This window comes from Octopus bimaculoides, chromosome 11 (assembly GCF_046866305.1).
Source record: "Octopus bimaculoides isolate indiv1 chromosome 11, ASM4686630v1, whole genome shotgun sequence".
In the NCBI taxonomy this organism is placed as follows: domain Eukaryota; kingdom Metazoa; phylum Mollusca; class Cephalopoda; order Octopoda; family Octopodidae; genus Octopus; species Octopus bimaculoides.
This window is the reverse complement of record NC_142938.1, coordinates 29,349,642-29,421,730: the sequence shown is the minus strand read 5'-3', so window position 1 is coordinate 29,421,730 and position 72,089 is coordinate 29,349,642. Positions and strand designations below refer to the sequence as shown.

Below are 72,089 nucleotides of genomic sequence, written 5' to 3'. Positions count from 1 at the left end.
TAACTATGATCAAAGCAGTTCCAATTGCCATCATTTTGCCTCTTTTTTCCAAACACAGTCTATTTTCAACTGTGTTATCAAATATGCCTTGCTTTCACCTAAGACAAACGAATATGATTTCAGGTGGCAAACTTGTGGAATCGTTAAAGAGTTGGTTGGACTGCCTTTCGCAATCGTTGTTCCAGCTCTACGCGGTCTGAACTCCAACCCCTCCGAGGTCAACTTTGCCTTTTCTCTTTTCGAAAATATATGCCATTGGAGTTCTCTCTCTCTCTCTATCTCTCTATCTCTCTATCTCTCTCTCTCTCTCTCTCTCTCTCTCTTTCTCTCTCTCTCACTTCTCCCTACCCTTCTCTCTCTTTATTTCTATCTCGCTCCTTTTCCTTCTCACTCTCTCTTTCCGTCGTTGCTTTTCTTTATTGCATTGTACGTATCACTGAAAGGTCGACTACGATATCTGAGATTATTTACTCCGTGTACTAATCTATGAAACTAATCATTCAAGGTCACCACCATAATCTTATTTTGTACCATGTTCCAGATTTGGACGGAAGAAAACCATCATAATTCTCATTGCTTCCTCAGCTGTGACATTGTTAGCCGTGGCAGTTCTGAAGTCGATCGGTGGTAAGATACCTATATTTTATCTGCAATATTTAAGCACAAAATGTTGATTATATATATGCATATATATGTATATATGACAATTTCTCTCAACATTATCTAGTAAGAGATTTCATTCACTCGTGGTGAAAAGGATAAGGGAGTGTATTAAATAGATATAGAACAAACACCACTTGTCAAATCCAGCCTCGACAACACAATACTTTCGGTGCAATAGACCTCACAAAATTCAAACTACACTACATTTATATAAAGCTATTATCCACCATTAATATTTCCTATATGTAACTCTGACATATCCACTGCATGAAACAAAATAAATTAATCTGATTTTAAAATAGAACGATAGTGGTCAATGAATAAATGAAAACAGACATTACGTGAACAAGGAAAATCACATGGCGATGAAAAGGCTCGGCAGGCTTTCAAAAATAACATGAAACAATATTAAATTTGCATGGGTCTGTGTGAGGGTGCATTTACACAAACACACACACACACACATACACACACACACACACACATACACACACACACATGCACACACACACACACACGCACACGCACGCACACACTGAAATTCAATGCAAACACTGGAATGATTAACCACAAGAGCTCTCTAAAACGGGATTGTATGAAGTGACATAGGGAAAAGCAGAAATGTTAACACATCGTACTGTTTATGCTTTTATCTTGAATATTCAAGACGATCTTGTAAACAGAGAGAAAGAGGGAAGGGGAGAGAGAGAGAGAGACAGACAGACAGACAGATAGACGGACAGACAGACAGACAAACAGTCATCGAAAAGGCAAGTCATCTGATTTATGCAATTTTTTCTGTTTTGGTGTTTAGCTCTCTATGCATCGTCAAGTGGTTGAAGATCAAATTACACTGACATAAGGTCAGATATATTTGAATAGTCCAAAAGATTCGAGGCCAAGTCTATTAAATATCAGTGAATTTATTGAGCGAATTCTTTAAATTACCACGTTACCATTCATACATCTAGAAGGTGTCATCAAAAGCAGTTTTTGGTGTTGTCATCATTGAAAAGAAGATATCAACTGAACAGAAGTTAAATATATAAAATAACGTTTGAATTGAATTTATATTACCTCGTTTTCGGTTGTCAACTCATTATAATATGAGATGAATAAGCATCACATATTTTCATTTCGATCTAGAAACCTAGAAGCAAACTGTTTTATGTCTGATAATGTTGACCTATATTTTCTATTTACAGACAGTGATGCCATCAACACTTCCACAGTAGTTTTGTCTTTACTTGGAATGGTCGGTATCAGTGGTGCCTTTGGTGGTTTATGGTTATATACTCCTGAAATATATCCGACCACATTAAGGTCAGCATTAATCACAAATATCTACACGTTCTTGTGTGTGTATGTGCGTGTGTGGACAGATTGGAGCAATCTCGAGTACAACCAGCCGAAATTGCAAAGATAATCTGGAACTCGACTGATGAAAGAAAACTCCGAATGACCTGTCCTTGTTTTCTTTGTATCATATATCTGGATGATTTTGTTGTCCCTTTCTTGTATCACCTAACCGTCTAGATGTTTTGCGTTCTTTTCCCATTTTGTATTGTTTATATATATATATATATATGTTGGCGTACGTACACTTTGGGCTCTTATATGTAAGTATACATTTTTCTAAATCTTGTACGACTCTCTTTCTGTCTATCAACCCTTTCACTCTTATTCGTTCACTCCACTCTTCGTTCTTTCGTTCCCCCTCTCTCACATTTCCTTGCCTTCTCTTCTTGCTCACTTTCCATTCACTTTTTACTTCACTGTGTCCCTGTCATTTTTCCTCGCCCTTCCTTAATTCTTTTGTCCCTCTGCCTTTACCTTTCTCTCTTGTTTTCCCACGTGACCGGCATTCAGCCAAGCCTGATTTTTCTTTCTTGGCCGCTTGTTGTCCATGCAACATCGATATTCCTCTCTGTGCCTGTGAAATCTTGTATCCTTGCCGTAAGGCTTTATTTCCACACACGCTAGCTTAATTTAATTCGTCCTTAGTCGAAAGACACCTGTTGTTATGTCCTGTTATTATTTTTATTGTGTTTGTGTAACATTGTTCGTTTTTTTTCCGTCCTTGTTTTTGTATATATTAACTGCTTTCTTCCAAGGAATCTAATGCTCTTAGCTTAGTTTTTCATTGGAGCTGGCCAGATTGGAGCAATCTCGAGTATAACCAGCTGAAATTGCAAAGATAATCTGGAACTCGACTGATGAAAGAAAACTCCGAATGATCTGTCCTTGTTTTCTTTGTATCATCTATCTGGATGTTTTTGTTGTCCCTTTCTTGTATCACCTAACTGCCTGGATGTTTTGCGTTCTTGTCCCATTTTGTATTATATATATATATATATATATATATATATATAGGTGAATATACCATATTCACCTGAATCTAGATTTATATATATATATATATATATATATATATATATATATATATATATATACATATTTTACCAAATCCTTTTTGTTATAACAACGTTGTAAACTGTTTCAAACATATTCTTATTATTATTATCAAAGAATCTATATATGTATTTTGATACTTAAACTGTTTCTAACATTTTCTATTATTATCAAAGAATATGTATATGTATTTTTCCATATATGTATTTTCATACTTACACTGCTTTTAACATTTTCGTCTTATTATCAGAGAATGTATTTCAATACCTTTGTGATAATCAGTATGTAACACTACAAAGCTCATGCAAAGCTTCATACTTTAAATATATTCCTCTTATTATCATCAAAGAATGTATATATGTATTTTAATACTCAAACTGTTTTTTAACATTTTCTATTATTCTCAAAGACCTAATACTACAAAGATTTATATTTTACTTTTGACAATCTTTTTCTAAAAAAGTGAAACCGGTTAAGTGAATAAATATCTTTAAAATTGCATTTTCAAACCTTCTTTCATATATATTTCCACTCGTACGGTATCCCACAACTTTACTTTATTTTATATATATATATAAATTTAGATTTAGGTGAATATGGTACTTAAGTTTAGGCACCAGAATTAAGTATGGTATTATCCATACAGTTTCAAAATAAGATGATTAAAGTCAAAATAAGCAACAAGGATATCCAAAGTTAATGCAGTACGATCGTTTCATGCGACCCCATTTAATGTGAACATTACATCAAATATAAAATGCAGAGCAATCCTCAGCTGCACAAAGATATAGAAATTTAATGAAATTACATTTAAACAGAAGGACATATTTTTATAACTAAATCTAAACTCCCCAAGTAGAAAGGAAGAATACAAAAAAACATTTTGACTTAGCCAGACCACACAGGCTAATAGATAATTCTAAGCAGATTTTTAACTGTCACTGATTTTATTTGCTTTTTGTTACTTGATTTATGGACTATTTTATCAGACCTAGTGATTCAAAGCTTAAGAGGGCACTGGCATTTTCTTTTTAGGGTAAGGGGTAAACAGTATAAGCAGTAAACATGGATGATATAGTTATAAGATTTCTTAAGGTTTGGTGACAAACTACTATAGTGGGGTGGTTTCTACTAGCAGACCAGTTTATAATGGAACGGGGGAAGTATTATCAATAGGCACCTAGGTCAAACGTATATAAAATAAAGTTGCTCTATTGTATACAGATACAGTAAATGGTTATTCATAGTTTTCATTAATCAGAATAATATATCAGTATTGTTTTACATATGCTAAGTTTGAAATACTTGAGATACCAATATTTGCTTAATTAATATGTTAATAAATAAAGGCTAATTATAAATTAATAATGAAGTGGTATTAATTTAAAATGCTATGGTAAAATGATTATTTACACCAATATAAAGGACCCATAGATAAGATGTGAAATTAAATTTTTTATATATAATTAAACTTATATATCTAATATCATTTAAAGGACACATAAGAGATAAATTTATTATATAGTTAATATAAAGAATTGATACATAGGATTTACATGGTTTATAATGATGGACTCATCAGGGTTTAAGAAACTGATAAAATGAACGATTGGAATTAACATTGAATATAGTGGTGAACTAAACTATTAATAGAGAACATGATAATTATGTACTAATTCAATTAGATTACACTATTTTAAATTATCAGGAACTGGTATTAACTAACATAGGCTAAGTACAAAATAATAATGGAACAAGGATTAGATTTATTTAAGTCACCCATAAAATAACAATGATAACACTACAACAACAATGGAATAACATGAATCCTTTAGGGTCAGGCATCAAATAGAATTTTAAAAGGTTTAAAAACTATTAAAAACTATTAAGAAATTTCAAACATCCTATTCATTAAAGTTAAGTAAAATACACACTAAACTAACAGCAATAGCAAATGTGATATGGAAAAAATTTAAGTAAAACCATATGCCATCAATGGATAAAGTTAAAATTTTAGTTTTCACAGGAAGATTATACATTAAGGTGACAGATCAAAAATTTGCTATAAAAGTTTAATTTCAATTTAAACATGTCCAAATGGTTTTTTGTATTCTTCCTTTCTACTTGGAGATTTTAGATTTATTTATAAAAATATGTCCTTCTGTTTAAATGCAATTTCATTAAATTTCTATATCTTTGTGCAGCTGAGGATTTATATTTGATGTAATGTTCACATTCCTTAATTAAATGGAGTCGCATGAAACGATCGTACTGCATTAACTTTGGATATCCTTGTTGCTTATTTTGACTCTAATTACCTTATATATATATATATATATATATATATATATATATATATATATATATATATATATATATATATATATGAAATCAAAATGAGCAACACGGATTTTAAAGATGACTGCAGTACGCACGTTTCATGCTACTCCATTTATTTAAGTAATGCTATATGTAGAGCAATCTTCAGCTGCGCAAAAATGTAGAAAATTACAGTAGAATAGACATATTATAATTGTGGCAACATTTAAAATCCAAATGGGAAGAAAAATACATAAAATTCCATCTTGAAATAGCCAAGGCTAGCAGGCTAGTAATTAATTCTAGGTAGAATTCTAACTGTCTCTAATTTTATTGTCTCTTATCTAGTGGTTATAGTATAAGGGGCAATAACTTCTAAGGAATATATATATATATATATGACAACAAAAGAATGAATGAGACCTCGATATTATGTAAATAGAGGAGTTTATCTATAAATATATAATATAGGACAATCAGTTAGTTGCCGATACTCAGAGTTTCAGATGCTGGGGCTAAAGGACATACTCATCAGTTATTAAAACAAAACTTTATATCTGTATATAGCGTTTTGAATGTTTTGAATGACACAACAATGGACTATAATAACTGTTATAATTTAATCATCCATAGTCTGATATAATATTTCGGAATATAAAAATTCCTTCTTCAGATATCCCTAGGAATTGATCGAGTCATTGCTACAATCGATTCTCCGATGGTTTATTCTTTTTTCTTTTTCTTTCCCCCTTTTTTTCTTTCCCCGGAAGTGTCTCTGCACTGGTCTCACGAAGTTCTTTCCGGAATTCAACGTGAGAAGTGTGCGAGGGCGGCCGTGTCTCAGGCTCGGGTGTGCTGGCATATCCGTAGCGCTGCTTCTAAGTTATGTATTATATGTGCAGTTTCCTCTTAGAAGCAGCGCTACGGATGTGCCAGCACACATGAGCCTGATATATGGCTGCCCTCACGCACTTCTCACGAGGAATTCCGGAAAGAGCTTCGTGAGACCAGTGCAGAGACACTTCCGGGGAAAGACACAAAAGGGAGCGGGGAGAAAAAGAAAAAAGCCGTTGGAAAATCTATTGTAGCAGTGACTCGATCAATCCCTATTTAGCCCTTGAAAGCTGCACCGCTTCCTGTCGGCCTTGACAGGGCGAAATAGCAGTAGTAGTATTCCCTTCATGGGACTGTCACATTAAGTTGACAGCATACAACTACTTTATCTGTGTCTCTGTGTCCGTGTGTGTATATATCAGCAATCTGTTATGTTTAAAGCATACACTGCTGGGGAAAAAAACTTGAAAATGAAAAAGTACAAGGTACGTACTTTGAAATGGATGAAATAAAAATGGTAAACACTTGCAATTTAGAAAAACCAGTGTTTAGAATATAAAAAATATGAAGAAATTTTCCGAAAAAAATATAAAAGTTATGTGGAGCATTTATCCGATAATTTGTAAAGCAAGGGACATACCTAAACTGTACTATTACACCAACATGGAGCACTTAGTTTCTTGCAAAGAATAGCTGAGGGCCTATTTTTTTCAGTGTAAGTCCTTGATGTGACATTCCACATGTTTCCTATCTGTTATTGAGAAACTCGCTTGTATATTTCAGTTTCAGTGCACAGTTTCAAAGACTTACAGCTGTTGGTTCATCCTGTTTTTAGTCTGGTCTCAGGTAGTAAATATATATGTACAAATATATGTATTGTTAATACAGAGAAAGAAAAAGAAAGATAGAGAAGAGGAAACAGGGAGAGAGAGAAGGGGAGAGTGAGAGGTTAGGTGGTACAAATAGTAGAAATATGTAACTCAGTGTCTAAAAGGACAGCTTATATACATGTATATTTCATTTAATTGAATGGCTACATAAGTGTGACTCATGTCAAACGCATCCCATCTAATGTGTGTGTGTGTGTATGTGTAATAGTGGGACCGGTGTAAATTCCACAGAAGGAAAAAATTAAGAGGACCTATTTAAGAAAGAAAGGCTGATTTGCATTTTTACAGCATTCATTGTTTAGGTTTCTTTTAATATTCTTGACGTTCGCCTACATCCATTTTCTCACGGCTCTGTTGCTGTTTTTTTCTTTTTATTTTATCTTCTCGCTGTTCCTCTCTGGTCCGTGCTCTGTACCTACGCATCCTTTCTCGAGCAGCTTGTGCTGTATTTCTTGAGTTTAGGCTAAATTAACCCTTATAAATATAAGTATCACTTTTTTCAGCGAGCACACGATAACTAATTGCACTTATGCGTATACATTAAGTGATGCATTAGTTTAAAATATATATACTCTCCACCACCACCACCAACGATATTTTTCCCTCTCTCTCTCTTTCTCAAAATAACTGTCTCCCTTGTTCATCTCTCTTTATCTATCATTCCCTACATTTTAATCATGTAATAAGTATTCATCCTCCACACCACCGCACGCCCTTTATACTTCTCTCTCACACTTACTCTGTCGTCATTCTTTACTCCCGTTTTTCGCCCCTACTTTCAGCTGACCACGTGACCATTTGGTCTAAGTCTATTGATATTAATCACCTTTCTCTACTTCTTCCTCACTTCTTTCTTCACTCCTCCTCCTGCCCTCTCTCACTCTTACTCCACCTCTCTTTCGCTCCACTTCCACCTCTCTAATTAACTAATGTATAACAGGCGAACAAACAAGCAGATTATAGATAGATAGATAGATAGATAGAGAGAGAGAGAAACAGACAGACAGAAATTCTTTTGACAACCTATATAACACTATTTTGCCGCGCTATATACATATTTATATTCCACTTGAGGTCCTCCCATTCCTTCAGCACTACTTCACATTCTTATTGTGTTATTTCTTCTGCTTATTTACTATTTAGTGTAAATCTATAGTTCCTTATAAACAGACTTACGTGATTTCCCGGAAGAAGCATAAACAAAAGCATGGCTAGGACCTCCAACTCTTGTACATGTAACATACGGTTGCCCGTGTGAGAAACAATGTTCAAGGAAAAAATAAAGTCTGTCCTTGTGATTTATTTACAGACATGGCAAAAGTGAGTTTTATTGGAAATCGCAGCCCTTTTAATGCAAAAGGATTTCTCTGTCAGATGGTATTAAGGGTATTCTGGATATAAAAATATATCCCATAGAACAACCAGATAAAATAGTGGTCTAAGTAATGAGGCAATAACTTTTGGCACCGTCTAGTACCATTACACAACCAAGGCTGGTTACGGTTCCATGATAGCATAATGATGGTTCTTACTTTCAATAGGCATCGGTTTTGTAGGAGTCTAGGATATTCCAAAGAATTTAAGAATTCAACAGGATAGTTGACAACCACAGAAGGATGTGAAAGTGAATATAAATATTTTGACTGGAGGCCTACAGTTGTTATACATATTGCAAACAGTGACATGAGATTGGAATACTCATTCTTCCTCAAAGAGCATCGGGAGCATTTATAAAGTGAAATGGTTTCAGCCAAGGTCCTAGCTTCCATTCACCAGCGTGTTGTGACCGCGACCAACATTTTCATGATATACGATGTTCGCTTGTTATATAAACGAGTGTTTCAGTAATTTGTTGTGCTGCGTTCAATTCCACCAAATGGGAATGGAAAACTGAGTAATTGGAAAAACCCTTTCAGTGTTGTGTCTAAGAAAGGAGTTTCCATTTACGTCGGTCAGTCGATAAACTATGCTGCATGGTCCAGAAATCACGACTCCCTGTTGAGACTGGAAATTGTGATAACTGTTTGTTCAAAAATTGCATTCTGTGGTAAATTCGTCAACATGAGCCAACAAAGGAAAATATATGTGATTAGCGGACCAGTTAGAAATATCAACGTAATTTCCCTCAATTTTCACACAATGCCTTTTGAAAATGGCAAGCAGACATTGGAAAATGCGGTTCTGGATGCACTGGTAAAAAAAAATGAAAACCACTGGATAGTCGTGGTTTGATTATCATTCATCATTGATTTGTATGGTTACCTAGGACTAAGTACCGACATAGACAATAATAACCTCGAATTAGGCATCTTGTTTGTCTCGAGACAGTTTCTATAAAAACAGTCTCTTTGATTAATTATTGTTGGATTCTCTTTTAACAGGAATGCTGGAATGGGTATAGCCTCAGCTACAGCACGTATCGGTAGCGTGATCTCTCCTTACACAAGAATGCTGGTAAGTAAAATGTTTTCTTTAGTATATAGATTTCTCTCGGAAATTCAGGACTGTGGAAATTGAATGTAGTACACTTGACGACAGATTGCTAGCGATTTACCTTTCCTTATGTCATTTACATTTTTTTGCTGTGATGACCCTCTCAAATGTTGACAGAACACAAGCCATTCATGTTTCGCACACCCTGCCGCTTCTAATATGCCATACCAAATGAATGTGACAACTGACGGATATCATTGAATTTACTACAGTCATGTTCGATCTCAAGCATACCGAAAACTCTGTTGGTGATTCTCTAACAGATGTCAGTGCAGTCGCTAGACAGGTGATTGTACTTCAAGCAATGGCATCAGCTCAGACTAACGATCACGAATGTCAACGCCATTCATTCCCATTCCATTTACTACCTACATAATTAACATGGTTCTGTGTTACTATCAAAACAGTCCAATCCGTATACCTCAACTATTAGTCGTAACGTAATCTTCATTGTCCTTAATTTTCTTTCATACCTAAGAATCCATGATATATAATGACTGACTGACCAGTGTGATCGATCATGTATTTGTTAGGTTTCCGACCACATCTTCTACCAGCCGACATGCTAAGGCCCACCAACAGTTCACTACATAGATTCAAAAGCTAACGGTTCGCTTTCAAAACGCCTACTTTGTCAACCGACTGCTTCTTTCTTCATGGTATTACATTAGTATTTAAGTACAATCAAAACGAGCGATGATTGCTCGTATTAACTCTGAATAAAAAGTTGGCTGCTAAACAGTGCTTATCCCTATCTGTTTCTTGTCCTTCCTATTAGTTATCGTACACATCGTCACCATTATTTTCACACACACACACACACACACACACACACACACACACACACACACACACACACACACACACACACAAACACACATACATGCAAATACGCATATATATATATATACATACATGTATACGTATATATATACATACATATATATAAATATATATATATATATATATATATATATATATATATATATATATATAATTAGTAAATTTCTATTATTTTAGGCTGCCCGTGTTGTTTGGGGCCCAGGACTTGTCTTTGGTGCTGGTTGTTTCATTGCATCGAGCTTGTTATTCACTCTTCCTGAAACGCATAATAAACAACTACCACAGAATTTGGATGAAATGCTGAGCTTCAAACGGGAGCGCGGTAAAGGAGAAGGTGGGAAGAAGAGGAAAAATATAAATTCGAAAAACAAAGAAGAAATTTAATAAAACAATATTTTATTTTACTTGTCTCTGAAGTTATCTTTAAACATGGCTGTTTAGTTTTCATTTACTATTTCTCTCTCGCTTTCACTCTGTTCTCCCTATCATGTGTATGTGTGCGCATATACATATAAATATATACACATATAAGACAAAATGTGGTATTACAACATGTGTTCATTATATACACGCTGTGCTTATAACACAACCCTTCATCAAAATATAAAAACAATACAAACGCAACTATTCCCCCAGAAGTATTTTGTCTCTCTCTCTCTAATGACAAAGATTTCATGTGCGCCCAGAAAATCTTTTAGCCCAGAATTCAAGAGTTTAAATCGCTTTAAATGTACATAAGGTCGCTTAAATGCATGGATTTATGGAAGCTTCTACTTGTATATAGAATATCTTCTTAAAGGCAATCAATAATGTACACAATGAGTTGAAAATGAAGAGAAAAATTAGAATTTGGACCACAAAGATTTTGGGGGTTCACAAACGAGTAAAAATTAATGCACACAGACGCATGTGGACACACACGCATACACGCTTCCCTCCACCCACATACCTATTAAAGAGTAGAAATGCTCTGGTAAAATTCATGTAGAATATGCTGATGAAAATAACTCATTATCACAAAAACTAGAACATAAACAAATTGTTGCTGTGTAGACATTGTAAAACAGTTTGAAAAGAAAAAAAGGTCATTAAAAACGTCAGAAAAAGTTGATAAACAATGTAAAATGCCAAAAGTTCAAAAAGTTAGCAGCTTTAAAATCCCAAATATTTCATTTCACTGAAGAGTTCGAAAGATATTTATCACTCATCATCCATTAACACGCTATATGTGTGTGTTGTGTGTGTGTGTGTGTGTGTGTGTGTGTGTGTGTGTGTGTGTGTGTGTGTGTGTGTGTGTGTGTGTGTAAGTAAACATATTAATATATATACACACATATACGTAGGCATATAAGATAATACCAAGCAAGTATTTCGATGTGTGCCTGGAGGAACGCTGATTTCAGGTTCAAAGCAAATTTATTCTGAAAAAGAATGATGTAATACTCGCTCAAACAGATCTCCCATAGAATTGCGAATAAAGACTATCTTTATATAGATTATCTCGTTCTAAAACAGACTAATGTCTTTTAAAGTGAGCTCAGCCGAATTTCTTCAAAAGCAGAATATACCCGGCCAGACTCATGGAAAACCTTGTATTCAAATATTAAAAAAAAGTTCTTAAATTCTTACGCAATTAGAATCTTGTTTTGAATATATTTTCTGTTAATCCGATACATGTTTTCTACATTGGGTTACTATCAGTCTATACATTTGCATTGTAGACTCTCCCTGTTGTCAGGTAATTACCTCGAAAGGATAGCTGTTGACACTTACAAATCGGATGTTGCTTGCTTAATATTAACTTCGGGGAACCATTCAGCATTTAATTGATTAACACGAGACGCAAATTTCCTCAAGACTAGTCATCTTTTAATGATCAATAAAATGTTTGGTTTTCATCAACCAAAGTCAAAACTTTTTTTTTTCCAAATCTCTCCTTTCTCTCCTGAAATTATACAACTTGCATATCTTTACCCGCAAATATGTGTGCATCTGTGTATCTATGAAACTGTGCGTCTGTGCATGTGTCTGTGTATGTCCTTTTATGTATGTATCTGTACATTTGTGTGTGTGTATGCGCGCGCGCGTCTATGTGTCTGAGTGTCTGTGTGTTTGTCCGTGTATTTGCGTGTCTCCCGGAAGCTGTTCTCAGGTCAGTTCACAGGACTTGCATAAGATGGCGGAGGAGGTGATACTACCAGAGAACATGAAACTGAGAGTAGTGGTGGAGGGAAGACCGCCACCTGTTGCCATTGTGGCGTATGGAGACACATGACAGCAAGGTGTCCCCAGAACGACGATAAAGGTGAAAAGGAACAACAGCAGCGGGCGACTGGCAGGAGCAAAATGCTGAAGCGACGAACCCAATATGTGAGAAGTGTCTAGAGAAGGTGGAGGAGGAGTATACGGTTGTGAATAGGAAGAAGAAAGGGAAAGAAAACGTGGACTCACCGCCAAAGAGCTAACTAAAGAAAAGAAAGGAGAGTAAAGAAGAAGCGCAACATGATATACCAAAAACATCAAAGGAAGCCAACGTGGAAGAACAAGTGGGACTACAAAAACAAACAAATAAAAAAAGAGCCAAAACATAAATGGCATATAGTAACATATGCGAAAAGTACAGAGATAGCGAGGAAAATCGCAAAGATGAAATCAGTAACAAGAGTGAAAGTAACGACGGAATACTATCCAGAAAGCACCAAAACAGTTGTTATTGACGACGAGAGATGTGAAAAACTACGAGAACTGTTCGGAAAGAAGATAGACCCAACGGGAGTACGCATCGAGTTCGTCGACTTGCCGTCAGTAGTAGAGTACGACGACCTGTTGCCGTACATAAAATGGTAAAAATAATAATAATAAAAAGTAAGTAAATATTTAAAAATTTTAAATGACTGTGAAAACAGATGCAATTAGGGAAAAAATAGGAGGAACAAAAGAACTGATTTATAAACGTTAAAAATCTGACAGTCGTCGAACATGTGGGCCGGTGCGAATGTATTGGAAATTCTGGTCTCACTGACAGCAATTATATCCAATTCTAGAGACTTGAGCCGGCGCCCTTGCTCCCAGGGTGACCCCAGGCTTCGCACATTTAAAATTCCTATTCTTAACATGGCCATGTTGGCATGCTAAAGAGAGAAAGGAAAGGTTTACTTACCTCCCGGTGTCTTGGGAAAGTCAGGTAGTTTGATTTCCATAATTGGTGGGGATTTTAGGGGGGGGGGACCCCTTTAAGAGCTTCGGTGTGGGTCTCACGTTCAGAGTGCCCACGTCCTCCGGAAAACTCTCTCGAATTGTTGTGTAAGGATCGAGCGACATTCGCACCAGAAGGAAATCTTCTGGAAGTGAAATGTGCTCGATTCGAATATCACTCCCCCTGTTTCAAATTCAATGTTTTGTGTGACAAAGGCTATCAGTTCCTCTTACCTTCCAATGAGTACGAAGTGGGTGTTTTGTGTTGATGTTTAATTTGTTTGCTTGACTGTAGAGGTAATGGACTTGTTGTTGTTGCTTCGGTTGTGTCTATGTGTGCTGTAAGTGTGATTATCAGCAGTTTTAGACGTTTGTGTGAGTCTTTGTTCTTGTGTTTGTTTAGGTTGTTTACGTTTGGGAGATTCTGGTGATAGTGATGGTTGTTGGTTGCATTGGTGTTGGTGTTATTGGGGAGATGTTTTCGTGGGTGGTGTCTGTATTTTTTATTTTGAGTGTTGTTATGCCTTGTGAAATTTTTCTTTTGTGCTTTCTTTTTTTGTTTTTTGAGACCTTTTAGTTTTCCTTCATCTTCACTACTGGCAGATGTGGAGTCTGTTGCTGTAAGTGTGTCTGTGTCTGTGTGCATGCTTATATTCTCGTTTATGTGTGTATATCTGTTTCGGATGAAGAGGGTAGGAGAGCTTTCCTTGTTTCCCTCTAGAGTGGTTAATGTCTTTGGTGTTGCTGCCGGTGGTTTTGCCAGTGCTGATGTTGTTTGTGGTCCTTGTCCCGGCATAGGCAGCTATAGAGGCCTTTGACTCCTTGCACCTTTTACCACTTGGGGATAGTAAACTCGCAAATGAGTAGTTTTCCAGAAGCGAAACAATGCGGACTTTTGCCTTAAGTTATTATGTGTATCACCGTCCCGTTCTGAAGACGGACGTGGTCCGGGATTTATTTTATGTTTTCGGGTCTGATCTGGAGAGGTATCTTCAGGTCAACGCCGGACCAATCCTCCCTGGCAGTTCTTGTCATTTCTATCGGGACAGTATCTGTCTCCTCCACAATTACGCATCCCAGAAGCCACCAAATAAATATCAAGCCGCTCTTTTCGTCTCTGCTGGGATGCATCTGAAAAGCACTATTCTTCTCTCTACTACTTCAATTGCCTCTGACGGATTAGTAAGGTTGGCCCATGATTTTTCTTGTTTAATCAGTTCCCATGCTTGCGTTAACATTTCATCCTTGTTGGTGAGGTTCACGGAAAAGTGTTGCTTCTTTTTCGCTGCTGCTGCCGCTTTTGCTGTTGGTAACGTTCTCGTTGTTGTTGCTGCTGCTGCTGCTGCTGCTGCTGCTGCCGTTATTGTTGCTGTCGTTGTTCTTACCGATGTTGTTAGTGTTGGTTTTGTTGTTGTTGCTGTTTTATTGTTTTGCTATCGTTGTTGCTGCTGTTTCCATCGTTACTGCGGCTGCTGTTGCTGTCTCTTTCGTTGTTGTTGTTGCTGTCACTACTACTATTGCTGCTTCTGCTGTTGTCACTGTTGCAGCTGCTGCTGCTGTAATCTCTGCTATCGCTGTTGCTCTAACTGCTACTACCGCCGTTACTACAAGGTGAACTTTGTACTGTAATTGTCTCCTTTTTCTACTCCCCTTCTCCTGTTGCCAGTAACGGAGGGAAGGGGAGGGAAATCTTCAGCAGCCACCAGATTTCTTTTTTCTCAACTCTTTCAAGACGCGCTCCGACATATTTTTGAGTTATGTTTGATTAAATTAAATTAAACGACCACCGAACATATTAGGTGGGCCGAATATAACTCCTGTAGGGGGCTAAACAATCGTAGAACACCCGTAACAGGTTCCTGGTATTTCTACTGATAATGTGGAATAAAAAAATTAATGCAAATAAGCATCAAACCGGTGTAAATAAATGTCCTATGGTGCACCAACCAGGAGAGTTTGAAAACACGTCTTATGTATTCCGCAGTGTAATAATAATAATGCCCTGATGCAGTGCCAGGCAGTGGCTCTCATGGCTTCTGATCTTAATTGATTGGAAGTGTTATCATGTACATTGTTTTGTCTTGGTATAAAAAGATGGGCTACTGTAAATATTCTGCTCAATACCACAGATTTGCTTGTCAGTTGTTTGACCTTAACCAGTTGGGAATGCCCCTTGGTGGCTGACGATATGTGCATCTCTGATCATGAGCAGAAGTAGTGGGGGAGCATCATAGCCATGTGTTGAGAGGAATTCGTTGGGGTTTGAATAATTCACCTTTGGAAACATGGGTGTTTTGTTCAACATCCTTAAACAAACCCTATTCAGGGACCTTTTGAGCAGGATGGGCTTCTCGACCTGAAGAAAATTCTAACTGGGCCCTACCTGCGAGGTCATGCACTGTTTATCTTGATATGCGATCACCATGTCGTGCACATGTAGTTGTGATGCATGTGCCTGGTGTACCCTTATCAGACGGGTAGTCATGATGGGTATACTTGGCTTCGTATATTTTACCCCGTTGTCACTTTTGATAGCATTCATTGCTCTCTCACTCAATAATAATAATAATAATAAGTTAAAACTGATAAAGAAATAAAATCAAAACCCAGAAATAATTAAGAATTGAAAAAAAAACATCTGCTTACTGATAGACATTACAATCCCTTCAGACCAAAATATTGCCAAAACAGAAGTGGAGAAATTGGCAAAGTATAAAGACCACGAAATCGAAGTTTTCAAGATGAAAACGATACCAGTAATAATCAGTCCATTGGGTATGAACAAAAGCCTAGAAGCTATACCTGGATCCTCAACACAGTACACTATGCAAAAATAGCCCTGCTAGGAACAGTCCACATGCTACGCAAGACACTATCAATTCAATAAATACAACCCAAACAAAACAATCCACAAAAACAAGACACACTCTATACAGTAAATATTGAATAAAATAAACGACTCCCATAGCATATACTCTACAGGCTGGATACCCAGCAGAGGAACACATTTCGCATTACACACACAACACGCAATGCAAACACTAAGCCAACTAAAGACTGCAACCAGGCGAAATCAATGATTATGATACTCTAAAAATGAGTATAATCAAATAATTAAAACCCACAGATCTCAGTATGGACCACCGATTGTTCCACCCGCAAATGAAAGTTGATAATAAGACATCAATAATAAATAACATGAACGTGGCCGTCACAGAACCAATAGCCACAGAAATAAATGTTAAATGATGTAATATATGCAGCAGCCTCTATGGCCACGAAAGAAGCTGGATACCCCTTCAAACCCATCTAAAGTGGAATATCACCACCCAGAAAATCCTGTGGATAAATAATATCCAGAAAAATAGAAAATAAAAGAAAGGATTTGTCAAGCGTTAACGAAACTAGCAGTCAAAGAACACTACTATTCAACAAGAGAAGAAAAATACTACGGAAATTACAGAAGAAGATATACCTGAGGTAAGAGAACAGCTAATGCTAGATATCCTCACCAAAGCACAAAGAATCCACTGGTATAAGGAACGCCAACGTTTCTTTGAACAAAACGAACACTTCAATCCCAAAGAATTCTACCAAGAATTTGTCAAAAATAAAATAGAGATGAATGCAGCACGAACAACAGAAGTGGGGAAATGTTGTGTAGAAATATGATTGGCGAAGGAACAACCTCAGAAAAGATCTATCAAAATATCAAACTGCAAAAACTAAGCAAATGGAAAGCACCCGAGCAAGACAAGATCCCCAAATTCTGGTTAAAATATCTAAAACGCTGGCTTGAGAAATTTAATGAAATACTAGCTGAGTCAGAGTCAATGCTTGAATGGCTCACGGAAGGGAAAACTATCCTAATTCCCTAATTCATTGAAACAGCTACTCATGTTGAAAGATAAGTTCAGAGACAGGTTAGATAAAATATTGTTTTATTAAATTTCTTTTTTGCTTCCGGACTTATGGTTTGCGTCTTCTTTCCTTCTTTATTTTCTTTTTTCGCGCTCCCGTTTCAAGCTCTGCATTTCATCCAAATTCTGTGGCAGTTGTTTATTATGCGTTTCAGGAAGAGTGAATAACAAGCTCGATACAATGAAACAACCAGCACCAAATACAAGTCCTGGGCCCCAAACGATATGCGCAGCCTAAAAAAATAGAAATTTATAAATTATATATATATGCATATGTATATATATATATATATATGTGTGCGTGTGTGTGTGTGTGTGTGTGTGTGTGTGTGTGTATGTGTGTGTGTGTGTGTGTGTATGTATACATGTATATAAGGATTTACTTTTCATAATGAGATAAAAAATAAGGCTGTGTATATTTTAGAACATTGACAAATATATCTTACAGCTGTTTCCAGGATATTTATTATACCCCTTCATCGAGACGGTGTGAGAGGATGATATATATATATATATATATATACATACATATATATACATATATATATATATATATATATATATATATATATATATATATATATATATATATATATATATATATATATATATATATATATATATATATATATATATATATATATATATATATATATATATATATATATATATATATATATATATATATATATATATATATACATATATATATATATATATATATATATATATATATATATATATATATATATATATTATATATATATATATATATATATTATATATATATATATATATATATTTCGTATGTGTATTTCGTGTGCAAGATCCTTGATGTGGATACGTGTGTTGAAAGAAATACAATTAAACCTTGGGAGAGGCATTATGCCGGTAATAAACACACGCACTGGTTCAGTCCTTTATAAATTAAATTAATAAAGGACTGAACCAGTGCGTGTGTTTATTACCGGCATAATGCCTCTCCCAAGGTTTAATTGTATATATATATATATATATATATAAAATTTAAAGAAAAACTACTATTAAATAATTCAATAATCAGAATGTAATGCATACCCTCTAGAAAATAAATATATCATAAAAATCTTATTCTAAAAATCAATAAAGTACATAAAAGAATAACTAGTAAATGGTATATAAGGTATTTTAACTCGAAGATTAGCTATATTTTTGAATAGAATTGATCTTCGATCGATTTATTTTAATCGATTTTTTAAAAATTTTATTTTCTATTTGAAAATTTGGTTATGAAACACGTGTAGTCGTTTTATTATTTTGATGATTATTACTTTGTATTTTATTATAGTTCTTTTTAGTGTATTAAATTTTTACTTTTTACTTATTAAATTTTACTATATGTGATTGTGGATTTTCATGGGTGAGTTCATGAACTTTCGTTCGTTTCTTTAAAGTATATATTTATATATCATATACTGAAAAACTTAATTTAATTTTAAGTTTTGATAAATTGAATTTAATTAAGATTTTACCTGTAAATTTGGATTTTTATCCCTAATTTTTGTCCCTAAGACACCTCCGAAAGGAGGGGCCCCGCCACGTCAAAACGGTAGAGGAGTACGGGCCGAAACCGGACGTGGTTCCTCCTAATGATGTCTTCAGCTAACTGGATCCGAATCCACCAAGGGAAGGCATGTCGGAAGAAAGTAATTCAACAACGCGGGTTGATGAACCGTAAGACGTGTGGCCAGAACCTCCTGGAAAATAACCATAGCGAGGGACATTCCACAGTTGAATTAGAACAGTCACAAACAGTGAAAGAAGACAGGCACCCAACACCAGAGCTGAAGACACCTCCGAAAGAGGGTGGCCCCGCCACGTCAAAACGGTAGAGGAGTAGGGGCCGAAACCGGACGTGGTTCCTCCTGATGATGTCTTCAGCTAACTGGATCCTATAAAGGAGCTGTTGTGATAGCAGACCACGAAACATGGTTGAAATTCTTCCTATATATGTATGTATATATATATATATATATATATATATATATATATATATATATATATATATACTGTTGTGTCTGGGGAGAGTCATTTTCTTATTGTGCCTTAAAATTTAACACACTCGCCGGTAAAATTTCCACTTATTTTTCTTTTTATTTTCCTAAAATTTTCGTTGTGTCTTTCAACCTTGTCAATAGTCTTGACTGTCCATTATTTACGCTACGTTCTTTTTTGCTTTTGTTTGTTTTCGCGCATGTGTGTGTATGTATGCATACATTTATGTGTGCATATGTTTGTATGTATGTCTGTGTGTGTGTGTATATGTATATATGTATGTATGTGTGTGTATGCATATTTGTATATATGTGTGTGCGTTTGCATGTATGTATGTATGTATTCTGCATATTCCTGTGTTTGCAGAATATGCAGGAATATGCAGAATACATACATACATACATGCAAATGCACACACATACATACATATATGCATACACGCACATACATGCATATATACATATGCACACACACATGAACACATACATGCATGCATACATACACAGACACTGAGACACACACATGCGCAAAAACAAACAAAAGCAAAAAAGAACGCAGTGTAAATAATGGACAGTCAAGACTATTGATAAGGTTGCAGGACACAACGAAAATTTTAGGAAAATAAAAATTTAAATAAGTGGAAATTTTACCGGCGTGTGTGTTAAATTTTAAGGCACAATAAGAAAATGACTCTCCCCAGACACAACAGAATATGCTTCAACACACGAAATCACATAAAAAATCTTGCAAACCAAATCTAAAAACGAAATATATATATATATATATATATATATATATATATTCACATTCCCGCATATATGTACACATGTATACACACACATATATATATATATATATATATATATATATATGTATGTATATATATATATATATATATATATATACATATATATACATACATACAGTTCCTCTTATCACACACCTACATCCGCACATATGCAAGCATATGCATATCCGTATATGAAGGGTACGTGTGTATGAAAGTCGCAGTTATGCACCGGACACAATCCCACTTTCATATACATACACACATGCACATATATACACACGCATGCACAAATACATTTAATATATACATACATATATATATATATATATACTCACACACGTACACATTCACACAATTTAAAAGTAAAAAATGAAGATATATATATATATTACTCTTTTACTCTCCTTTACTTGTTTCAGTCATTTGACTGCGGCCATGCTGGAGCACCACCTTTAGTCGAGCGAATCGACCCCAGGACTTATTCTTTGGAAGCCTAGTACTTATTCTATCGGTCTCTTTTGCCGAACCGCTAGGTTACGGGGACGTAAACACACCAGCATCTGTTGTCAAGCGATGTTGGGGGGACAAACACAGACACACAAACATATACACACACATACATATATATAAATACATATACATATATACGACAGGCTTCTTTCAGTTTCCGTCTACCAAATCCACTCACAGGGCTTTGGTCGGCCTGAGGCTATTGTAGAAGACACTTGCCCAAGGTGTCACGCAGTGGGACTGAACCCAGAACCATGTGGTTGGTAAGCAAGCTACTTATCACACAGCCACTCCTACGCCTATATAAATAAAAAATGCTAACTTATATAGAAAGCTTGTGCAGGAACATAGTAAATATGCGGATTCTATCCATGATTTGGGGGGGGGGGGCAAAACCGTAACAGGTATTTTGTCATATGTGGACATGAACCAAAATGTTCAGTTCTTGAATTTAGACATGTAGCGGGGTTCAAGGAACTTTTCCAGATGAGCTATCTTTCCATATTACAAAGACTGCACTTGCCACTACTATTGATATAAGGCTTACACTTGGTCAAGATCTTCCACTAAATCCTATAGCTGTTCTTTTAAGAACCATATATAACTGGATAATTTGATAGTTTTCGTTTATCGCAGTGCCTGAAGCTTAAGGTGTGATTGTTGAACCTTGCTTTGAAATTTCCTCCCGTGAGACCAACATATCTCTTTGACGAAACTGTGTTATTAGCGTTCGTAGACTTTACGGTGGCTTCATAAATAATGGCCTCGGTCATACAGGCTCCATTTAACAGGTACAAGTCTTTATCCCTGCAGAAACAGCCGGCTTCGTGTTGTTTTGTTGTGTGTGCAATTATTTATGTTTTTAAAGTTTGGGGTGGAACTAAAACTAATTTTTAGGTTATGCCTATTAAAGAGTTTCCTATATTTATGATTTATTGGAAAATGTCTATCTATAAGTGACAAGAAATATTAAAGGTCACTTCGAGGAAGTAAGGGGGCGTGAACCAGATAATTTTCCTGTGTCTATGTTTTCTTTTCTTTATTTCTGGCCTAATAGCAGGTATGTAAGCTATTTCCTCTTTACATCCACTAGCTTTAAGGGCTTTGTTATATAGTGGGGCAGCATTATTAAATATGTTTATATTGGAGGAGAGGCTAGAAATTCTCCAACTAATATTCGTAACTAAATTATTAAACACTATGGGGGCGAGGAACCTACATTAATATAACAAAGTCTATCGTTGGGCTGTCTATAGGGTTTGTAAATATACTTTTGTAAATCCATAGATACGTCAAGGAAATTGTAGAAGTATAGGTGTCAATCCATTACACCGTTTCTAACGACTCCTTTAATTGATTAATAAAAACATTACATCATTGTAAAGAAACCGTTTTCATCAGATGAATTCATGAACTTCAAAATAAAGGACATTCAAAATTATTTAACATAGTTTACAATCCATGGAGCAAAAACATTTATAGTAGTTCTGCAACTATTTCAGTTGACTGAATGGATTTACCAGAATAGTGTATATTTGATCAGAACAAAGAAATTTAGAGGTTAGTAAAATTGACTCTAGTGAGCCAATTATCTTTACTTCTAACAAGAGAGGAGAGCGCGGCTCCATTAGTCTAGGTTTATCTATTAAAGAGTTGTTTAATGTCTACTGGTCGGTGGTAAGAAAGTGATTTGGGATCAGGTGAACCCACTAAATTATCAAGGTCGTTTGCGATGGACCCAATACAAAGCTTTATCTCCACACACATACATACTTATATACACACATACATATCTGTATATACATATGTGTTTGTGTGTTTGTGTGTGTGTGTGTGTGTGTATGTGTGTGTGTGTGTGTGTGTGTGTGTGTGTGTGTGTGTGTGTGTGTGTGTAAGTATGCATGTATGTGTGTGCATATATAATGTTATAGCTTAGGAAAACATTTCACTTACCAGCATTCTTGTGTAAGGAGAGATCATGCTACCGAGACGTGCTGTAGCTGAGGCTACACCTATTCCAGCATTCCTGTTAAAAAAGAACCCAACAGTAATTAATGAAACATATATTTTTCTAGGGAATGTCTTCAGACAAACAAGATGCCAAATTCGTGGTTATTATTGTTTCTGTTGTTACTTAGTCCTGAGTAGTCTCTAATTGTACAAATCAACGTACAAATCAACGATGAATTCAAACTACGACTATTCCTTTTATTCATTTTATTTATTTATTCTTTTTCTTACCGGTGTATATACATCCAGAACCACATTTTCCAGTGTCTGCCTACCATTTTCGAAAGGTATTGTGTGAAAATTGAGGGAGATTTCGCTATATTCCTAATTGGTCTTTTGTCACATGTATTTTCCTGTAACTAATTAGTAGCCTCTGTCGCTTTAGTGGCCTCTATTAATTTGCCTTTAGCTGGTTTAGCTGCTAATAAGCCATCTATTATTTATATATATATATACACACACATACACATATATATATTAGATGGAATGGGTTTGACATGTGTCGCTTATGTAGCACTTCAGTTAAATGAGGTATACATACATTCATATGTGTGTGTGTATGTGTGTGTGTGTGTGTGCGTGTGTGTGTGTGTGTGTGTGTGTGTGTGTGTGTGTGTGTGTATGCAGTGCTTTTAAGTACTGACTTATATATCTCTATTTGTACCACCTAACCCCTCTCTCCCCGTCTCTCTCTGTCTCTCTCTTTCTTTCTGTATTGGCAACACATATATTTGTACATATATATTTACTACCTGTGACCAGACTAAACATACCAGATGTATTCTTTAAAGGTCTTCCCTGACCCTCTTCCGGTTATTGTAGGAAACGGAACTTGCATAGATATAATCATTTATATCTCGACATGTCAAATTGTAAATTGCAGCTTTCCACTAGTATTCGTTTGCCCAGATGAAAGCACACTTCCGCGGCTATGAAATCCTTCCTCCTCTCACTTACTCTCCCGACCGCGTACCATCTGGCTTCCATCTCTTTCCAACCATAAAGTTTTTTTTGAAGAAGCAGCACTTTTCGAATGATGATGAACTTATCTCCGAGGTAAGGTCTACGGCCCAGACGAAACTTACCGACTTCTGCGGACGAGGTCTTCACAGCTGCTTAAAGCGATGGAAGAAGATAGTCACCATTGGCGATGGCTATGTAGAGAAGTACAAATAATTATGTCAAGTTTCATTTATCCCAGTCCTGCGAAAGTGGGCCAGGGGAAATCTTTAATGTACACCCCTCGTAGAATGAATTAACAGCTGCAAATTTTTGAAACTATGTACTGAAATATACCAGCGAGTTTCTCAATAACCGACTGGAAACACGTGGAATGTCACATCAAAGACTTATACTGAAAAAAAGATCCTCAGTTAGTCTTTGCAAGAACTTAGATGCTCCATGTTGGTGTAAGAGTACAACTAAAGTATGTCCAGTGTTTTAATATTATTGCTTTACAAATTATCAGATTAATGTCCTACGTAACTTCCTTATATTTTTATGACAATTTCTTCATATTTTGTTCTATTCTAAATACTGCCTTTTCTAAATTGCAAGTGGTACCTTGTGGTACCTTTTCATTTTCAGTTATTTTACCCAAAAGTGTATGCCTGAAACATAGCAAATTGCTACACACACACACACACACACACACACACACACACACACACAAGAACGTGTAGATATTTGTGATTAATGCTGACCTTAATGTGGTCGGATAAATTTCAGGAGTATATAACCATAAACCACCAAAGGCACCACTGATACCGACCATTCCAAGTAAAGACAAAACTACTGTGGAAGTGTTGATGGCGTCACCGTCTGTAAATAGAAAATATAGGTCAACATTATCAGACATAAAACAGTTTGCTTCTAGGTTTCTAGATCGAAATGAAAATATGTGATGCTTATTCATCTCATATTATAATGAGTTGACAACCGAAAACGAGGTAATATAAATTCAATTCAAACGTTATTTTATATATTTAACTTCTGTTCAGTTGATATCTTCTTTTCAATGATGACAACACCAACAACTACAGTTGATGACACCTTCTAGATGTATGAATGGTCACGTGGTAATTTAAAGAATTCGCTAAATAAATTCACCAAGTTATTAAATAGACCAAGCCACGAATCTTTTAGACTGATCAAATATATCTGACCTTAAGTCAGTGGAATTTGAACTTCAACTAGCTTGACGATGCAAAGTATATGATAAAAGAGAGTTAAACACCAAAATATAAAAAATGCATAAATTAGATAGCTTTCCTTCTCTCTCTCTCTCTCTCTCTCTCTCTCTCTCTCTCTCTCTCTCTCTCTCTCTCTCTCTCTTTTTCTCTCTCTCTCTTTCTCTCTCTCTCTCTGTCTCTCTCTCTCTCTCCCTCACTCTCTCTCTGTTTACAAGATCGTCTTGAATATTCAAAGTAAAGTATAAACAGTGAGCTAAGTGCGTGATCAAGTTACCATTTCTGCTTTTTACTATGTCACTTCTAAAACAATCTCGTTTTAGAAAGCTCTTCTGGTCAAACATTGAATTTCAGTATTTGTGCCCATCTGTGAAAAAGTTTCATTGTAAACGTCATTAAAACAAAGCAAATAATTGTCTCGCCAATAGTAATTGATGCTGTTATTTTTGTTGTTGTTTAACTAAATTCACAGGATTGATACTTTCGTCTTTCCAGCTGTAACAATCCTATCTCTTTGTATATCTAATTTTCTATTGTCTAATGTATCTTCATTTTTTACATGGCTGAGTGTTATGCGACGGAGACAAATTCTAAGAGATGATGTGTGTATGTATGCATACATACTGACACAATTCTCCCAACCCGTCAACACACTCACAGTCACACAAGAGATTTTACCGAAATTCAAAAGTGAGCATAACTTTTTATTAAATGACATAGTCGTTCAAATTATATTTGCTGGTAGAGTAATTCTTCCTTTATACAAACCTACAAGCCAATATAGTCTCTATCACAAGCGATGTATTTGTGCCAGCCTCGTACACAACTCTCGAATTCCCTTTGAAAAAGAAAAAAACTCACGTGTGCACTATTGTACCCACTTCTTTACAGCTATCATTATTTCGCCTGTTTAATCAAATCATTATCTGCGAAGACTGCTCTTCATTGGACCAAACTGGTGGATATTGAAGGGCATCAGGTACGGGTTGTATCAGGGACCATTGACAAATCTGTCTTTGTTGGAGAAGTTGTGCATGTTCGGGCATTTTTCTGGTGAATGTGGATTGTTTTCAGATTATTGATCAGCCTATTTTTCCTAATGTTTTCCCTAAGCTTTTTGAATGTCTGAATATAATGCTCGCTATTAGTGAGTACTCTAGAGCTGTATTTTTAAAAAATCAATGAGAATAACACTCTTGTTATCTAAGAAAGCAGTCACAGTGACTTTACGTGTCGATTACTGTTTTTTTTAATGTTTAGGTTATGGTAGTGAGAAATGACGTCATTCTATGGATTGAGTTTCCGTTTCCAGATCATAAAGATACACCCACGTCGCCAGGTCGGGGGAAAATCTTGTCTTCATTCGCTTCGAAAGTTTTTATATACATTCGGACATTCAATGTATTCGACGATTTGTCATGCATTGTGACCAAAGATCAAATGTGCATTACAAAAGATGTCGGTACACGTGAATCAATTCGTGGTTCAACTCGTGAATCAATTCGCGGGTTCAAAGTAGTCTGGGTATGGCGATTGTACTGGCGTGAGATTTAGTTAATCTGCTAATATTGCTGTTGGATGGTACATTGCTGGTAATGCGGATGACACCAATGGGATGACCGGCCTCGCACCATATGTTACCACTGGCCACACCCGTACTAACGCCGGCAGCTGCATCGCCAACCATATGACCGGTAGTGATAACCATAGTGGTAACATCGCCGAATCATTGCACCATGTCGACGGCGTCAGCAATGGTGTTACCAACAACATTTCCAAGCCTGGAGCCTATCAGAGATATACCAGGAGTGCGAATATAGCCACATCCCAAGTTTGTAAATTTATCGGATCAGCCAATATCAGGTGGAAAATAATAGCTCATCCAGACCCATATATTAATGCGAGGGGTCGTTGCAAAATCTGCATCGCGGAGAGAGCCAGAAATCTTAAGGACTTTGCAAAACCTGGTACGTTAAATAATTGTAAAGAAGTTTTCTCTAAATGTGTCCACTTCAAGTGCTTCCAACTGGAAAATCGGATCTCCTCGTTTGCTGCTTGGGCATTTTCGGGTCTATAAGGGTTGTTTTATTCTCTGGTTCAGTGGAGACAGCTCGTCCTCAACAATGTTTTTATGTTAAGACGTAAATCCCGATTTGTGAACGTTTCCTCACGTTCGCGACGTAGAAAGTTAAAATGTTTTGTCTTTATGTAGAATCTGATGTGCTATCCACAAGGCTTCAGCTTTGTGGATACGAAACCTTTGATAACTCAAACATTTTTGTTGTAATAATTACTGCTCTATTCTTTAGAGTGTACTTCTTTTCTGATATGTATTTTATTGACTACACACACACACATATGCATACACACACACACACACACACACACACACACACACACACACGTATATATATATATATATATATATATATATATATATATATATATATATATGAAATTTAAAAAAAGGAAAATACACACACTTTACATATTTTTATTATAATTTTTAATATATCGACCGGTTTCGCTTTCGCTATTCATGATATTATGGTTTACTTATTTGAATACGTATTTTCTTAAGAAGAAATTTTGTCCTTGTTGTGTGTGATGATATTTACGAGTGAATGGCTTCTCAAGTAGAACAATAAGGGGAGGTAATTGGTTATCGTTATTATTGTTGTTGTCGTGGGCAAATTTGGTTTGATGTTATGTGCACATTTTTCTATATGTTCACTGAGAGTAATTTGCCTGTATTGTGGGAAACGGATTTTCTCTTTATGTAGAGTGGTTCTCCTTCTCAAGGTCATACTCGTCTGTCCAATATAGTTAAGACCGCAACCCGAGCAGGTTATTACATAAATTAAATTCTCAGAGGCACAACTGAAACTAGTTTTAATTGTGAACCTCTGTCCTTGTTTGAAAAGGAAATCCGAGCCTTCGAGTAAGTTGGGGCAGGTTCCGCAGTTTGAGCGTCCACATTTTTAACTGTTGGTTTCGTGGAGGTTTTGTAGAGCTTCGCATTTGTTAGTAGTCTCTTTAGCGATTTTTGTTGCTTTTTTGCATTTGATGAGTTTGTGCGTTTTTAGGATGTCGTTCATTTTTGGATCTCTAGTTAGTAAAGGAAGATTTTGTCCACATAACAACAAACCAAATTCACAGTCTTCCCCTTCCACCAGTGCAAAGACACAATCTCTCCACAAGAACGTTGAAATAAAGAAACTTTTTTCATTGAAAAATACAGAACACGTCTTAATACGCACGCATAAATACTTTTATTTTTTTACATATTTCAATTCACGATTACATCACCCCCCCCCCTTTGTGTGTGTGTGTGTGTGTGTGTGTGTGTGTGTGTGTGTGTGTGTATACACATATATTCCCCTCCCCTTACTGAAAGCTGAACAGTTATCTCCCTTGGCCACAACAACAACAACAAAAATAACGATAACCAATTACCTCCCCTTATTGTTCTACTTGTGAAGCCATTCGGTTGTAAATATCATCACACACAACAAGAACAAAATTTCTTCTTAAGAAAATACATATTCAAATAAGTAAACCATAATATCATGAATAGCGAAAGCGAAACCGGTCGATATATTAAGAATTATAATAAAAATATGTAAAGTGTGTGTGTGTATTTTCCTTTTTTTTTTAATTTCTAATATATATATTTCAACTTACCACGTGGAGATAATCGAAATTCCTCTTTCTCTGTTATTACTATATATATATATATATATATATATATATATATATATATACATATATATATATATATATATATATATATATATATATATATATATATATATATATATATATATATATATATAGATAGATAGATAGATAGATAGATAGATAGATAGATGCATACTCACAAAGGTAGACACACTCACGTGTATATGTTTGTGTGCACACTTGCGTGTGCATGCCTGTTTGTGTATGTATGTGTGTTTATGTGTGTGTGTGTGCGTTCATACGTGTGTGTGCGTTCATACGTGTGTGTGTGTGTGTGTGTGTGCGTACGGAGAGAAAGCGATATGTACAATAAGCAATAAAGAATTATTGGATGTAACCATTAAAAATGAAAACTATGCGGTAGAAATTCTTGTGGCTGGGGACGGTCATAACGCCAATAATATTTTCGGCTTAATGACACTGCCAAGACAAGATTATTTTCAGTAAATGAATTCCCATCAACAATCTTACAAACCACATACAAAATCAAAGAATAATTCCTATCCCAGTGCAAATTTATCGTTGAGGAATCAAGAATACGTGACCTAAACACACACACAGACACTTACATTTGTATATATATGTATATATATATATATATATATATATATATATATATATATATATATATATATATATATATATATATATATATATATATATATATGTATGTATGTATATTATATTTCAATGAGGGTGTGTTTGCATGTGTGTATGTGGTGATGTTGATTGGAGTGGGAAGGGCAGATTATTCACACAGAAACTTAGAAATACTATTCTATAGACATTGTAAAGTATATTAGCCACTTAAATGTGGCTAACCACTAAGGGTGGGTGCTACTGTACCTTGTAGCCCCAGGAGGACACCTCTTCCATCTGGCTATTGACACACTTTCTGTGCCCTGTAAATAGCCAGCTAGAAGAGGTGTCCTCCTGGGGCTACAAGCTACAGTAGCACCCACCCTTAGCGGTTAGCCACATCTAAGTGGCAAATATACTTCACGTTGTCATGCAGCTACTGTTTATACCTCGTTCAGAAATGTATAGACATTGTTTTTCTTTTACAGAAGATTCGAAAGTTCCCAGAGTTGTTTCCCCTATATTGCATAGACCTATATGAACTTCTTATCGGTACCGATATGCATTTTTTGTATATATGTAAAAATATATATATATAATCTTTTATTTTTTTACTTGTTTCAGTTATTTTTGACTGTGGCCATGTCAGAGCACCGCTTTTTTAGTCGAAGAAATCGATCCCTGGACTTATTCTTTGTCAAACTGCTAAGCTACGGGGACCTAAGCACACAAATATCGGTTGTAAAGCGATGGTGGGAGGACAAACACAGACACAAACACACACAAACACACACACACACACACACACACACACACAAATACATATATATATATATATATATATATATATATATATATATATATATATACGACGGACTTCTTTCAGAATCCGTCTACCAAATCCACTATAGGTGATAATATGATAGAGCTAAAGGTGACTATAGCAGAATTGTTCAAGTATAGGAATCTCATAAGAAAAAAAAAACGGAAACGATACAAAATTGCTCCCTCCGCAAGAAATTGTGCAGAATATAGCTGCGAGAACGATGGTATATAAGACATATAATATAAACAAAAAATGTATTGTAACATGTAAAAATGAAGTAATTGAGAGGTGTCTAGCACTTATATGGTAGAAGGAATGCCACGGTCGAATGCACAGTTTGCTACCGAGAATACGGCAAAGGAATTATCACCCAGAATATTAAAAACCGATGAAATAATTCTGCTACCAACGTATTTGGACAGAAGAACGGCAAAAATCACTGTGGAAGAAATACCAGCTGGATTCGACGTAATTTGGGTAGCAGCATCCATCACATACGATATGGAAGAAAAAATGTCTATTTTACAGATGAAGAAAAAAAAGAGGCTGAAAATTGGAAGGGGCAAACCCTTGAGCTTGTGATTCAAGCCACCCCAGAAATCCTAGAAGGGCTGCCCGATACGGTATTTATAGGGGAGGGGCTGAGTGTGAGAGTCGCAGTAGGCCGCTGTGTTTTAAGTGCGGCAAAAAGGGCCACGTCCGCTCTGAATGCAAACCTAAAGAAAAAAAGATTGAACCCCCTCTCCAAAAAGAACCGTTTAAGGCGGGAGAATAAGAGAAACAAACGGCAAGGATAACAAAAGCAGTGGAAGAACCGAAAAGACAAGAAAAAACAGAAAACAAAAGAAACAACTCAAAACACAGATGAAGAAGTGGAATTTACTGTGGTAAAATCCCAAAAGAGAAAAAAGGCCCAAGCCCCGGACTCCCTTCTCCATACAAAGAAAACAACTAAGTCAGTTACAGACACACATGTAAAAACACACACACCATCCCCTTCCTAAAACCCATTACCCAACTCCACACTAAGACACAAAACAAAATTGTGTCTTTCAATAACAAAAAACGAAGTACTAGCGAGAGTCATTGGAGATCATTACAATGCCCAGGTTTACAAAACCAACAAGGAACCGCCCCCGCACATCCGAATTGCGAGGATGGAGGTGGGACTATTCACCGAACTGAAAGGGAGACGACTTAAAAGATGTGAGCCAAGAGATGGCCTTTTACCATAAGAGTCTTATGTTGGAGCTAACGTTAAGCTTCCGCTCTAGAATTGAACAATATACGTCATCACACACACACACATATATATATACTAGCAGAGGCACCCGGCGTTGCCCGGGAATGAAATTGTTGATTATATACTGGAAGAAAAAAAGCAAAATATATTGTATAGAAATTTGAGGACATTCTGTAGATGGACTCTCAGATAAATGATGGCTGGACGTCTCTCATGAATGGGAAAATTGAAGATGCGCTAGAAAGCCTCATTGGTACTTGGAAACTTTTACGAAAATTAAAATGGGGATTAAATGAAAGAATGATTTACGTGAATATCCTCACAAGAGTAACTGAAATAATTGGCGATTATGGAACCCCCCACGCACGCACGCACGCACGTACACACACACACACACACGCACACACAGAGTATTACACAGATGAAATGGACGTGTGTGTGGGTGTGACAGAGAGAGAGAGAGAGAGGGGGAGAGAGAATGATAGAGAGAGGTTTGTTGTCATGTATACGTACATGCATAAATATGCATACATCTTTGTGTGTGTGTGTGTGTGCGTGTGTATGAGAGAGAGAGAGAGTAAATACTACATACACACCGCTCTCTTACTCTGTCTCACACACACACACACACGCGCACACATACATCTAAAAATGATGGATGCATATGACAATACACCCCTTGACTCACTCACACTCTGTCGGCGATCTTTCGATACCAATCCTCCTTTTTGCATCAGCGTTTGTTTACATCAATTCGGCAATTTCCGTAAGGAAAGAGGGAAAGGACGTTAGTCAGCGACAGCTCTGATCTGTTAGGTAGCAGACAGCAGGGTTAGGGTTAGGGTTAAGGGAGTGTGAGAGAGAAAGCGAGAGATAAGTGACATGTGTTTTTAAGGGAGTGTTGAGAGAGAAAGCGAGAGATAAGTGACGTGTTTTTAAGGGAGTGTGAAAGAGATAGAGAGAGAAAGCGAGAGAAAGCGAGAGATAACTGGCACGTTTTACGTCAATACCGGAAGTTGGCATTGAGGAACCTTTTTAAAGAAGTGAATCATAAATATAAAGCAATATTATTTATTTTTAATTTAAAAAATCAAATAAAGAGCCTAACATTTATCCGAGGTCAAATTATTCATGCATCACAAGTATGGAAGTAAATGGTGAAGCCGTTTTCACGTGATAAGCGATTACACACACATCTCTGTTTTATATATAGTATATATATATATATATATATATATATATATATATATATATATATATATATATATATATATATATATATATATATATATATATATATATATATACTTTATTTAAAAGCAGCAGAAATATAACAAAAATACCGTTACTCTGAGTTTCACGTTCCCGTTCATCGGACCTGTCCGATGAACGGGAACGTGAAACTCAGATTAACGGATTTTTTGTTATATTTCTGCTGCTTTTAAATAAAGCATATTACTCTACCTCTGGTATTTGAGTACTCTTTTTTCCACCTTGTTGCACATTTCATGTGCTTACTCCGGTATATATATATATATATATATATATATATATATAGATAGATAGATAGATAGATAGATAGATAGATAGATAGATAGATAGATAGATAGATAGATAGATAGATAGACAGACAGACAGATAGATAGATAGATAGATAGATAGATAGATAGATAGATAGATAGATAGATAGATAGATAGATATACATATCTATATATATATTTATATACATATGTATATGTATATACACACGCACGCACGCATACACACATAAACACCATCACACATGTATATATACATATAAGGCTCTGATATGACTGTGTGGTAAGAAGCTTGCTTGCTAACCACATGGTTCCGAGTTCATGCCCACTGCGTGGCACCTCGGGCAAGTGCCTTCCATTGTAGCCTCGGGCCGACCAAACCCTTGTGAGTGGATTTAGTAGAAGGAAACTGAAATAAGCCCATCGGATGTATATATATACATACACACACACACGCGCGCACAAATACACGTATGTATGTATTAAAGTGTGTGTGTGTTTGTCCCTTGCCATCACTTGCACTCATACACCCAAACGCACACACAGACACACGCACATTTAATATTATTTCATGCCATCTTTAAAAGCCTGCCGAGCCCTTTCATCGCTATGTGATGTTCCTTGTTTACGTTGTGTCTGCTTTCGTTCATTCATTGACGGCTGTGATTCCATTTCTAAATAAGATTAATTTATTTTGTTTTATGCAGTGTATATGTCAGAGTTTTATAACGGAACTGTTAATGGTGGACAATAGTGTAGTTTGAATTTTTGTGAGATCTACTGCACCGAAAGTCTGTTGTGTTGTCAAGGGTGGAATTGACTAGCGGTGTTTGTTCTGTATCCATTTACAAATACTCCCTTATCATTTTCACCACGAGAAATGAAGCCTCTTAATAAACAATACTCAGAGGAATTGTCATATATATATATATATATATATATATATATATATATATATATATATATATATATATATATCTTCTATCTTTCCTCTTTTCGAAAAACGTCTCTCCTAGAGTTCACTATTCTCCTTTCGTTCCGGTCTAACGACCCCATGTCTGTTTTCGTTCGGTTTCCTTGTATGTCTCTACTGTTATTTTTTTGTTTCCAACTTTGACCCTCCATATATCTTAAATTCTATTTTAGAATTTATGGGATCAACTGTCTTTGAAGACTCATATTGTCGTTTGAATGCTCGAAATGAGGAGTAGATAGACAGCCGACAACTGATGAAGGGTCCTTTTTTGTGTCAACTTGTCCTGCTTTCCATTTTTTTCTCGGTGTTTACGTATTTCACTCGTTTTTGTCCTGTAATTACTGTCCACGTCTTGTATCTATCTCTCGTGTGCATGTTATTTGCACTGTTGGTGACGTCCTGTACCTACATACGCACGTGTGTGTGTGTATATATATATATATATATATATATATATATATATATATATATATATATATATATATATATATATATATATATATATATATATATATATATATATATATATATATATATATATATATATATATATATATATATATATATATATATATATATATATATATATATATATATATATATATATATATATATATATAGGCGCAGGAGTGGCTGAGTGGCAAGTAGCTTGCTTACCAACCACATGGTTCCGGGTTCAGTCCCACTGCGTGGCACCTTAGGCAAGTGTCTTCTACTATAGCCTCGGGCCGACCAAAGTTTTGTGAGTGGATTTGGTAGACGGAAACTGAAAGAAGCCCGTCGTATATATGTGTATGTATATATATATGTGTGTGTTTGTGTGTCTGTGTTTGTCCCCCAGCATCAGTTGCTCGACTAAAGGCGGTACTCCAGCATGGCCGCTGTCAAATGACTGAAGCAAGTAAAAGAGAGTAAAACAGTAAAGAGTAATATATGTATATACCTGCCCGATTCAAACACATTGCGTAAGATACAGCGTAATATATAAATGCACCGTGAGAAATCTATTACATAACTCTACTGCTACATACATAGGTGCAACTAAAAACTTCAAACATCGCTACGCAGCCCATTTGCACTCTTTTAGATATGACAAACAGTAAATCTACAACATTAGCCAATCACATTCATCACCTCAAAAGCACAAATACCCAATATACTTTAAAATGGTCAATCTTAGATTCTGGAACTCCATACCAGGGCCAGCGCTCCAGCTGCAAGCTTTGCCTAAAGGTGGCGTTCCATATTTTAAAATACAATTCTCCCACTCTACTTAATCGATATAATGAAGCATTTAGCAACTGCAATCACCGTTCTTTCCATACATTTAAATGTTATCACAAACAAAAATGCACAAACGATCACGCAACATAATCGCACGGCTCCCCATAGGCAACCTATTCGACCTGGCAAAACCATCCATCTTTTACCATCTTTTGAATAGACTCATTACCTCCATTACCAAGTAAGTTTATCTTCACCTATATATATATATATATATATATATATTTATATATGACGTTGACCACTAACCTGGACATTTAATGTGCTAGAAATAGATCACATCTTGTGTCTAAAAAGACCTAAATTGTTCTCAACAAGAAATATAGCGTGATACCAAAACGTAAGCGGGCAAGACATTTAAAATCACCGAAAAGGAACATTATTAAACAGGTACCGGTTTCAAATTTAACAATCTTACCGACTGTCTATTTCTCTTCAGCCTGATTTGTAATGGAACCATAATCATCAGAAGCCCATACAAAGTTGCCCACCGCCATAGGTGCGCGTGTATATGGTTCTGCTAATTACAGCTTAATGGTAAAATTCAAAAGTCTTCGTTTTGGCGCGCTAATTCCATGAATATGTCTGCAGAGAATATTTACTGCGTCGCATATATCCAGTATGAGAACTCTGTAAGGGTTAATATATTATTTAAAAAATGGCAAAAAGTCATATATTAATTAATATCGATTAATTACCAGGAAGCTAGCACATTTAAAGAATCAAAGAGATTCAGAAACAGTATCTGCAATCTCAGGGGATTAAAGCACATTTTTATATATGACGTTGTGTGCTTAAATATTGCCGATAGAATATAGGTATCTTACCACCGACTGACTTTAGAACTGCCACGGCTAATAATACCAGAGCTGAGGTAGCAATGAGAATTATGATGGCTTTCTTCCGTCCATATCTGGAAAAAGGTACAAAATAAGATTATGGTGGTGAGCTTGAAGGATGACTTTCATAGATTGCTACATGGAGTAAATTATGTAGCGACGGAGAGAGAAAAAGAGAGAGCAAGATAGAAGTAGAGAGCGAAATAGAAATAGAGAGAAGGGGAGGAAGAATGAAATTGACAGAGAGTGGAGAGAGAGAGTTCCAATATTTGATTGACATATATATTTTGTCGTCCCTCGGAACGATGACAGGCAAAGTTAATCTCAGAGGGATTGAAGTTCAGAGTGCGTAGAGCTGTTTAACCGACTCTTTAACGATTCCACAAATTTCCCACCTGAAATCATATCCTTTTGTCTTAGATGAAAGCAAGGCATATTTGATAACACAGTTGTAGATAGATTGTGTTTGGAAAAAAGAGGCAAAATTATGGTAGCTGGAACTGTTGGGCTAAGGTTTTTCTGGGGCAGACATAATAACAAAACTTGTACTTAAAGTCACCAGCACCTGTTCAATTATCTCGTGTTCAGTGTTTCATTCATCTACTCCAATTATCTGTCTGTCTCCCCACTCTCTCTTTATAACATCCCTTGTTACTTCAATGTATATGTGTGTACATATGTGTGTCAAAGATACTCATACAAATACAAATATCTGTCTGTTTGTCAGTCTGTCTATCTATCTATCTATCTATCTATCTATCTATCTATCTATCTATCTATCTATCTATTAATCTATCTATCTATCTTTCTATCTATCATCTATCTATCTATCTATCTATCTATCTATCTGTCTATCTATCTATCTATCTATCTATCTATCTATCTATCTATTAATCTATCTATCTATCTTTCTATCTATCATCTATCTATCTATCTATCTATCTATTTATCTTTCTATCTATCTATCTATCTATCTATCCGTGTGTGCACATGTGTGTGCATGTATATATATATATGCGTATGTGAATCAAATATAAAATATTTACGAACAGCATTAATAATTTGTAGAGGACTAAACTGGAGGGAAATTCCATGAATGCTATGAGGAAGAAATTCAAATGACGGTCTCCAGACAAACTACTGGAGGTCAAGTAGAGTCCGAAATACGTCAAACTGGTAATGAGCCTGAAATACAGGGAAAAAAAAACATATATTTGGCTACTTTTCTTTCTTAAAAATACTATTACACACAATGTTCAATTTTGTGGGGTTTGCTTTTTTACATTATCAAAGATATTTTACATTGTAAGATCTTGAGAAATATATTTTAGATTTATTTGCAGGCGTGGCTGTGTGTTAGGAATTTTGCTTCCTAACAACATGGTTCCAAGTTCAGTCCCACATGCTGGTGAGTGTGACCATGGTGTGTTGCATGAATAGCTAATACCAATAATACCTGGCTGCAGACCACCAGGTCGGCGGCCATCGTCTGGTTTCGCTCAACGACGTATATATATATATATATATATATATATATATATATATATATATATATATATATATATATATATATATATATATATATATATATATATATATATATATATATATAGGGAGAATTCACAAAAATAAGAACAACAGACGAATACAGGTGGTGTAGAAAACAAACAGATGTATTAGTATAACGCTCGGGAATTGAAAAAGTCTTTGTTTCGAGCCTACGCTCTTCCACAGAAAGAAACAACGTGTAGTGATTAGGGATCTATCATGGCGAATGGAAGAAAGATTTGTGGTCTGGCATGATAGTACGGGGGAAAAAAACGTGGGGAGGAAATTAAACGTGGAAGGAAAAATTCAAAAGGTGTGGGGAGAAAAAAGCAAAGGCGTGAGTAAAAAAGACGAAAAAGGCGTGAGGAGAAGAAAATATATGCGAGGTGGGAGAAGAAAATCAAAACAGAGAAAAAAAAGAGGAAGATGGAACAAATAGAGAGAAAGTGGGGAGAAAGGGAGAAGAGAAGACGAAAGGAGAAAAGAAATGTAGGGAGAGGGAGGCAAAATGACAGGTGCAGATTAGAGAAAACAGAGTAAGAACATCCGGAGTAGGAAGAAACGACAAAAGAAAAGAACAGAAAGTACAGGAAAGTTAAGAAAGTATAATAATAATAATAATAATAATAATAATAAAGGTTTTACATAAAGTTAAAAATAAATATATATATATATATATATATAGGCGCAGGAGTGGCTGTGTGGTAGTGACAAGCTTGCTTCCCAACCACATGGTTCCGGGATTTGGTAGACGGAAACTGAAAAGAAGTCCGTCGTATATATTTATGTATATATGTTTGTATGTATGTATTTGTGTGTGTATTTTTCCCCACCATGACTTGATAACCGATGCTGGTGTGTTTACGTCCCCGTTATCTTGCGGTTCGGCCTTAGAGACCGATAGAATAAATACTAGGCTTACAAAGAATAAGTCTTGGGGTCGATTTGTTCGACGAAAGGCGATGCTCCAGCATGGCCACAGTCAAATGAATGAAACAAGTTAAAAGTGTAAAAAAAATGAGTATATATGTAAAAAACAGAGCATGTACCTGGGTTTGCCAACCGCTCGAAAGCCGGTGTTGGTGTGTTTACGTTTCCGTCACATAGCGGTTTGGTATAAGACATCGATAGAATAAGTACCTGGCTTTAAAAAAATAAGAATTGGGGTCGATTCCTTCGAATAGAATTTCAAGGCGGTGCCCCAGCTTGGCCACATTCTGATGACTGAAATAACTAAAAGGTTAAAAATAAATTATGCATCTAACACGAGTCTTCAGCTTCTAAGACGTTGTTGTTAACTTTCTGAAATCAACAGTGAGGTTGGTGGCAGTGGTAGTCGAACGCCGGTGAGTGTGACCATGTTGCGTCGCATGAACAGCTAAGAGCAATAATACCTGGCTGCAGACCTCCATTTCATTTCTGTAGTTAGTACTCTGACAGTTTCAAATACTCCCAGATACTTATAACTCTTTCCGACTTTCAATGGTTTTAATATCTGGCCATCTGGTAATTGGATGCCTTTGCTGCTTACTACCTGTCCCCTTCTCATGTCTAATATTGCATACTTATCTATGACAAATTACATGCCTATATCTTTTCTGAAGAGCCTTACAGACTGTATTAAGGAATCTTTTTTTCATTCAAAAGCTTCAGAGCATCCATGTAGAGCAAATGATTAATTCTTCCCTTACAATTTCTGAACTGATACCCTGCCTTTGCCTTCCTTAATGCTAAACTGAAGGGGATCAAACATAAGACAAATATTAAATGGGACAATGAGACCCCCTGGAAAATTCCTATTTTGATATTATCCTCCCTAAAACTGTGTCACCTGGTAGAGATCTACTTTACATTTCTTCGGGCTACCGCTAATTAATTCTCTTATGTTGTCTACTATACTGAATATACTCAAACATTCACTTATCCATGAGTGTGGGATCATGTCATAGGCTTTCCTATAATCTATCCATGCTATTGTTAGATTTCTCTTTCTAGCCTTTACTTCACTTACACCTGCATTGTCTATGTATAATAGCTCATGTTTCCTCTAACCTTCTTCCTGCAACCCTTCTGTTCTTCTGGTAGTAAATTCTGGTCGTCAAGGTGTTCGTAAATGCTTTCTGAAAGCATTCCTGTTAACAGCTACCACACTAATGGTAAGCATGTGATTGGTCTATACTTGCTAGCAGTATTACCTTTGCTCTTATCTTTCATAATGAGTATTGTCCTCCCTCTAGTCATCCAATCTGGTATTATTTCTCCATTAAAGCAACCCTGAAGTTGTTCCCTCAGCCTCCCATATGTAAACTACTGAATTATTTCCTTAGCCAGTACCCTTGAACTAAATCTGGTCCTGGGCCCTTCCAATCCTTCCCTAACACTTTACTCATTAATGTCTTAGTTAATCTTAAATCTGGCTGCTTCTCACTCACTCTTTCTTCCTACACTTTCTTTAACCATACTGCATCTTCATTATGATTGACTGGCTTATCCCAAATATTACCCCAGAATTTTCTAGCTTTTGCATTAGGTTTCTCATCTTCAGTAATTTGCTCTTCACTATTTATTTGGTTTTAAAATATCCTCTGATCTGTCTCAAATAATCTATTCTGTTGATACTGGTATGACACTGTTTCAGCTCTTCTATTACTGTCCCAAATCGTTTCTCTTTGACTAAGTATCTTTTGTCGAGGGAAGATTTGCACCTTGTGTTTCCTAACTTGTTTGTTTTCCAGGCTTCTATTCTACTCAGACCTTGTCTTAACGTCTTCACTTTATTTTGTAGTCTCCTTTTCTACATTTAATCTTTTTAATCTTTCCCTGTGAGATATTTATTTTTCTGGTGTCTACTACCTCTCCCGCATAGATCAATAAGTTAGTGTCTCCTATATTTTTAGTATCTATCCCACTGACTACAGAATCTACTTTCCTAGTCATTTCCAGCAGCTTCCTTCTGTTGGTGCATTTTCATGCTAGCGATCTTTTTCTTACTTCTTTACTAATTACTTCCTGCAACTCATCTAAAATCTTCAGATCTTCCTCACTTAGATCACTTAAATCGTTGGAGCAAGTTGCCCCTTCCTTATTGGTAGCGCTATTGTTATTTTGTCCTTTAGGTTCTTTGGTTTGATCTGTATCTCTTATGTTGTTGTCTTTCTCACTGCCTGATCTTTCTTTTCCAGTTCTCTTGTGATCTCTTCTACTTCCAATTCTGTCATCCACTTTCTTCGCCTAATAATATTAGCTTGATCAGCTAATCTCTGTTCAATCACTTTAAACATACCCTTCTCTAACCAAAATGTTAACATCTGTTTTCTATAGCCCCTTCTTTTAGGTTCACTTTCTAAGTAGCACTGCATCACTATCCTGTTTTTTTTTGTTTTGTTTTTTACGCTGATCCACTTCCTCCTCCTTGCTTTACTATCTGCTGATGTTGTACTAGGATAACAGCCGTGGTCAGTCTGCATCTTTAGCCGAACAACTGCCGAGCGAGAGGCCTTCCCTTAAAAGTGGAGCTTCATTTTCGCAGTTACCAGAGTCTCTTCGGAAACTCCTGTCTCTCATAAACTGAGGTAAGGTAGCGTTCGTCACCATCGTCATCACCACAATTATTCTTCGACATCTGAAAGTTTCAAGCAACTTTCTGTTGCACCAATTGTTGCACCTTTGTGCTGGTGCGGTGGTGTGTGCTGCATTCTTTTTGTGGGGATGTGGGAATTAAGATATTCTATTGTATCAGTACACTTTTTTATGGGGTTTGGTTTGAATCTTCTGTTGTATTAGCTTATATACTGTGTGTGTGTTTGTGCAGCGCAGGTTGAGTTCTGTTGGGTATCGGCCTTCTATGGCACATTTTGTGGGGTTTGTTCATTTTGTTGGATATTTACAGTATGAGTTTATTCTTGTTTGTTTTTAGAGGGGTGTTGCATAGTAGTGCGTGCGTGTGTGTGTGTAACTCATAAATCAACTATTTTATAGTATTTATGATTATCCATCCACCGTTCTTTCTCTTTTGATTGGTTTTGTTATGGGTTCCGTTAATTATTATTATTATTATTATTATTATTATTATTATTATTATTATTATTATTATCATCATCATTATTATTATTATTATTATTATTATTATTATTATTATTATTATTATTGTTATTACTACTACTACTACTAATAATAATAATAATAATAATAATAATAATAATAATAATAATAATAATCATAATAATATTTTCAATACAATCTTCTTTCAATTCCCTTTCTTTTCTTACCGAGTGTCATTCTGACACCTAGGGCAGAGAAGCGCACTGTACACACTTGTAGGCCATTCAAATAAACACACCGGATTATTCATTTACAAAGTCATGTGATAGAGAAAAAAGATAGAGAGAAAAAGGAAAGTAAACTAAGAAAATAAAGAGCAAAAAAGGAAAGAAAATTCACAGCGACAATGCTCTTCTCAATACGTGTGACGTACCAGTTAAGACAATCTCTTGCACTTCCTGCATGGACAGTAATCCAGGGATCATTCTTAAATAATTTTCAGTTCCCTTTTTGATCATTCCTAGTGCTCCTACAATCACTAGTATTGTAACCGTCTTGAGATGCCATCTTTGCTTCTGCTACTGTGTGATATTATTAAATGTTTAATTTCGACTTTTGTCTTATACTTGAGTTAATCATAAATAGATGAGGGTTCAAGGGCATAGTAGGAGAAAGAGAAGTAGTTTGGCAAATAGACCAAAATCCACAGGTCTCTAAATAGGTTCGGCAGATGGTGAGAAGGAGATCAGCAATGGGGCTTCGCATTCCTGTGTGATCTGGAGACAAAAGCAGCGTCACGCCCTTGCGGTCAACAGAGGTCAAATTTCTTTACTATTACTAGCGATCAATGAGATCGCTGACCTTGACCTTAAAAGGAACCAATTCACCTTGTTGTTTTTACTTAATGATTGAAAAAATAAATATATATATATATACTGATGTTTACATCGTTGAATTTCTGAATTTTTTTTTTTTTTTGGTGGGGGAGGGTTTTCTGAATTTTCCTTTTCTTTTTATAGGTTTTGATATTATTATTATTATTATTATTATTATTATTATTATTATTATTAAGAAGAAGAAGAAGAAGAAGAAGAAGAAGAAGAAGAAGAAGAAGAAGAAGAAGAAGACTTACCATGCGAACATGACAACTAGGGTGACATTTCTGGTTGTACTGTACTTCATCAGCGTCCACAATCCAAAAGCAGTTTCTTTAGGATGAACTTGCTCTTTGGCTTCGTCTTCAAGATTTGTTCCATTTCTGTCAATCAGTTCTTCGGACTGTTCACCAAATCGATGCAGTTCAACGGGAGATTCATTAGATTTCAGACATTTTGTCCACGTCGTATCGAAATCGACTCCGTTAAGGTTTGCTGCGTGTTTCACAATTCTTTTGGCTTCTTCAATTTTTCCTTTTGTGAACAACCATCGAATGCTTTCTCTTAAGTACCTGCAGGATATGAATATGTATGTATGTATGTATGTATGTATGTATGTATGTATGTATGTATGCATGTATGTAGGTATGCATGTATGTGCATATACATACATATATGTATATATACGAGGGGATACTGAAAGTTCCTGCTTTTCAGAGTATTGCAAAAGAATAGAGCTCTTATATTTACAAGGAAGGCAAGGCAACAATTTAGAAGATATGCAAAAAATAATGTTGGTATACAAAATATATTTCTCCTTTTTGCAGATTTAACGCATGATGACGTCTCTTACAGTGATTTTTTTGGAAATTGAAGCTCGGGCATTCATGAGGTTCCTTCTCTTGCAAGGCAAAGGAGTGGCAGAAATCCATGACGAGATGAACGAAATCTTGAAAGATGGCTGTCCATCTTACTCCATAGGAAAATCTGGGTGTCAAGGTTTCGGACTGGTCATTTCGAGGTCACAGATGCACCTCAGTCAGTGGGGGGGGGGGGGGGAACTACCGTGATTACAGAGAACAAAACCGACGCTGTGCACGTCATGTTTCTCGAGGCAGTGCACGTCATGATTCTCGCTTGATTTCAGCTAAAGTCATAGCTGATACCCTGGGAATTCCCCGTGAAAGAGTTGGCCACATCATCTCCGACAATCTGAACCTGAGAAAGTTTTCCGCAAAATGGGTGCCAAAATGCCTGATCAGAAGCGCATCAGAGTGCCGACATGAAAGGCGATTTTGAACCGGTTTACACCATGGATGAAACAACATACCTCGTTTAATTATCATGGATGAAATTTGACTTCATTATAATGACCCTCAGATCAACGAGCAATCAATGGAGTGCTCTACAGCGGTTCATCGCGTCCCAAGACGCTTCGAACCTAGAAGTCAACTGGAAAAATTCTGGCTTCAGTGTTCTTGGACAAAGGCGGAAATTCTTGCCAAAGGGTCACACCAACAACGCAGACTTCTACATATCTATGCTGGATGAACTGCTTGAAGCTTTGAAACAAAAACGTTGTGGACAATGCACCAGCACACACAAGACAATGCACTAGAACACACAGCACATGATACTCTACGGAAAATAGGCGACTTCGCCCTCTCCTTACTTGGCCCTCCCTGTCTATCACCTCTTTCTATTGCTGAAGAAACAATTGACGGGAACGAAATTTCACCCCGATTCAGAAAGTGATCGCTGTTACACAGGCCTGGCTGGGGGCCCAACATTCTGAAATCTTTTAACAAGGCTAAGAACTGAAGGATCACTGTAATAAGTGTGTGAATCTGACAGGGGGATATTTTCAATAAAATCATAATTAACTAATCCTCCTGTATTTTCTTTTACTCAGATATTTTTCAGCATCCCATCGTATATGTGTATACACGCGCGCGCGCGCTCACATACACACGTGGGTGCGCGCGCGCGCACATACATGCATATATATTTGTGCATATATATATATATATATATATGCATATATATATATATATACATATATATATATACATATATATTATACATATATATATTACTTATATATTGGCTGTGTGGTAAGTAGCTTGCTTACCAACCACATGGTTCCGGGTTCAGTCCCACTGCGTGGCATCTTCGGCAAATGTCTTCTACTATAGCCTCGGGCCGACCAAAGCCTTGTGAGTGGATTTGGTAGACGGAAACTGAAAGAAGCCCGTCGTATATATATATATATATATATATATATATATATGTGTGTGTGTGTGTGTGTGTTTGTGTGTCTGTGTTTGTCCCCCTAGCATTGCTTGACAAACGATGCTAGTGTGTTTATGTCCCCGTCACTTAGCGGTTCGGCAAAAGAGACCGATAGAATAAGTACTAGGCTTACAAAGAATAAGTCCCGGGGTCGATTTGCTCGACTAAAGGTAGTGCTCCAGCATGGCCGCAGTCAAATTACTGAAACAAGTAAAAGAGTAAAAGAATATATATGTATATATGAATGTATATAAATATATCTCAAAATATGAGACAGCGTGACACCGTAAAACTGGTTATTTTAGACAAACCATTAAATTTGATAACAGGGATACATCACTCTAAAAGAAAACCAAACGAGAAAACCGTTTATATAAACAATAACGTTCAGTCCTCATGAATAATCAAGAAGTTCGTGAATGATATTTAAGCATATTTGTAATCGCCACCCCATCTTACTATAACAATATACTATCTAGAAGAGGGGTTAATGAAAAACTGTTTACAAGAAATATAACTCCTCCCACATAATTGCAGGACCAGGAAAACAAGCACAGTTCCTGTAGCCCACTCTACAACATGAATGAAGCTGCTGACGTAAAGGAAAACCTTCAATTACTATTAAGAATTCATTTCCGACCACACATAAATATCATAAATTTTTCAATGCCAATAAAATGAAATAATTTAAGTTTGTCCGGACAGCATCCTTTCCTGCAGCATCCAATCGCAATCTAAGACACACATCCAGTAATTTACTGCCTTCAATATCGAACTTATTTCACTCCAAGGCAGTGGTATACAATGAGTGCATGATACTCGCAGACAGTATTGAGAGAATTCAACGAAACCCACCACGAATGATTTCAATATCAGCTACAACGAACATAAATATTCCTTCAGATCGATGGATAGAGAGAAATCCACATCTTTGTCAACAATATGTCTTGAAATTATGGAAGAACAGAATTGAAATTTTAAACAATGGACAGAAATCTCACATATTCTATCAGGACACGGTACAACAACTTATGCTTTTAATAAAAATCGTAAGACTTAGAACAGCCACAAAGATCGCTGAACAGAGTTTCAGAATTGTTCTCCATCGATCGCCACTAAAAGTTATTTCGTATGAAAATCTACTTCCTGACAATTTCCCCAATTCTTAAAAAAAACCTTGGCGTGTTTAAAGTCAAAGAGATACTTCATCAAAGTATTAGATGCTATAGCTAACTCAGACTAACGAATCAAATTTATCCTGTCAGATGCCTGCTCTTTCTTTCTTTCTTTCTTTCTGTCCCTTTCCCTTTTAAGAAATAGTTAATGATAGATTCCGTTGTTACACAGTATCGTGCCTCCTCTAAGACAATACCAAGCTGAATAATTAGTGCTCTTAAAATATCTGTGGGGTGGACTCTCATTAGCTAAGACCAGTCAGTGATATATTGCATCATGCACTCGCGAATTCAGTTAGTATTAACACGTAACTCGTGCAAATTGGTACATAGGAAAACTGCAGATCTAATTAATGCTGCTGCAGATTATTACCAGTTTCTTCGGATTATGAATTCCACACACGGAAGATTATAAGAGGTAATTCTAAATCTTACCGTCTCGCTTCAGGAAGTACTTCATTCATTGCAAATGCTCCTCCTTAGTAATCCTGAAACGTCTTGAGTGTTCAAAGGGTTTCAGGGACTTTAAACTAGTATGATATTTAATTAGCATATATAAAAAAAAATCACGTCTTTCGTCATGTCACATTTCGTATTAGAGTTATCACCACGAAAGAAAACGCAAAAGAAATAAATAAAAGACACAAAAAATTTTTAAAAAACGAAGTAGTTTGAAAAATCACAAGAAATTCCTTACCAAAATTCAAATACACATACGATTCCTGGAAACCCCAAAACGGCACACAACCATCTCCATCCCGAATGTTTCATCACATAGGCAACCAACGCAAGGATCATAACACATATACCCCACCACATCCCCAGTATGTATGAAAACAGTGTCCGTTTGTCAGTAGAAAACATCTCCAATATCATGGCATAACCAGGAATAGCGGAACCCTGTAGGAAGATATATTCAAGTTCACGGTTATTATAAAAGTTTTATAGACTCAGCATGTAAGTGTTGAGTATTGAAGTTTAGCAAGTTATTTAATACATTAATCTATTTTAACATCTTGTAGCTTTCATAATAATAATAATAATAATAATAATAATAATTCTTTCTAATTTTGGCTCAAGGCTAGCTATTTTAAGGCGAGGAGGAAGTCAATCACATCGATCACAATACTTGACAGGTACTTATTTTATTGTCCCTGAAAGGATGAAAGGCAAATTCAACATCGGTAATTGAACTCAGAAAGTAAAACGAGAAGAAATGCTGTTGATCATTTTGTCCGGCTTGGTAACAATTCTGCCAGCTCGCCACATTTTACATATGATAATATACCTTGGAATTTTGGAGGACGGAGCTACTCAATTACTCCGATCCTGGGCTCAATGGATACTAATTTTATCGACCACGAAAGAAGAAAAGGCGAAGTTGACCTCTGCGGAATTTGAACTACGAACGTAAAACCAGAACTGCTACGAAACATTTTGTCCAACGTACTAACGATTCTGCCAGATCACTCATTTTTCATAATAATAATGGTTTCACATTTTGGTTCAAGGACCGAAATTTCTGGGGAGAGAGTAAATCAACCCAGTGCTTATTTTATTTATCATACTCGACAGAATGAAAAGCAATGTCAAACATCGGCGGATTTTGAACTCACAACTTAAAGACGGACGAAATGTCGCTTAGCATTTTGGCCGGCCTAACGATTCTGCCCGCTCATCACCTGAAATACTTTCTACAGAAGGCACAAGGCCTGAACTTTTTAGGAGAGGGAGCTAGTCGATTACATTCACCCCAGTGCTCAACTGGTAGTTATTTTTATCGACCCCAAAAGCATGAAAGGCAGCGTAAAGACGGACGAAATGCCTTAAGCTTTACACCCTGCGCGCTAACGATTCTGCTTGCTCACCGCCTTAATAATAATTATTACTATTATTTCTACTCTAGGCACAACGCCTTGAAAATTTTGGGGGAAGGCGCTAGTCGATTACATCAACCCCAGTGCGTAACTGGTATTTATTTCATCGATCCCGAAAGGCTGAAAAGCAAAGTCAACATCAGCGGAATTTGAACTCAGAACGTAGCGGCAAACGAAATACTGCTAAGCATTTCGCCCGGCGTGCTAACGATTCTGCCTGCTCGTTGCCTTAATAATAACAATAATGATGATGATGATGTGCAAAGACTATAAATAATAATAATAATAATAATAATAATAATAATAATAATAATAATAATTATTATAATAAGAGGAAAATTAGTTAAAAGTAGCAATATGACACTAGATAAAGCCAATGAAATAAGAGAACTAGACGAAAGCCAACCATATAAATATTTAGGAGTCAATGAACTAGATAGGATACAACATACACAAATGAAAGAAAAAATAAAGAAAGAGTACTATAGACGAGTTAGATCAATACTAAAAACAGAGCTCAATGCTAAAACAAGATAATGGGTATCAACATTTTAGCTGTCCCAGTTATAAGCTACAGCTACAACATCCTTAACTGGACACTAAACGAACTATCTAAAATAGACAGGAAAACAAGAAAAATAATGACAGGATATAGGATGCACCACCCAAAATCTGACATAGAAAGGCTATATATACAACGCACAGAAGGAGGCAGGGGTCTTATACAGCTGGAAAACTATTATAAAATAACCACCATAGGACTGCAAAAATACCTACTCCAGAAGCAAGGAAAATTAATACAAATAGCCACAAAACAGGAGCAAAGCAAAAAACTGTTTTCAGTATTTAAGGAAGCTGACAAATACAAACAAGAAATCAATCTACCTAACAAATACGAAGAAGAAGAAGAAGAAGAAGAAGAAGAAGAAGAAGAAGAAGAAGAAGAAGAAGAAGAAGAAGAAGAAGAAGAAGAAGAAGAAGAAGAAGAAGAAGAAGAAGAAGAAGAAGAAGAAGAAGAAGAAACAACAAAAGCTATAAAACAAATGAAATCCAAACTAAAACTAGAACAGCAATGGACCATGATAAAACGATGGCAAGAAAAGCCCCTACATGGTAAATACTGGGCTAAACTAAATGCAAAAGAAATAGACAGAGAAAATTCCCAGCAATGGTTGAGAAGCTCAGGACTCAAAGCAGAGACTGAAGGATTTTTAATTGCTGCACAAGACCAAAGCCTCCCCACCAGAAATTACCAAAAACATATAATGAAAAGAAACATAACAAGTAACTGTAGAATTTGTGGAGATGGACAAGAAACAATAAATCATATTATGTCTGGCTGCCCAGTCCTGGCTAAGAAGGAATATATTCACAGACACGACAGAACTGGGACCTATATACACTGGAAGCTATGCCAACACTATGGAATAAAAACAGAAAAAAGATGGTATAAACACACGCCAGAAAAGGTCACCGAAAACGAGAAAGCAACCATACTCTGGGATATGCCAATACACACAGATAGAGAAATTAAGGCAAATAGACCAGATATAGTTGTCAAAGATCATGAAGAAAAAAATGCTTTCTAATTGATGTATCAATACCAGCAGATGACAACGTTTCTCTAAAAGAAATGGAAAAACTTTCAAAATACAAAGACCTGGAAATAGAGGTAACTCGAATGTGGAATCTAAAAACAGAAACAATTCCTATTATAGTAGGTGCCTTAGGTATAATAAAAAGATATTCAGACAAATACATAACAAAAAGACCAGGACTTACAAATATATATAACATGCAGAAAATTGCACTACTGGGCACAGCACACATCCTACGCAAAACACTTTCAATACAGTAACCATAAGAGCACCACAGCAAACCACAGCACATACCCAAGGCGCACAGAGCTGCGCTCGGTAGTGAAGTGAAAGCACGTTATAAAAATAAAACTACTGAACAATAATAATAATAATAATAATAATAATAATAATAATAATAATAATAATAATAATAATAATAATAATAAGGATCGAAGCGATCAATGTTCTAGCCATACCAGTCGTGACTTACAGTTTCAACATCGTTAACTGGTCAATTACTGAAATATGTAATGTTGACAGAAAAATACGAAAACTGTTGACAATGCATAGAATGCACCACCCTAAGGCAGATATAGAACGTCTTTATCTGCCAAGAAAAGAAGGAGGCCGAGGACTTCTACAGCTGGCATTATCAATGAAGGTAGCCACAATTGGCCTAGACACCTATCTGAAAAACTCTGAGGACTGGATGCTAAAACTTGTCTTAAAATATGAAAGCAAGAAAGCATCTTACTCAGTAACAAAACAGGCAAAGGAATATCTAAGTGAATTCCAATTGCAACAAATTCAAGAATTAGACGAACTAGAAACACCTGCAGAAAAAGCTAAGCGCTTGAAAACCCGTGCTAAAATTGCTGCCTTAGCTATTATGACTGAAAAATGGCATGGAAAACCTCTCAATGGCAAATACCCAAAGAGAGCGAATAATGCAGATATTGACAAAGCCCTTACCCACCAATGGTTAATGGCCTCTGGCTTGAAATCAGAAACAGAGGGGTTTATCATAGCAGCCCAAGATCAATGCCTACCTACAAAGAACTACCAGGCCAACATATTAAAGAACGGCAGCTCCCCATTATGTCGTATATGCCAACAACAAAATGAGACCATCGATCATGTTGTCTCCATGTGCAGTCTGCTTGCGCCTACAGAGTATCTCAACAGGCATGATAAAGCTGCACAATATATTCACTGGGTAATATGCAAAAACCTGGACTTGCCCCATGATAAAAACTGGTGGGAACACAAACCACCCCCAGTACTTGAAAATGATCACATTGCACTCCTCTGGAACTTCACCATTCAAACTGACAGAAAGATAGACGCAAATAGGCCAGACATCATACTGAAAGACTTCAGACAAAAATCATGCCTCCTCATTGATATGACTGTCCCAATCGATATAAACGTATCTGTCAAGACCTACCAAAAACTGAACATATATAAAGATCTTGAAATAGAAATTAGCAAACTGTGGAATCTGAAGACAAAAACAATACCTATTGTCATAGGTGCCCTGGGAATGACAGCGAAACGGGCTGATTACTACCTCGCTCAGATACCAGGAAACCCCCAAATGGCTGAAGTTCAAAAGATAGTGCTCATGGGAACTGCTCATATCCTACGTAAAATACTGTCTATGTGATCTCAAATTTTAAAGCAAACACATAATTTTCTTATGGTTTCTTAAACATTCACTTGAATAAAACTGTACAAGTCCAAATATATGGTACATGAACTTCTAACTTGTTGTCTCTTGAGGTCTCTGGGTGAGACTTGGATCCAACTTGTACAAATGCAAAGCAAAAGTCAAACATATAATAATAATAATAATAATAATAATAATAATAATAATAATAATAATAATAATAATAATAATAATAATAATAATAACTGGTCAATTACTGAAATATGTAATGTTGACAGAAAAATACGAAAACTGTTGACAATGCATAGAATGCACCACCCTAAGGCAGATATAGAACGTCTTTATCTACCAAGAAAAGAGGGAGGCCGAGGACTTCTACAGCTGGCATTATCAATGAAGGTAGCCACAATTGGGAACTGCTCATATCCTACGTAAAATACTGTCTATGTGATCTCAAATTTTAAAGCAAACACATAATTTTCTTATGGTTTCTTAAACATTCACTTGAACAAAACTGTACAAATCGAAATATATGGTACCCTAGGCATAACACCTACATGAACTTCTAACTTGTTGTCTCTTGAGGTCTCTGGGTGAGACTTGGATCCAACTTGTACAAATGCAAAACAAAAGTCAAACATAAAATAATAATAATAATAATAATGATGATGATGATTTCTTTCATTGGCCACCAGGACCCAAGACAATGTCGACAATATCAAAGGACAAGACACAACACACAAAATAGGTGGGGTTTAGAATGATCAAAGGGAGACACTATAACGTGAAAAGATATAATTTTGGAATAAAGAGAAATTAGAAAAATAAATAGAATCACCAACAGCAGGATAGTCCACATAGGTAATTCAAGGTAAATTCCCCACTAAAAATCCCGGATTACTCATCCATCCACAAGGCATGGGATGTGCCATCTGCCTCGCTGTACGCTTGATCCAGGACAGCAGCTCAGTCAAAGAGACGAGCAGTGGAAAATCCTATATGACGAATGATGGCCGCATCTGTTCACTGTCAAGAAAACGGTGGAGATGTTCTAGCCTCGACGCATGTCTGCGTATCAGCAGTCACAGCATACCCAGTTCTCCATTTAGCGGGTGTTGGCCGTGGAACGCGTCCATTCCACAGGAAGTGGAAGAGTATGCATTCTAATTTGGTCATATGTGAACTGAGACAAGGCACGACGATCAGGCGATAATATATGACGAAAGCGATTCGCCACCTCTGCCCGACCTTTCAGAGATAGGCTTCTCGGTCAATTTCTGGGTGAGATCGGCTACCCTGCTTGTCACTCGTCACCAGTTCTTCTCCACCTGGAGATCCAGACCAAACCAGACCCCAAACAATTTAACCGGTCCCTCCGTCCAACGTTCCAGGACGTTATTGGGTGTCATGGGCTTGCATCTCCAGGTGCCAAGCTTCAGGGCCACTGACTTTTCTTGGTTAATTATTGCTCCTGTCAGCGCTTTGTATTCTTTTAGAGCTGTGTCGATCACGTTTACGTGCCTGGTGTCCGACTCTATGACGATGATATTGTCCGCATAAGCTGACACGGCTCTCTAAAGCCAGTTTGTACAGAACAGAAGAATGGGAGCACTCTTGATGGAACGAAAGATTTATGCTGAACGGTTCCAACAGGTAACCATAAAGCCAAACTGTCGAGTAGATGCCGTTGCACATTGTGGTGATCCAGCCATGGAAAACGAGACCAAAACCGACTACTACGAGAACGACTAACAAGTATTAGTAGTCTACTCTATCGAAGGTTTTTCATTGATCCAAATTCATCAGGACTCCGCCGATGCCATCTTCTTTGCCCACCCTGTCTAAGAAGTATTGCATAAGTTGGAGGATGTTGTAGATCCATCTGCTTGGAATTGCGCATGTTTGTGCACAACAAGCCAGTTCCTCGACGACAAGCGCCAGCCTCTTCGCTAACACCTTGGTCAAATTTTTGAAATCTGCATTCAACAGCGTTATGGTCCTAAAATCTTCTATTTGATCCACCTTCTTTGGGTTCTTTCTTATCAGTGCTACCTCTCATCGACTCAAAGAACTAGGAATCCTCTCACTGCGTTGCTAGTTGAGGTAAATATCTGCTAAGAGGCTGCCGAAAAGTTTGACATATGAAAGTAAAGCTCATAGGGCAGATCATCCAAACCAGGTGATTTCCCCCCACCCCACCCCGTGCAGCCCATCATCGGATTCCATATTTCCGCTGCTGTTATGGGTCCTTCGTAACACTCCTGCCCCATTGCCGAGAGTTAAGGTTGGCACTAAAATCCATCCTGCATTCCAGACTGCCATTCACCCCAAACAGTCGAGCAAAGTGCCGCTGCAATACCGCATACATCTGTTTGGGTTTGAGTATCATGCACCCAGTTTGGTCCACCAAAGATCGAATTATGGAATACTTGTCACGTTGCGCATCTATCACTTAGGCCATCGAGCGGCTTTCGTTCCCTGGTTTCTAAGAGTATCCTCCTTAGCTCAGACAATGCATCCTTTGTGCTTAGCGTTGAAAAATTGGTCCAGGTGCTAACCTCGCCGCCAGCACTTCAGTTGCACTTCTTTTCATATGCGCCTATTTTACATTTCTAAATACGTTCCCCTCTATTCTTTTCTTGTCTTTCGCTTATACCTTACTAAACCTAACAGATTCTCCCATAATTACCCTTTTCAGAGCAAACCACCATTTGTTTTTGGCAATTGTTCCCCTAAACGCTTGCTTAACTAATTCTCTAATCTTTTTTTTTTTACCAGTGTCCATTCCAGTGGTTTTCCCAAGCTGCTTTCCTCGTTAGACAAGTTTCACAGTCGAAGAAATCTGTACCAGGGAAAGAGCTATGTCTGCACAGTCACGAATTTCTAAACTGGTAGTTTGGTCGAATGGTGTGGGTGAGGATTCTCTCAGTTGCGATGGTGCTAGTGACGTCATTGTTTGCATCGGGCGTGGTACAGATATTTGTGCTGATGTTGTTGAATGGATCTCTCCTGATTCTTCTTCTGTGGATGATGTTGCTTTACATGCTGCTGGTCTTGCCACTGACGCAGTTGTTCTTGTATTAGATGTGTCTACTAGGTACGCAGGGAGTGACGTGTTCAGCGTCCAGTAGTCAGGTGTCCGCCTACGAAGTCTATCTGGATCTAGCGTGAAGATCATAAATTTGTGGTCTGTGTAGATTTTGAAATGTGGACAACTTATACTATCCTTATCTACTAGCATACAGAATACCCTGTCTGGGTATGACCTAGATGACCTGATGCGGTTCATCCACATTCACAGTGGCACGTTCGGGAAAAATCAATCGATAATCGTCAGACAGTTGAAAATGTCTGAGCAGGTTTGTGAGCCTTTTTACCACTCTCTCTTCTCACAGCTAACCCCACATAATCTAAATGTATGTCCAATATGGCGTTCCAGTCACCCACTAGCACTAAAAGCCGAGACGTTTCTAGAGGTCTAAAGAAATCCGGCTGTTCTTCCCCTGTTGGAGCATAAACAGCCATTAGTTGAAAAGTACCCCATCGTTACCATTCACATTCAGGGCCACCAACTCACTCCGATGGGTCCAGGAAGATTGCTTTTATCTTGAGATCCAGACCTTTCAGGAACAACATCGCTTTAAGTTATACGTTGCATGTAATAAGCAATCACAAACACCATTATAATCGATACGTGAACTTAATCGTAGAATTGTTGCAATTCGGGTTAAAATATAGAGTGGCTCGGGAGAACTAGTAACCAACATTGTCCCTGACTGTCCAAATATGTTTCAAGGAATGATAGCGTTCAGGCTTTCATGCAGAATATAGGAACTGAGAAGAGGGTAATAAATGTCTTGGAAATGATTTTAAAAGGACTTTAAAATATACAGGGTATAGAGAAACCAGTATTTCTATGCAATTCACAAGTATTACATAGAAAATTGTTAGCATAATTAATATTACAAAACTAAATCGAGCAAAGGGTTTCTTGCGGTTATCCTGAAGAGCTCCAAGCCCGAATGTTCCCCACTGTGCAGGATCTACCATTATATGCGCGTGTGTGGGATGGGTGGGTGGAAGGGTTGACCTGAAACGGTTGTAAAATGTGTGGACAAACTGCCATGTCAAATAAAATTAAGGTTGTTTTCTTTTTTACTTATTAAACCTGTTAACACCACTGTATTAAGCACAAGGAAGAAGAAAGAGAATTTTATGGATGCAAAATTCTATTTTGTAATCTTGTTAATCACATTGTGTAATACGATGTTTGTCCTTGGGCAGCAACTGTTATTTCCTATTTATTTACTCCTGGAAAGTATGAAGAACGGATATTTTCCTTTAAACTTTGCTTTTGTTACATTTATTCAGACTCCAAAAAATCCCTCTCAACAAATGTCTATGATGCTCCTCCACTTCTCCTGCTCATGATCAGAGATGCACATATTGTCAACCACTTAAGGACATGTTCAAGTGATTAAGGTTAAGCAACTGACAAGCAAATCTGTGGTATCGAGCAGAATATTTACTAGAACGATATTTCTGCCTCAGCAACTCAGCACTGAATCTGTCTGAAATGTACTGGAAAATAGTTCAGTCTCAAAACATTGATGTCCCAGTCACAGAGGCAAAGTTTGAAGGGTATCGTAGTCATTTCCTTTGATTTCTTGACAGAGAAGCGAATAGGAAATAACACTTACTGACCAAAGACAAATATAAAAGAAAAAAAATTGTTACACAATGTAATGAGCGGGTGGGAGACAATAAATTAATTTATATTTATCTTGTGTTTCGATTGCTGGATTTTTTAAAATTTGAGAACCACTACATTTCGTAACTACAAATTTTGTAGAGATTAGGAAGAAACATTGGATCCTATTGTTTCTGGATGCTACAAAACAGAAAGAATACAGAGTTGCAACTATCATACACTGAAAATTATATCAGATTTATGAAATACCTGTAGGAAAGAAATCGTAAAACATATGAAAGAAATTATTACAAACAAATACAAACTAACTATTCTCGGGTAGATGCCAAATCATATAGACAAGGAAAGTAAAGCTAATCCGACACGTATTCTGATAGATTAAGTGGAACAAGTGTATTGTAACAGATGTGTTATTTCTAACTTTATAAATCTCCAAAAGAAATGAAGAAACTCTGCGAATATATGATCTGGTAATGGAAGCAGTCAGAATCTGGGGATTAAAAAGAAGACAAGATCTATTCTCTATGATAATTATGGGGTTGGGTAGCGTTGGGAGCTTAGGGAATGATGACAAATATGTAAATATACCTCCAAATTCATACACAAGGTATGATTTCTATAAACACAAAATAGACAGGCGTGGCTGTGTGGTAAGAAGCTGCTTCCCAGCCAAATGAGTCTGGGTTCAGTCTCACTGAGTGGTATCTTGGGTGTCTTCTACTATAGCCCCGAACTGACTAAAGTATTGTGAGTGGATTTGATAGACGGAAAGAGAAAGAAGCCCGTCATATATATATATATATATATATATATATATATATATATATATATATATATATATGACTTGCTTCTTTTACTTTGTACGTATGACGTATATGTGTGTGAGTATGAGTGTGTGTGTGTGTGTGTGTGCGTGCCTGCGTATGTTTTTGTATATATATTTCCCCTACTCCTGCTTTTCGGCATGTGTTAGTGACCGATAGAATAAGTACCAGGCTTAAAAAAACAAGTCCTTGAATCGATGTGTTCGGCTAAATCCGTTCAAGGCGGTGCACCAGCATGGCCGCAGTCTAATGAATGAAACAAGTAAAATATAAAAAAGAAAAAAGACAATAACACTAAAAGCTTCTGCTGATATATCATATTAAAACATTACACCCTACAAACCGCAGGTAGACTGAGTTGCGATCTATTAGGCAATAAAAATATACTGAAATAATCGTATAATAATGATAATAATAAATTTAACAAAACACTATACATAAAACACTGTTCCAGTAATAAACACGATACACATACCTATATACACATACACACATACCTATACGACCACACACACAGACACACATATGTATAGAGACAAAGTGTACATATGGATATATGCATGTGCGTGTATGTATGCATGCATGCATGTATGTATATATGTATGTATGTCATTATTCAGTTTATTTCAAGATTTCTTGTCTATAGAGAAAGAACCGGTTTCTAGCCTAGATCCAAGACTCCTTCATTAGAATTTCAATATCGACAACAGGGTGTTTTTATATGTATGTATTTATGTATGTATGTATGTATGTATGTATGTATACGTGCAGATTTGTATGCTTTGTTTTATGTATGTCTTCTCATGTATATACTTGCATTTCTAGACATGCTCATATATACTTAAATGATAAACTTCTGCAAAGTTTTACAGACTTTTACAGTTCCTGTGATGGCTTGGATCTGTAGTCTTCGAATCAGCTTTCTCCTTTCTGGTTTTGAGAAACCTAATTTCTCAAGATTGATATTTAGGCAGTGTGTTACATGCCCCAGTACCCCAGGAATTACAGATATAAACCTGAATTTGTAATCTGGACAGAGTAACTGCAAATTTCTCAATAGTTCAGCGTAGGTATTCTTTTTCACTGTTAACATCTGCTGGGCAGCTGATTTCCACAACTGTACACTGTTTCTTTTCTTTATCCTAAACATAGTATGAGATCTAGTGTGTTTACATTTTATTGAGGTTTTCACTGGGACATTCTCCCAGTACGCCTTTTTATTATGAGTGGCTATTGCTTCCACCATACTGTGGGTTTTTATTTCTTTGTCCTCGGTGTTATCCTTTCGACGGAGCCCATTACACAGTGCCTAAGCTACAACATCATGTCTCATCGATAGATATTACTGTGATGACATTTTCGGACAACTGCTTATGATGTGAATGATATCTTCAGTGTTAACTCCACAAAGTCTGCAAGGGTTGTCACATTTTACTGCATACCCTGCACATCTGTCCCTTCTGTGCCTCTGGTATTCGGGTGATATTTCTTGTTCCTGGATTGCAAACGTATACTCTTCATAGTGGGAGGTAGTAAACCGCTTGTTGGTCCATGATAGACTGCTTTGATGATCAATGTTACAATCATCTACGAGCTTTCTAACATATTCATGCATGGTCTTCTGTTCAGATACACCCATCCTTTTATCTGATGACATGTTGCGGAAAAGTCGTGCGACTTCTTTGGGCATGTATTTAAGGGTTTCAGACAAGTAATGCTGCTCAAGGAGCTACCTTCCAAATCTTATAAGGTTATCAGCTTCATGTATGCAAACTGGGTCAAGGGATGCACTTCAACACTTGGTGGTTAAAAGATGTTGCCGAAGGGATATGATACGACATTAAAAGGCAGTTTGGATCGATGTTAATCCTCTGCGCCACTTCGTATTCCTTTTAGGTAGAGGCGGTCTACGTCACTACGTTGATGTGGAAACTATGTGTGCTTGTTAGTATCTCCGGGTTTCAACATCATTAGCTCAGCTATTATCAAACGTCCAACCAAGCAGCCCAAATGTTGGTATTAGTACCGGCACTGGAAACACATTGTGGGCCACTGTTTCATTGAATGCAGATAGTTCCGAGGTTCAAATTTTCTTTATTCGACTGTAAAATTCTTTAGTGATACATGTTTTGTTACAGATGCCATTGCAAGATATGTTATCATCCACCACTAGATACCTGTAACATTCCTCATCAGATATGGGGGAAACAGTTAAGTCATTGATGGAGATGCTGCGAGTCTGGTTTACAGTTTTTCCTCTTTTCACAACAATATAGCAACGTTTATCCAGACCAAACTACAACCCTATATTCTTTGAGAATGTTGTAACCAAGTCAAGTCTCTTTTTCATCTCATGCATATTCTTTGCATATAGTTTCAAGTCATCCACAAAGAAACAGTATGCAATTTTGGTATTTCTGTTTCCTTGCGAACCAGTGAGATATCCTTTAAACTTTCTTAACATGAATGACAAAAGATTTACAGAAAGATTAAATAACATCACAGAGAGGCCGCCTCATTGGAATATACCTCGGCGGTAATGTATTCTATTAGTAATAATACAGTCACTTCATGTGTTTAATTTCAAGATGGTAGCCCACGATGAAATCAGGTCAGCTATGGCTTTGATTATGTTCACTGGAACTTTAACAAGTTGAAGGGCTTCTAACATCCATGATTGGGTAACAGAGTCAAAAGCTTTCTTATAGTCTAGCCACATTAAACCGAGGTTCCTATTCTCCCACTCCTCTGACATTACAGTTTTGTTTAACAATTCTTCGGCACATCTGCAGACTCCCTTCTTCCCGGCTGTTTGTTTTGCTGTACGTATGTATGTATATATATATGTACGTATGTATGTATATAGGTATGTATATATGTATGTATGTAAGTATGTATGTATGTATGTATGTATATATGTATGTATGTGCACGTGTATGTGTGCGCGCACGTACATTTATATATATATATATATATATATATATATATATATATGTATGTATGTATGTATATGTATGATAAATATATAAACAACAGGACACATTCTAATACCATAAAGGAAAAATTCAATCGTCACTAAATGTGACTAAAGCTATCGAGATACCTACATTGCTAGAAATAGTAGTAAAATACTTCTGGTGCCGTAAGAAGAGTGGAAATGTATACACATGCGCTGACAGGGGAAGAAACCGCCTCATGATTGAATCGAGAATTTCTCAGCCTAGACATCTAGTTTTGCGCATTTCCATACGTTTCGTCAGTCGTTCTGCTAAATCATCCATACATTTCTATGGTAAATACATATTACTAACTAGGGGAATTATTGAAATTATCTTTGTCTCTTGAGATGCTGTGATGAGAGTCACGACGCCCCCTTGCGAGAAATAGACTGGACAGAACGATTATAAGTAGTAGCGGTAGGAGAGAAGTTTGTGTGTTAGTTCGAGTTGAATTCGCAGCGAAGTCGGAAGGTGTCGGTTGGTTAGTTCGTTTGGAGTATTGATTGTTGGTTCGTGAAGAGATTGTTGGATCGTCATGTTGTCATTACGGCTGCATCTTTATCTTGTTTACTGTTACTAAACTGGTACAGTGTATCTAAACCATCCGTCACAATATCGTCGTGGTACCGCAACATTGGAGACGGAGGATACATCTGACTACGAGGGCTTCGAAGCTCACGTAGGTTATTTAACAATTTGTCCGTGAAACAACTTGTTAAATAATGGAAGACCTATTAGCTTCTATAATACAGATGCAAAGGCAACAAGAACAGCAACAGGAGTTGCAGAAGCAATTAGTACAACAACAACAACAACAGTTTTTGGAGCTATACGCAAAGATGTCCGAAATACGGTAAGTTTGTTTTCGCCGAACGGCGAATCGAACTCCATAACAGAATTCAGTTATAACTCAGAGGAGGTTATAACTTTTGCAGCGTACTACAGAAGGTACGAGGAGCTTTTAAGGAAGATTGTAAAACATGATTGGACGAAGAAAAAGTAAGGTTATTAATACATAAATTAGCTCTGTCTGAGCATGAACGATACTGTAATTTCATATTGCTCAAAAAGTTTTGTAAAATTTGTTTTCAGGAAACAATCAACTGATTGTCTAACATGATCGGTGATAAAACTTCTCTACTTAACACTCGAATAGAGTGTTGGAATTTAACTAAAAAAGAGGATGATGACTTTATTATATATGCAGGAACAGCCAACAGAATGTGTGAAAGTTTTAAACTTAAAGAACTTACTCCTAAGGTGTTTATGTGCCTCATTTTTGTAGAAGGCCTTACAGCAAAATAAAATACAGAAATACGGGCAAGAATTCTTCCAAAGAGTGAACAAGTGAACCAAAATTTAACCCTACAGACTGTTGCAGAAGAGTGTCAAAGGATGGTGAACCTGAAACACGTTAAGAAAGATTCAAGGAAAGAATTTTGCAAAAATACAGATATGTCGACCGAGAAAGTATGCCCAAATACTTTTGTTTTAAAATCTCCCCATAGATTGTTTGGGTCAAGATTGATACTTTCTATAGGATCGTGGAATCTTTGCAAGTTGCTCGATAATATAAAGTTTGCAACATTTAACTTTTGGGTACCTTAGGACCAGACTGTCGATTTTTAGGCATTATCGAAAAATCTATTTATCCACGCACTAGATGATGGTCAGTCCAGCTCGCTGCCCTTCTCATGACCCGAACGCTAGAAACGTCTTTCGTATCACATTTTCTGATCAGAATATAATCTATGAGATGCCAGTGCTTAGATCTTGGGTACATCCAAATGGTTTTATTTTTATTTTTCTGCTTAAACGGAGTGTTGGTGACAACCAGATCATTCTGATTACAAAACGTCAAAAGAGCTACTCCATTTTTATTACATTTTCCAATCCCATATCGATTTAAAACAGGCCATGAAACATAGTCCTTTCCAACTCTTGCATTGAAATCTCCCAGTATTACCAGCTTGTCAGAAATTGGTAGTTTACTCAATAATTGTGCTAGATCATCATAAAACTGTCTTACAGTTTTATCAGAATGGGACATTGTTGGTGCATAAATACTGACAACGATAAGAAACCTACCTTTAGTCAGTTTAATATGGCATGACATGATCCGTTCAGATATACTATTCGAATCTCTGCAATGGAGGATACTAATGTATTCTTGAGAGCAAACCCAACACCAGATTTTCTACGCTGACCCTTAGGTAGGCCTTTCCAGAAGATAGTATATCCATAAGTATGTTCATTTACTTGACCCTCACTAGAGAGACGATTTTCAGAGAGCGCAACTATATCAAGGGAATAATTATAACAATATAGAATATGGATATTTGTTTATCCTCAAATAATGTAGATAAATATCATAACCTGTTCAAAGGCACCACTTAAAACTCGAAGCGCTGCGAAGACCCATATGTTTGGTGAGAGCGCACTTCCCGACGCACATAGCATGAGAAAAAATGTACAGCTGACATGAACTGGTTTCCGACCTATTTTATCTGCAAAAGCCGTAAATATCAAAGCACCAGCTCCTTGGCCTATAGTATATAAAGATTGTGTTAATTCTGCCAAGCCGTCTTTATCACAAACCAGGTTCCACTGTAAGGAAAACAAAGGAAATGATAAATGCAGAATAGCTTTTGATTTTAGCCCCAAATACATATAATAGAAAAACATACTGAATTAAAAAAGATATCTTGGTTAGAATAAGAACAATATAAACCAAAGATAGTATCAAAAATATTCTAAATGAAGAAACTTATAGGTATGGCATTTGTTGCTAAAAGGTGCAGGCGTGGCTGTGTGGTAAGACGTTTGCTTCCCGACAACATGTTTTCGGATCCAGTCCCATTACGTGGCATCTTGTCCAAGTGTCTTCTACTATAACCACGGGTCGATCAAAGCCTTTCATCGAGAATAAATAGAATTACCATATATATATATATATATATATATATATATATATGAATGTATATGATTGATTCTCTTGTGAACGATAAATGAGGGTTCAATAAAATAAAGCAGGAATCGTGTTTTATGGACTCGAATCTTCTAATATTTTCTAATAATAGCGAGACTAACAAATATTATATGAATATAGAGTGGTAATAGAAAGAAAGAGATGACACCGGAAAAAAAACAATTGTTATGTAATGAACTTTATTAGCTTACAACTGTTTCTGCTATGATGTGGCGGACTCGTAGCTGAGTATCAGGATGCTGGTATATATATATATATATATATATATATATATATATATATATACATACATATATGAAATGATTAAACACGAACTACTATCAGAACTTACATACCGTGTACAAGAAACTTTTTTTACCACTTCTATACACCACTCTATACACACTCGAATAATGAAGCTGCAACTACAATATTTTATGTTATTTCTACTTTCATTTTCTTATTTTCCTTATCTCCTCCTTTTCCCTTTATCTTTTTCACATCGTCTCTGATATCTATAATAGCCCAGAAACAGCTGCAAGATTATATCTCTTTCCTTATAAATGTCCCGAAAACTTTTCACAGCCTCGGCATTGTTATCTGTTTTTGTGTAATATATATATATGTGTGTGTGTGTGTGTGTGTGTGTGTGTGTGTGTGTGTGTGTGTGTGTGTGTATACAAAAATAAGAGGAATGACCAGCAAAAGTGGACCCCTATATGCTAGAAATAGATGCCGAATCATCTAACCACGAAAAATATGTTCTCAGTAAAAATTTAGCGACACAACGTGGTTAGATGATTCGGCATCTATTTCTAGCATATAGGAGTCCACTTTTGCTGGTCATTCCTCTTATTTTTGTATGTAATATAATTTTAATCTTCGGATTTTTTTAATATGCTAGACCACTGGTTTTAATTGATTAATATCAATTTCTACCGTTATTAATAAATTTATATATATATATATATTTATATACAAGAAGATAAGATGACAAAGGAATAAACAATCATCTTATGAGCTTCATTAGTTTACTGCTGTTTCTCTTATAGTAAAGTGCCCCGCATAGTAAAGTGCCCCAGGAATACAGAATAACTTCATGGCAGCCTGAAATATAAAATGGATACAACTACTCAACAGATACAGATATCTCTTCATATTTGAGGGTGCGATGAAGTTCTGTTACTCAGGCCCTCAGCCATGAGTCCACTATAGCTTATAGCAGAAACAACTGTAAGCTAATGAAGTTCTTAAGATAATCGCTTATTCCTTTGTCATCTCATTTTCTTATTACCGCTCTGTGTTCGGCTAACGATTCGCTCTGAAGTATTCTATATTGAGGCCTACTCACGGTCTTAGTATTGCAATGCTTAAGCGAAATATTGGTTTCAAGTTCTGGCACAAGGCCAGCAGTTTCGGGGAAGGAGGCTAATCAATTACATCGACTCCAGTGTTCAACTATTACTTATTTTATCGACTCCGACAGAATGTAAGGTAAAGTCGACCGTGGCAGAAGTTGAACTCATAACGCCAAGACGGATGAAATGCCGCTTAGCATTTAACCCGGTGTGCTAACGATTCTGCCAGGTCGCCGCCTTACCTAAACGAAATATTAAAACTTAAAAACTCCTATCTGGAAGAGTTCTGACAACTATATATATACCTTAAAAACAGGAACTAAACCACAGGTATTTTGTGTTCTTTGCTACATTGGTTTCTATTAACCCATTTATTCTATCAGAAGAATTTTTATTCATTAAGATAGAAGAAATACACATAATTATATATATATATATATACATATTCATACATACGCGCATACATACATACATACATACATACATACATACATACATACACACATACATGCATACACACACACACACACACACACACACATACACACACACACACACACACACACACACACACACACATATATATATATATATATATATATATATATATATATATATATACCCACATATGTAATTAGATGCTGCTGCTGCTGATGATGATGATGATGGATTTCCTTAATGTTACAGTAAACCCAATTCTACTCAATCATTGGCCAAGCCGAAACAATTCACCGGGCTACTGTGTTGCTGAATCGGACCCGGTAACCATGGTAACGAAAGAAACTTCATAACCAAAAGGCCATAATTGCTTACTTGGGTTGTTTATTCGTGAAAATTAAGTTCTGTTAGTCTTAGGATATTTCCCTTAGAAGAATTAAGTTCGAAAGAGGAATTAAGGTATCAGTAGTAGGGAGCAGAGAATATGACCAGCCTCGAATTCAGGTAGTTTAGGGATCTTTTTCACATGGGGTGATGATAGGAATGATAGGAAACTCCTTCGGTATGACAAAGCTAACGATGGACACTCTCTATAATCTAATGATCTGTTAGAAATAGTAGACTAATCTCCCCCAAATCACACTATACCGTTTTAAAAATATGAAGGGATAACTATAATTATATTCCTATATAACTATATTAACTATTGGATAACTCTATTCCTAGATAATCTACGTTTGAGTAAAGGTCTGATTGATCATGATGAGAATGATTTAAGCATAGAAATTCTCATTCAGGGTTGACTGGTCGCTAGACAGCAAAAGCAATTCTCTTTCAATATCGTATATCATTTTAACTGTTCAAACATATATCTGAAAGCGGATGTGTTAGTGAAACAGAGAGGAAGAGAGGTGTAGGTTAAATAAGATCTAAAATATTAACATTTTTACCTCTACCACAAAAGAGACATCTTCATTTGCTGAGTAGTTGTGTCCATTAATACAGGAGAGTTCATCCGTAATATTTTTCAAGCCACGAAATATGTTAATGTGACACTTCTCATAACTGATGTCATCGTATGACGTCACGTTGTATATGGACAGCTGTTTCTCTGAGAGATCCTTGCATTGATGATCTGGAGTGTAAGCTGAAAAGAAAATGCTATTTCATAAACTCAAAGTTCCTTGTATTTTATGTCAAAATATCCGAGAAAACTAGTCTTATAATTTTCTCAGATTATTAACCCCATCTTTAAATTTAAAACTACTGCGTTTTCATCAGTTTCACCACAAGTCATGACAAAGTATTTTATTCTTGGATGCGTACAGAATAGTAGACTGTATCCAAACCAGAAAATTTAAATTATTTCACTTTTTTTAAAACATTATTTTTATTAGTTAGCCGCCATATGTCTTCTTATAATGTAAAAATTGAAATAGCTTCCGTTCAGTTGGACGTTTGGAGGTTAATGCTTGTACAAAGAGTACGCTTCAGAAGTTTGTATTGTGGTTAGGGAAGATTAATTTGAGAAACTATGCAGTGGATTTTATAATGTGCGAAAAAGAGCTAAAAAAGAAGAGAAGTTGCTGGAATGAGAATTATAGAGTATGTGCTGAGTATGTGTAATATTATTGGTTAGTAGATGTGTTGAATGTGAACTGTGAGTGTAATAGGATCAGATATCGGTTACATAAGGGTGTGTATTGTGTTATTTCATTGAGTGATAATTTCAGTGTATGTTTTGTGTTGTTCGAGATATGATGTTGAAAGTGTTATTTGAAGAGCGAGTTGTGCCTAACAGTAAAAATGTTTTGACTGCGTGTAATGTTGTGAACCCGAATATGTTCTTTTGTCAAACCCTTGCAGAATATCATGACCGTCGGACAAAACGCTTTGCTTTATTCCGTTGCGGCACGTTACATTCTGACTTCACATATCGTTGAAGTTAACTTTGTCTTTCATTCTTTCGAATGTACTGGGGTCGATGTAATCAACTAACTTCCTGCTTACATAGCTGCCGGCCTTGTATCTAGATCAGAAAGTATTAGAACAGCGAACAGGCAGAATCATTAGTGCGCCGGGGATAAAACATACTTTGTGGTATTTCTCAGTCTCTTTACATTTTGAGTTCAAATCCTTCCGAGATCAACTTTGCGGTTCATGTTTTCGAGGTCGATGAAATGAAGTACCTGTCAATTACCGGGGTCGGTGTAATCTACTTGTCCCACTTCCATCAAAATTTCTGGCCTTGTGCTAAACTTAGAAAAAAATATAATAACAAAAGCTATTAGAAGCTATTTAGCAGAGATGTTACCTAGAGATTTAGTGATAATAAGTTTCCCCAAATTTCAATAATCTTTCTTAGGATCCTTGAAGACTGCAGGTGGCACTTTTCTGCAGGTCAACAATACGAGCCGACTGAACCAATTATCACAGGAACAATTTTTATTCTTGTGTTCTACAATTTCTTCATGTTTGTGGCTAAGCCCTGATGTTTCTCAGTTTTGTTTTTCAATTTCTTTGGTATCCACTCTATTATCATATACTATTGCAAAGTATATTGTCTTACACCATTTGTTTATTTTGCTCTGTATAATTATATCTGGTCTCCTCGCTGCTGTAGTATTGTCAGTATTTATGGAGAAATCCCATAAATACGGTGTGTGGGACGAGTCAGTTTATCAACCGAGTCTATCGTGAATATTGTCGCGCCTCCTTCCTTGAAACGGGAAGGAAGAGTCATTTTCGTCGTACTTGTGGATATGGCGAAAGAATGTGTATGCTGGACGCGTCTAAAAGGTCTGGAGACGAACACTTTCCTCTCTGGTGAATCTCTCATCAACTTCTTCAAGTATTACTTGAAGTGGAAGGTGAGAGTAGAGAGGGAAGTTTTGTCTAGTGAATGTTTCAAAAAAGATGGGTGAATGTCGTAAGGATGACACGTGTGAATGATGGAGCCACCTTGAGCATAATCCTATGAACCAGTAAAAGAAAGGAAAAAAGAGAGTCACTTATTGTAATGTGTTTTTTGCATGACATTATTGCCCAAGGTTACCGTAGTCTTTTCCATAGGCTTTTCTTTCCACAGACACACCTAGTCTGTTTCCCTTTTACATTATGACATTTCTGTGATACACGTTCTCTATTGATCGACTTCCTTTTTGATCGAAATTCTACCCCCCACACACTTTTTTCCTTTTTTTTTTTTTTTCACCAAAAGGAAAAGCTCTACTTTGTATTTTGTCTCCTCTGTGTTCAGCCGTGTGTGGCCAATAAAGAAACATCTATATGCATGTGTGTGCACGCGCGCGGTGGGTGTGTGTGTAAAATGAGTTTTAAAGGATATATTATCCTAGCGGTAACCATGTTTCCTCCTAAGTTGGTTTCAGATGCCGGCTAACCACAACAGTTCTTTTGTGGTACCCGAGCTAACAATAAGTTGTTAGGCTCTGGTAACTTTTCGCGCTGGGTAGATCTGACTGTCCTGTTCAGGATTGCATATTTTCAGTACAGTAAGTAACAACATTAATAAAGATAAGGAGAACGGAGATTCTCACATCCATAATTTTATTTAACAGTTATTTACAGCGTCTTTATGTGACCTACACGTGTTTCAACTGCAGCGACTGCACATTGTTGGATATGCAACCTAGCATCATGGTCGGTGCAGTTTCATCACATATATGGAAAGACAGGAAAGTCCATATGTGGACAGTCATTGAGCATAGTTAGAAAAGGTCGAACTGGGGCAAAACAAGAGCAGCTCAGCCGTCTGCTCTTTCAACCACACTACTACCCTATTTTAGCCAACTATTTCTGACACCAACATCAAAAATTAAACTTTAAAAATCAAGAATTGTAAATCACAGCTTACCCAGGAAGACAATGTGTAGCATTGTAAAAGAAATCGCCAGCCATGTTAATAGAATGACAAAAGTTTGAAGGCTTTGAAATTTGCCGAATTCTTTAAGATCAGTAAAGAGACCGTCAAAATTGTATTCCTTACTTTGTGGCATCTTCCTTCGAAAATTATTTAACGCTTTTCAGCTTACATTACATATATGCATACATAATGCACATATATATGTATGTGTGTGTGTATGTGTGCGTGTGTGTGTGTGTGTGTGTGTGCATGTGTGTGTGTGTGCGAGTGTGTGTGTGTGTGTGTGTGTGTGTGTGTGTGTGTGTGAATAAATTAAGACGTGTGAAGTCAGGTAATGTGTATTCATGTTGTAGTCTTGTTCCCAACAAAACTTTTACTGTTACCCATTGGTCTAGATAAGAAATCAACTAATGTAAATGAATGCTAATAATAATAATAATAATAATAATAATAATAATAATAATGATAATATTTTTTTATCAGTAATTAGAAATAGAACAAGGTGAAATGGTTCTTTTCGAGACCAAGGTCAGCGCTCTCAGTGATTGCTTGTAGTAGTAAACACATTTGACCTCTGCTGACCTCCAAGGGTCTGAGGCATCTTTTCTCTCATCGCACAGGAATGCCCACTGCTGATCTCCTTACTCTCTGCCGAATGTATTTACAGACCTGTAGAATTTGATCTATTCATCAAGCTTTCCCCTTTCTCCTACTCTCAAGACTGTTACAAAACCAGTGATTGTGGGAGCACCTGAAATGACCAGTAAAGGAACTAAAGATTAGTTGAGAATGACCCCAGGATTACCATTCATGCAGGTTGCACAAAAGATAGTATTAAGTGTTAACTGCAAACGTAAACAGACTGTATATGAAAAGAAAGAATGGTGGCAGAGGATTGATTTGTATAGATAATTGAATAAGGAGTGAAAGGAGAAAGCTTGCCGAGTATTTGATAAATAGTGACGAAGATCTGCTGCAATATACCGGGGCCCATATTACTATTAATAATTTTAAATGTTATAGATAGAATGATGGTGGTAATGATAATCACAGTGGTTATGGAGGCGACACATGCAAGCGCGTTATTTATATATATGTGTATGTACATGCATGTGCACGTGTATCTACAAATAAAGAGACAAAAAGAGAGATGAGATCTGAATAACAACTCTCGTGAGAACCCCACGAATGATTCATGAAATCATGATGCAACACAACAAGGAAAGAATTAACGGTGAGAATGAAGCTATAGCCAATTATGGTGAGGATTTCCCACCCGGCACGTCCGAAACCGCCCGCATCAGGGGCAGTGATCACGTACACGGTGTGCGCAAAAACTGACATAAGTGGACGAAGGAAGAGTCGATACACTTTTTGAATGTCATGAAAGAGCAAAGCTGGAAAGAAGTCGTGGAGTAGGCCGACGCACCTTGAAAATTTGGATGGAAAAGGACATGTGTTCAGTGTTAGATAATAAACTAACGAACTAAGTGAGAGTGATTAGGAGGAAGGGTTACTTAACTGGAGTAGAAATATCTCGGATTAGTGAGAGTCTGAGAGACTTTGCAAATGGGCTACAAAGGATGGTCGGAGTTGAAAACAGAGAGGGAGGAGTTGAAAGCAGGGAGAAGAGTAGACAAGAAGAACAGGGGAATGGTGATGGGGCTGTTAAGGATGAGGAACAAGAACGTTATACAGTGAACCCTGGTACTATGGTGGCTGGACATGCAGGGGAAATGAACCAACTAAATAATGAACTGTTTGAAATTCAAAGACGACTCACCGACTTGATGAATGTTCCAGAAGGAAAAATCCCCATGAATGAGAAGGGTAGATAGGAGTATGATAAATAAAGTAACACAAAAGATAAATACTGTCATACCATACATCCAGACGGAGGACATAACACAAACAAGGAATCTTCTCCGAGCTATTGCACTATTTGCTGAGGAGAAATTACAACTTATGAGAACAAAAATTGGTGGAGCAAAAGAACCATGGTGGAAACGACGCATTGAAAGGGACATAATGCGGGAAGGTAAGATCTAGGAACAATTGAGCAATGTTTAAGAGGAAAATGGAAAATGGGGAAAAAACAGACCGAGAAAAATTAGAGAAGAAATATAAAATACAGAAGAACAGGTTTGATGCAGTAATAAAGTAGTTAAAACAGAGGATCATGGCAAAAAGCCAGAAGATCAGAAGATTTGTGAACAGAAATAAGCAGTTCGAGGAGAAAAGATTATTCAAAAATAACCCGAAGCAATTCTTCAGAATGTTAGAAGGATACAATGTGGAAAATGTTGCTCCTGATGCAAATCAAGCCAAGGAGTTCTGGAGGAGCGGATTATGGGGAAGCAATGTAGTGCATAAAAGGGATGCAATGCGGATAGGAACTATCAAAACAGGATTACAAGTTGGATAGAAACAAAGTAATATTGTCATAAGCACGGGTGATGTGAAAGAACAAATAGGTAAAGTGCCTAACTGGAAAGCTCCCCGGACCAGATGGGATTCGTGGTTCTGGCTGAAGAGATAGCACGAGGTGCATGAAAGACTAGCAGCCCAATTGAATGAGTGTTTCCAAAAAGGTACAGTCTCTGCGTGGACGGTGACTGGGAGGACAACACTTGTAATGAAAGATAGAAGAAAGGAGAATATTGTGGGAGACTACCGTCCCATAGCATGCTTAGACATAATCTGGAAGATACTCACTGGAATATATGCGACAAAGACATACACTTTCCTGGCACAGGAAGAAATACTACCAAGGGAACGAAAAGGATGTAGGAAGGGTTCTCAGGGTATCAAGGATCACCTGGTTGTCGATAAAACAGTTTTGAATCATTGTAAAAAACATCATACAAATATGTTTATGGCTTGGATTAACTTTAAGAAGGCATATGATATGATGCCTCATTCTTACATCGCTGAATGCCTGCAGATGTTTGGTATTGCTGACAACATCACAAATTTTCTGATGCATTGCATGAAAGAGTGGAAAACCAAATTGTACTCAAGTAAGGTATTCCTTGGAGAAGTTAATATTACAAGGGGAATCTTCCAAGGTGACTCGTTTTCTCTGTTATTTTTCATAATTGCATTAATACCCATAACAATGACACTTAGGAAAGTTAATATGGGTTACCGACGTGGGAAGAAAGTCCCATCATTAAACTATCTTCTGTTTATGGTTGACCTGACATTGTTTGGGAAATCTGAAAAACAGATAGATTTCTTAACCAAAACAGTCCAGAAGTGTGGTAGGGACATCGGTATGGAATTTGGGATCACCAAATGTTCAGACCTTAATATGAAATGAGGGAAGAAAGCATCCTGCAGAGGATTGCTGTTACCATCAGGAGAGACCATGGGTGAACCCGACGGTAGTGGGTATAGATATTTAGGGATTTTGGAGCTGGATGACATTCTACACAGAGAAATGAAAGTCAAGGTCAGCGAGGCGTATCAAAAAAGGATGAAGATGGTGTTGAAATCCAACCTGAATGCCAAGAATTTGATCACCGCAATGAATATATGGGCAGTTGCGGCGGTCGGATATAGTGCGTCCATCGTCAAATGGACTAAGGAGGAAATATCAACATTGAATAAAAGGACGAGAAAGTTGATGACGTTGCATGGGGTGCTACACCCTAAGGCACACGTAAACAGATTGCATATAAAAAGAAAGAATGATGGTAGAGGACTAATTAGTATAGACC

General features: G+C 36.6%; 2 protein-coding genes across 4 annotated transcripts in view; one reads left to right on the top strand and one right to left on the bottom strand.

Moving 5' to 3' along the window:
* The window catches only part of LOC106880969 (organic cation transporter-like protein), a 50,773-nt gene extending 39,915 nt beyond the window's left edge, over positions 1 to 10,858 (top strand). For both annotated transcript variants that reach the window (XM_089359737.1, XM_089359736.1), the window contains exons 7-10: positions 542 to 627; positions 1,869 to 1,986; positions 9,500 to 9,572; positions 10,632 to 10,858. In XM_089359737.1, coding sequence (XP_089215863.1) covers positions 542 to 627; positions 1,869 to 1,986; positions 9,500 to 9,572; positions 10,632 to 10,838 — 484 coding nt within the window. In that variant the 3' untranslated portion in view covers positions 10,839 to 10,858. The remainder of the gene's footprint in view (positions 1 to 541; positions 628 to 1,868; positions 1,987 to 9,499; positions 9,573 to 10,631) is intronic.
* A 6,718-nt stretch (positions 10,859 to 17,576) lies between these two features.
* Positions 17,577 to 68,588, bottom strand: LOC106880970 (organic cation transporter-like protein). Of its 2 annotated transcripts, XM_089359732.1 has the most exons (10): positions 68,359 to 68,588; positions 65,435 to 65,631; positions 62,097 to 62,327; positions 46,758 to 46,960; positions 42,851 to 43,165; positions 37,180 to 37,314; positions 36,118 to 36,203; positions 24,617 to 24,734; positions 22,857 to 22,929; positions 17,577 to 17,803 (listed from the first exon to the last, which is right to left on the bottom strand). In XM_089359732.1, the coding sequence occupies exons 1-10, from the start codon at positions 68,498 to 68,500 to the stop codon at positions 17,645 to 17,647; spliced, it is 1,659 nt and encodes a 552-aa protein (XP_089215858.1). In that variant the 5' UTR covers positions 68,501 to 68,588; the 3' UTR covers positions 17,577 to 17,644. The 2 variants fall into 2 exon arrangements, with proteins under 2 accessions (XP_089215858.1, XP_089215859.1); XM_089359733.1 differs by lacking the exon at positions 62,097 to 62,327.
* Positions 68,589 to 72,089: the final 3,501 nt, after the last annotated feature.

Coding starts and splice junctions, on each gene's coding strand:
- LOC106880970 (XM_089359732.1), bottom strand. CDS start 68,500: ATGCCACAAAGTAAGGAATACAATTTTGACGGTCTCTTTACTGATCTT. Junction 65,632..68,358: donor GCTACACATTGTCTTCCTGG/GTAAGCTGTGAT, acceptor TTTTCTTTTCAG/CTTACACTCCAGATCATCAA. Junction 17,804..22,856: donor CTCCTTACACAAGAATGCTG/GTAAGTGAAATG, acceptor CTATTTTTTTAG/GCTGCGCATATCGTTTGGGG.